The sequence below is a fragment of the Tripterygium wilfordii genome, chromosome 17, assembly GCF_013401445.1.
Source record: "Tripterygium wilfordii isolate XIE 37 chromosome 17, ASM1340144v1, whole genome shotgun sequence".
NCBI classification, from domain to species: Eukaryota; Viridiplantae; Streptophyta; class Magnoliopsida; order Celastrales; family Celastraceae; genus Tripterygium; species Tripterygium wilfordii.
In genome coordinates this window covers 8705153-8777241 of record NC_052248.1, presented here as the reverse complement: position 1 = coordinate 8777241, position 72089 = coordinate 8705153, and the positions used below count along the sequence as shown (strand labels likewise).

The following is a 72089-nucleotide window of genomic DNA, read 5'->3' as shown; positions in this document are numbered from 1 at the left end:
ATTAATTCCCTCATTTTGATTATAACCCTTGGCTACTAATCTAGCCCTATATCGATCTATGGTCCTATTAGCCTTACTCTTGATTTTGAGAACCCATTCATTCACAATACCTTTTCGGTTTGGTGGATGATTAACCAAGTCCCAGACACCGTTTTGTTTCATTGACTCCATTTCCTCTTTCATTGCATCCATCCATTCCTTACATCTAGCACTGGAGAGAACGTCTTTAATAGACTTTAGCTTATCCTTAGTATCTAATGGAGCTATCATGAATGCCTCCTCTTCAATCTCCAACCGACAATGAGGGATAGGTTCATGCATAGTCCTACGAGGTTGTTATTTAACCTGATTATGCTCCTCTTGAACATTTTTGGGTACAAAGTCACTCCCACTATCCCCAAGAGGTTAAGGTATTTCCTCGTTTTCCTCATTTGGGCCACTACTCGCGCCATTGTTTGTCTCTTCAGTTTCATAGAACTAAAAATCTTTCTCAACCTCCTCTTGAGTAAGGAATTGATTTTCTAAGAATGTGACATCTCGAGACTCAATTTTTGTCACCCTACCATCACTTTCTTCTCAAATGAAAACATAACCTTTGGAATTTTCACAATACCTTACAAATATACATTTCTTTCCTTGGGCCCCCTAACTTTCCAAATTTTGAAGTAGGCAGCAACACCCCAACGATGAAAATGCCCTAATTTGGGCTTTTCTCCTGTCCACGATTCATAAGGCATTGTTGTGACAGACTTTGATGGCACATAGTTAAGTACATAGGCCACAGTTAACAATGTATCTCCCCAATATGAAATTGGTAGATTTGCTTACGTCATCATTGATCTTACCATGTCCAAACGGGTTCTGTTTCTCCTTTCAGCAACACCATTTTGTTGTGGTGTATAGAGAACAGTTAGCTACCTAGCTATACTCTTTTCATCACACAATTCTTTGAATTATTCTGATAGATACTCACCTCCACGATTAGTCCCTAGAGCTTTTAAGCTTTTGTCCAATTGATTCTCAACCATTTTCATATATTTAGTGAAGAATTCCAATGCTTTGGATTTATGAGAGAACAAATAAACATAACCATATCGAGTGTAGTCATATATATATAAATGTGATGAAATATGAGGGACCATGTCTTGCCCTCACATTCATTGGGCCACAGATATCAGAATCACTTCATTGTTGCTTTTCTAGCTAAAAAATTTTCACATGTGGGCAGATCACATTTGGCTAATAGGCCTAATAGGCCTTCTTTAGCTAGACAATTAAGTCTATCTTACCCAATGTGTCGTAATATAGCATGCCATAACATACTATTATCAGAGACATTAGTAGATGTAGCAACAAAAGATGCAGAATTATTATTCGCATTATTAATGGTGTCCAAAACCATTAAACCATTAAAGCAAAAAACCATAACCATAAAATATCCAGGAAAAACTTAACACAACTAACTTTAAATTCAAAACGAACACCCAAATTTAGAAGAACTAGAACAGACAAAAAATTTCGTCTGACTTCAGGGGCATATAAGGCATCATAGATGTAAAGGGTGCGTCCTCCTTGTACATCCAATTTGCAAGTACTGATCCCCAACACTTCAGCGTAAGTGTCATTTTCCACGTAAATCTTACATCTCTCCTTAGGAATGCGACAATAATCTATAGAGGCCTATCTATCCAGAGCTATGTGATCTATTGCTGTTGAGTCTACAGTCCAATAATGAATAGCTTTAGCCAACATCAAACTACTAGTCACAAATAATTGAGTGATGATAGAATGATCATTACTCACCTTTGCCTCGGGACATTCACATGCGAAGTGACCCAGCTTGTCACATTTTATAGAAGTCACCTTATCTTTCTTCTTTCCACCATGCTTGCCACGTTTGCATTTTGGGTACTTCATGCTTTTGGCATTATATTTAGCTTTCTTTGAGCCCTTACCCTTACCCTTATAGCCTCATTTGCATATGTTGGACTGGGCCACATTTGCCTCAGAATTGGGCTTATCACCTATAAGACAGTCATCTTCCAGCTCCACATTTCTAGAAACATCATCAAAAGTGACAATACTTTCGTTGTGGGTAAGATTTACCCTTATATGTTCCTATAGGGTGGTAAGGATCGAATCACAGCTTGCACCTGTTGCTCATTTGTCAACACATGCCCAGCTTGTCACACATTATATCATTCCATATTTCAAGCCAAACGTACCATACAGTATAACATATGCCATAAAAACAATATATACTTGTATATAATCAATTTTAAATAGCATACTTCTACCATATTACTCTGACTTAAATAGAATAATGTAGGAATATTATAAAATAATATCCAACACAATAACATAGGAATATTATAAAAAACAATATCCAACATAAATAACTATGGAAAGTCTTAAATGAATTAAATGCCTAACAGTAAAATTCCTCTCTTAAAATCCTAGTTGCGCCCTAAAATGATAAGAATCATAATTAAAATCAATGAATCCTTCATATTATCTTGAGGCTCAACATCCAACATTGGCTCATCCATGTTGGCCGCCTCAGGCCCATCATGCATGCCCTCGACCGCGATGTACTCATCCAAAGTGAGATCAATAATCTCAAGAGCCACTCCAATCCCATCATGCATGCCCTCGGCCACGATGTCTTCATCCAATGTTTATGACTTATCTAATCGAGTCATCACTATAAGACTCAATGTTAAGATCAATCTCTTCGTCAAGTTCTTCATTTGAATCAAATGGTCAAGAGGGGTTTTCACCAAAATATCCTCCCCATGCTAAAGGCTTGACATCGAGTGACTCATCATACTATGGGTTATCCGTACTCTAAAAATAAGCATAAAATTAGGCAACAATCAAGCAATTTGATTTAGCAAAAATTCACTCTTATAATTTCACCAAAAAAAAGAAAAATTTTAGTACTCTTTATTTGCCTTACAAATAAAAATTTCAATTTAGGAGTATCAAATCTCAACCAAATATCATCCTTTATTTTAAACAGTTCCAAATTTTTTTTTTGAAACATAATTATTTCTAGAAAAACGTGCAGTAGCTTATACAAATTTAAAAATATATACATTTTATGGCCAAATCACTACATAAAATATAAACAATGACATAAAAAATGTAGAAAAATTATAAACACTAATTTTATTTTCTAAAAAATATTTCACTCAAAAATCGAATTTTTCTTGGCCTACAAGCGCTCCCACGCACTGCCAAGCCCAATAGAAAATAAATTGAGTTAAAAAAATATAATGTGGGTTTTTAAAATAATTTTGGGCCAAAAACAATCTGTTGGCCCGGTCCAGAGACACGGGTCTGCCCAATAGCCCAACCCAGACACGCGGGTTAGCCTAGAGTCCTTGTAGCCCAATTAGTTCATGCGGCCCATCATCCAAACGAGGGTCAAACCCAGATTTGGCTTAGAATCGCAGATCACCACGTGGGTCAGCACAGCTCTGCACGCATGACGATGGTAATGGCGCGTGCTTGGCACGCGTTGCCTTCCATGGCTATTTTTGTTCCGATAACTGTATGATTCAGTGTAGCAGGACATTCCGATAACATTCGTGGCCTTATATCGAGAGTGAGTATTCTTATTCTGCACGGTTTTCACACCAAAACCCCAGTTTCACAAAAGTAATTTCAATAATATGTCAATAGAAAGATAATCAAACAAGCTTATATGCATACCAAAATCAAAGCCTAATTTTATGTGTAAAAAAATGTGTTAAGAACAAGTTTCGGGACACTTGGCTAGGGTTGACCTTTCTCAAAGCACATATTAACATGAAATTTACAGGGATAATTGTAAACTTATATTATAGTCCACACACAAAATTTCATGCAAATCAAATATCGTTTGAATCAAAAACAACAAATCATACCATAATATGCATATATGAGGTACTTAAACGAAACAAAAAGTATGCATACATACTAATTGTATTTTTTAACATGTATTTAGCATGCGAAAAATGATAACCACTCCGATACCAATGTAGAATTCACAACATATAAACGTAGCAGAAATTGCATACCACTTGTGTCGTGAATTGTCAGGAACTTTCAAGTTGTGGTGTTTCAATAATTGAAAGTCACCAATTCTTTTGCTAACATGCTTAAAAAGTGTACATCAAAACTATTTGAATAGTTCTTATATAGATACTATTTAGGATAGAGTTTATTTTGTATTTGAATTCTTTTCAATATTTGAAACAGGATCGGGTTATTATTTATTGATAAGCTCAATTCAAAACCAATTAGGAGATTTGAGCCTTATCGTAAATAACTTTCTTGTGGGCTTTATCAAACTATAAACTCATATTAGGTGCTCCAACATTGAGCCATTAATTGAGCCTAACCTATTAATGATTCTCATATTTCCAACACAGTTGATATGATCCCATTTGCTTATAAGACATAATTGTAGTTGATGTTAAGTTATTTTTTGTAGATAGCCATATGTATTGATATTCCAATTTTGTTATTAGTCACAGGTGTGAGATTAGGCCACTTACTGGTATATTAGAGTGGTAATTGTTTGTAAAAGGAGTTACGAATTTTAATGAGAAAAGTGTCTCTCTTCCTGCTTGAGTCGCTTCTCTGTTCTTTCTATGAATTCTTCCTTTGTGTTCTATTCCTTCCATTCCTAGGTTAAGATTGAAGGTACTTAACACGAGATTCGTGGTGACCAATGATTCACAGCATTGTTTTGGGGTAAACAATTCAAAGAATCGTTGAAAGAAAGAAAATGATTGGGGAGATGACATAACCATCAATGGCGTCGACAAAGAATGAAAGAGAACCTCTTTTTGACAAGTTTGATGGAGTTATCCGTGATTGTTCTTCATTATCTACCATGGATTAGTCTTCAATTTTTTCACAGCTATTGATTGTCTTCTCCACAACTGTTGGTTCTTCGACTTTGTTCAAGACTTTGATATGCCCCTGTTTGGCACAAGCTGGGCCAAGTTTGAACTAGGCTATGCAAAATGGACCTTACACTTTCATATCCATTTAAATCTAGTTTGTATGGGTCTGTGTTAGTCAAAGCAGTATTAGTTGATTTAGCCTTTGTATTTCTCAAAACTCATATCCTTATGACGGTTGTAACTATCTTTTTTGAACGTTATATGCAGCCATTTTATAAGAGTCTGCATCATGTAAAACCTATTTACTTTTGAATGTTCAAATAATATACACGTTTCATCTCTATCTCTCTACAATTATTCTTCTTCCTCACTTCTTATTTCTCTGATCTTTTCAAGTGTTCTTATAATCACAAACAAAGATGCAACTCAGTTTGAATCTATTTTACAATATGGTATCGGAGCAGTTGGTTACATCAGGCATAGAACCTTCAACTGTCTTATCAATTTCAAAAGCCCTTACAGAGTCAACCAATTTTATGAGAGGTTCTTAACATATGTCAATAGGAGATTTAAACTTACGTGCAACTTTACCAAAGGGTTTTACATCCTCTGGTTCTATTCCATTTCCAACACCTCTTTATACTTCATCAATTCTTCACACTTCACCAATCCTTCCAACACCATCCATGCCACCTATTATTGATCCAAATTATCAACTGTGGAAGCAAGAGAAATGTCTGGTGAAATCATGGATAGCAAATTGTGTTTCAACCCAGATTTTATAGAGTGTTTCATCTTGGAAAACAACAAAGGAGCTCTAACAAGATCTGAAGAATAGATATGTAGTGGTGAATCAAACTAGGGTTTTTGAAGTTGTTAGAGAACTATCTAATATCAAACAGAAGAGTCTATACGTTACAAACTACCACTCCAAGGTTAAGGCATTGTGGGATGAACTCCAAGACTATGAAGAGATCCCATTATGTAAATATGGAGGATGTTCATGTGCAGTGCACAAAGTTATGCTGACAAGAAAAGAAAAGGAGAAACTTACGCAATTTCTTATGGGCCTGTGTAATATCCTGACCCGATTATACAATGTTCATAGTACTTTGATGCGTTGATCGAGGTGGAGTGAACCTCGGTGATCGTGAATCGGGATTTGAGGAGAATAAAAAATAAATTAAGATAAAAATATGAAATATTTTTAATAAATGTGGGATTTAAAAAGAAAATTTTTGGCTCGAGAATCACTTAAATTGGATTTATTATGAATTTTTGAAGTTAATTGAACATTTTATTAAGGGGTGTTTTTGAAAGAGGGGTGTTTTTGCAAGGGAAAGATTGTATAAAAGAAAAAAATAAAAAATTACCCTCTTTCTCATGATTTTCTCGCTCTTACATTTTCTCTCTCTTATTTTTCTCACACAGGTCAACGACGATTTCGTGATTCCGATGACGGTGGTGGTCGTGGTTGGTACCAAAAGGAGCGTATGGACGAGACGAGCATAACCCAACTTGAATCAGGTTGAACGGAGCTCCGGTTTGGGAGAAATCTAGGATTGAAGTTCCGGCCACTGTGAACTTCCTGTGGTCTATCCGGCCGACTTCGGTGACGCTTTGACTTGTTTCAGGTACCTATGATGTAAGATTTGACAGGTTTGGGTGGCCAGATCACCAGCGGTGGTGTTGGCTAGATTCGGGCTAAGTCCGGCCAAGTTGACCCAGTTTGACTCGGTATGGCCCGGTCAAACCCGGTTTGACCCATTTAACACGGTTTAACCCGATTTGACCCATTTGACTCAATTTGACCCGGTTTAACCCGGTTTGACACTATTTGACCTTGGTTGACCCGGTTTATCACTTTTGACCTTTGACTTTGACCGTTGACCATAGTTAACCGAACGTATTTTAACTGTATTTTTGTGTATCGTGTTTTCGATGTAGATGGTGATCCCGGATGAGGTTCAGAGCGAGTTGATTTTCGGAGTCAGGGGTTAGTTAGGGACACGTGCTTGATATTTGCATCTTGATTTCCAGGTAGGGGTTTCCATGTCTCTCGCGTGTGGTTCTAGAGTTCCGATTTCACGGACTCTTATTATATTGTGGTTTTGTCGTTTTCGGGGTTGGAAATGCGACCTGTTTGTATGTCTCATACGTATTCTCCGTTGACTATCAATTTTGGTATGTTTTTAGGAGTGAGGTGATTGGAGGTGGTTCATGTAGACTATGGGACCCATATAAGAGCCCAATATATTGGATTACCTGTAGACTGTCTGAGGTGAGGTGCATCACAGGGGACGCTCTATGGTGTAGGCTATGCCATGGGATATCCGATCCTGATCCAGTTTTGATGTGGACCTGGACCGGGAGACACCCTACGGGGATTAGGGTGGGTCTAGGGGTGGATTATGGAGTTTGGATTATGGATTAACGGAGACTGGTGTTTGTGGTTACGTGTTGTATAGCCTTATCGGCTATCATGTTACTTGGTTGGATTAATGATAGTTACATATTTATTGTACTTCATATTTTGCATCATATTCCTTTATTTCTTTATTCTGGATATCGATGTTCCCTTTCTATGACCTACTGAGCTTTATGACTCAACCCTCTTTCTATTTCCCTTTCAGATGAGTTGGATAGAGGTGACGACGGTCAGTGGCGGGACTCATGAGCTGGTGTGTAGTCTCGAGCTGTTCTTTAGTTGAGTGTCAGGACTTTGGGTATTGTATTTTGTATATATTACCTATTTACTCAGTCTGAACTCGAATAAATATGTTTTATTATTTCCACTGTTGTATAGATACTTTGATGATTTTGGTGGGTGTATTTATGGTATTTTGGAGGGACTGTTTCCACATCATGTTTCAGGAGTTGTATCACTTTATATGGTTTATTAGATCTATATATTGGATTAAGGGTTGGTTTAGGGGATGGGGTCCCCTGCCGGTCACGTTCTTGTGGGTGTAGGTACGCTTCAGTATACCTTAGGAGAGGGGGGCATGACAGTTTGGTATCGGAGCTGTAGGTTTAGATACTTATAGTGATTAGACTACCTAGGTTATTTCATTGGCTACACATCATGCGCTTCCCGGCTGACCTGATAAGTTTTATTTTTGTGTTTCTTGTTTTTAGATTTATGTATGCGTGTGTTATATTTTGTAGATATGGTTGATACGCGTAGTACAGAAGTGCGAGGATAGGGACGGGGTAGGGGTCGACATGAGGGGGATGAGCCTCAGGGGGTAGAAGAGGTGTGTATACCCGAGGTGGCTCCATTAGAGCGTAGGCGAGGATGGAGAAGTAGAGGTGCGAGATGTGGTAGGGGTGTAAGACGTGGGAGGGGCAAGGGCAAGCGAGGAGCTTATGTAGCTCCAGTAGATGATATTGGGGACGACCAAGAGGTACGACCGGTACAGTCAACACCACATAAGGTAGAGGCGGTAGTGACTACTTTACGACAAGAGGTCCGTGGTGCGAGCTCTTGGGCAGACTATTACAGGACTTGTGACACAAATTGTCGCTCCAACCCCAGCTGCACTACAGGCTCCTGCTGAGGTTCCAACACAGGTTGCAGCTTTGGGTGGATTACAGGAGGGTGTAGGACAGATTATGGAGACGCAGGTAACTCCTTTGGCGACTGATACTTCAATCAAGGAGCTAGCTGAGTTACGAAAGATGAATCCTCCTGTTTATAGAGGAGTGATAGATCCGGTGATAGTAGAGGAGTGGCTTTGCCAGCTACGCAGGAAGATGACTTCCTTACGGATTCCTGAGGAGATGAGGGTTTTATTAGCTGCAGAGTTCTTAGAAGGGGATGCTTTTACATGGTGGGAGGTGATGACAGTTGGTCGAGGCAGGGAGGGTATGCCATGGGCAGAGTTTGAGATAGTTTTTCTGGTGCAGTATGTATCACAGACAGTGCGGGTAGCTAAAGCTAAGGAGTTCCTTGAGTTGATTCAGTCCCCGAACATGACAGTGACTCAGTATCAGGCTCGCTTTGAGGAGTTAGGGCGATATGGGGAGGAGTTTATTTCCACAGAGGAAAAAAAGATACTGAGATTTCGGAGAGGATTATCACCGAAGATTTCACCTCATTTTACGGCTCAAACTATCACCACCTATCGCGAGTGTATTGATAAGGCACTCGGAGTTGAGAGGACATTAGTGGAGATTAAGGATTATTGGGAGATTCATAAGAGGAAGCTTGAGAGTTCTACATCTGCTACTGGTGAGAGTAGTCAGTACAGACGGAGGACTGATAGTTGCGGGCAGTAGTAGAGCCAGGGGCAGAGTTCTCAAAGTCAGAGACAGAGTTATCGGGAACCTAGGTAGGGACAACAAGGTCCTAGACAGGGTAAACAGGGGCAGAGACAAGGTCAGCAAAGGCAGAGATTGGACCAACAGGGACAGGCTCTGAGAAGGGACCAGCAGCCCCAGCATTGCTATGCATATGGTCATGTGGGCAATATGTGTTGGGATTGTCCTAAACCTGTTATGTTTCCAGTGTGGCTTGCCAGGACATACTTGGAGAGATTGCCCACAGGGTGGAGGACCTGCTCTGCCAGCACCTCGAGGTCAGAGAGCTCCAACTCCAACTCTAGTTCCAGCACCAGCACCAGCACCAGAACCGATTCTAGCACCGAGAGGTCCTGCAGGACGGGGTAGACCATTAGCTCAGCAGCAGCAGCAGGTTTAGAGAAGTGGAGTGTATGCACTCGGCCCTAATGCAGTACCAGCAGAGCGAGATCATTTGGGAGGTAGGTTTCTCTTATTCAGTTATTGGGCACGTTTTTTATTTGATACTGGTGCTACGCATTCATTTACTTCTACATCATTTGCTGACGCATTGGGTTTAGGGATTACGGGAGTGGCGAGGAGATTTATAATTGATTCGCCCCCAGGATCAGGTATCGTGATTAGTGGTATCAGTAGGGACTGTGTATTTAGTTTTGCAGATCATGAGTTTAGAGCGGATTTGTTTGTGATGCCATTTACTGATTTTGATGTTATTCTCGGATTGGATTGGTTGACTGAGTATGAGGCGATTATAGAATGTGCTGAGAGGAGGATTACACTAACCACTCCTACGAGGAGGGTTAGATTTCGTGGAACGAGACTTCTTCCGTGTCCACATTTTCTAGATAATCCTCAGTACACCGATTGTGTTGTAGCGGGTTTGATCACTTCAGTATCTAGGGAGGAGTCTTTGACTCCTATACCTATTGTGGAGCATTACATGGATGTTTTCCTGATGATTTACCGGGGTTGCCACCGCAGAGGGAGATTGACTTTGTGATTGAGTTGTATCCGGGTACATATCCTATTTCTATACCACCATACAGGATGGCACCAGCAGAGCTGAAGGAGTTAGATACCCAGTTGACAGCTTTATAGAAATTGGGTTTTATCGGATCGAGCACTTCACTTTGGGGAGCACCTGTTCTGTTTGTGAAAAATAAAGATGGTACGATGTGGATATGAGTGGGCTACCGACAGCTGAATCGGGTGACAGTGAAGAATAAATATCCGTTGTCGAGGATTAATGATCTGTTTGATCAGTTGAAGGGTAGTCATTATTACTCGAAGATTGATCTCAGATCGGGGTATTACCAGTTACGGATCCGGGAGGAAGATATACCAAAGACAGCTTTTCACACACGATTTGGTCATTATGAGTATTTGGTTATGCCATTTGGGCTAACCAATGCACCTACAGCGTTTATGGATTTGATGCACAGGGTGTTCAGGTCGTATCTGGATCAGTTTGTGATTGTGTTTATTGATGACATATTGATTTATTCAGCCACTGAGGAGGAGCACGTTAAACATTTGGAGATTGTGTTACAGACGCTCAGAGAGCATAGATTGTATGCCAAGCTGAGTAAGTGTGAGTTTTGGGTGACTCAGGTGAAATTTTTAGGGCATGTGATTTCACAGGAGGGTATAACAGTGATCCAGCTAAGGTGGAGGCGGTGATAGCATGGAGGAGACCAAAGAATGTAGGAGAGATTCACAATTTCCTAGGATTAGCAGGTTACTATCGACATTTTATTGAGGGGGTTCTCATGGATTGCAGCGTCGATGACACAATTGACCCAAAAGGATGTTCCATTTGTATGGTCAGACGAGTGTGAGAAGGCTTTTCTGGAGTTAAAGACTCGACTCACGTCGCCACCAGTATTGGTAATACCAGACAGAGATATTGGTTATCAGGTATATTGTGATGCTTCAGGAGTTGGATTGGGTTGTGTGTTGATACAGCAGGACAAAGTGGTTGAGTATGCTTCATGTCTACTGAAGTCGCATGAGAGGAATTATCCGGTGCATGATTTGGAGTTAGCTGCTGTAGTGTTCGCACTTAAGCAGTAGAGATATTATCTTTATAGAGAGAGATTCTTCGAGGTATTCTCAGATCATAGGAGTCTCCGGTATTTGTTTACTCAGAAAGATCTAAACCAAAGATAGTGTAGGTGGATGGAGTACCTGGAGGACTTTGATTTTACTTTACAGTATCATCCAGGCAAAGCCAATGTGGTGGCTGACGCCTTGAGTAGGAGATTGGTTGTAGCTCGGTTGGCAATCCGTGAATTTGAGTTAGTGGGATGCACTATTTGATGATGTTGAGGATATGGAGGGATGGACTAGAGGCACCGATGGTGGAGTTAGATTTTGGGGCCGGTCAGTGGTCCTAGAGGATATCGAGTTACGGGAGAAGATACTTCAGGAGGCACATTACTCGCAGTTTGCGATGCATCTTGGTGCTACCAAGACGTATCGAGATTTACGGAGACAGTATTGGTGGAGTGGCATGAAGAGAGATGTTGCACAGATTGTGACTCGATGTCTTACCTGTCAGCTGGTAAAGGCAGAGCATCGACGACCCGCAGGATTGTTACATTCGCTTCCATTACCTGAGGGGAAGTGGGAGCATCATACTATGGATTTTGTGATGGGTTTACCTATGACTCCATGGAGACATGATGCAGTTTGGGTTGTTGTAGATCGATTGTCAAAGACAACTCATTTTATGCCTATTTGTCAGACAGATCCCATAAAGTCGTTGACCAAATTGTATGTACGAGAGATAGTCTGACTGCATGGCATACCATTGAGTATTGTGTCTGATCGGGATCCCATATTTACTTCACGGTTTTGGGGTAGTTTTCAGGATGTTCTGGGGACGAAACTGAACTTCGGTTTAGCTTTTCATCCTCAGACTGATGGGTAGAGTGAGCGTACCATTCAGATTTTGGAGGATATGCTTCGGACTTATGTGGTAGACTTCCGAGGTGATTGGGAGACTCATATTCCTTTGGTGAAGTTTGTGTACAATAATAGCTACCAGAGCAATATACAGATGACACCATATGAGGCATTATATGGGAGACCTTGTAGATTACCATTGTGCTGGTCAGAGGTTGGTAACAGACCACTATTAGGTCCAGAGATGGTGCAGCAATCTACTAAGGTAGTGATAGTGATACTGCGACGGCTTTTGACAGCCCAGTCATGTCAGAAGAGTTACGCGGATAGGAGACGTAGACCTCTAGAGTTTTAGGTGGGGGATCACGTGTTTTTGAGGGTTAGTCCGAAGCGAGGGGTACAAAGATTTGGGAGAGCAGGGAAATTAGCTTCGAGGTTTATAGGACCATTTGAGATTTTGGAGAGAATGGTGACAGTAGCGTATCGATTAGCTTTACCCCCACAGTTATTAGGGATATATGGTGTATTTCATGTGTCCATGTTACGGAGATACCACAGGGACCCTTCTCATGTATTAGATTGGTCTACCTTGGAGATTGGTGAGGACGCTACTTTTGAGACATGTCCTATCAGGATTGCGGATAGACAGCAGAGTCGGTTACGATTGAAGACCATACCCTTAGTCAAGGTGATATTGCATCACTATGGAGCTGAGGAGGCGACCTGGGAGTTAGAGTCCGACATGCGAGCTAGATATCCAGGGTTATTCACTACCTAGGTATGATTTTAATTTCGAGGATGAAATTTTCTTAAGGGGGAGGATGTAATATCCTGACCCGGTTATACACTGTTCATAGTACTTTGACGCGTTGATCGAGGTGGAGTGAACCTCGATGATCGTGAATCGGGATTTGGAGAGAATAAAAGGTAAATTAAGATAAAAATATGAAAATATTTTCAATAAATGGGGGATTTAAAAATAAAATTTTTGGCGCGAGAATCACTTGAATCGAATTTAAATTGGATTTATTATGAATTTTTGAAGTTAATTGAACATTTTATTAAGGGGTGTTTTTGAAAGAGGGGCATTTTTGCAAGGGAAAGATTGTATAAAAAAAATAAAAAAATAAAAAATTACCCTTTTTCTCATGATTTTCTCTCTCTTACATTTTCTCTCTCTTATTTTTCTCTCACACAGGTCAACAACGATTTCGTGATTCCGACGATGGTGGTGGTCGTGGTTGGTACCAAATAGAGCGTATGGACGAGATGAGCATAACCCAACTTGAATCAGGTTGAACGGAGCTCCGGTTTGGGAGAAATCTAGGATTGAAGTTTCGGCCACCGTGAACTTCCTTTGGTCGATCTGGCCGATTCCGGTGACGGTTTGACTTGTTTCAGGTACCTATGAGTTCATCTCATCGAGCTCTTCAATTTGATGTAAGATTTGGCAGGTTTGGGTGGCGGGATCGTCGGCGATGATGTTGGCTGGGTTTAGGCCGAGTTTGGCCGAGTTGACCCGGTTTGACTCGGTTTGGCCCGATTTAACCCGGTTTGACCCATTTGACTCGGTTTAACCCGGTTTATCCCATTTGACTCGGTTTGACCCTGGTTGACCCGGTTTAAGACTGTTGACCATTGACCATAGTTGACCGAATGTATTTTAACTGTATTTTCGTATATCGTGTTTTCAATGTAGACGGTGATCTCAGTTGAGCTTTAGAGTGAGTTGATTTCCGGAGTCAGGGGTTAGTCGTGGACGCGTGCTTGATATTTGCATCTTGATTTCCAGGTAGGGGTTTCCATGTCTCTCGTGTGTGGTTCTTAAGTTTCGGTTTCACGGACTCTTATTATATTGTGGTTTTGTCGGTTTTCGGGGGTGGAAATGCGACCTGTTTGTATGTTTCATACATGTTCTCTATTGATTATCATTGTTGGTATGTTTTTAGGAGTGAGGTGATTGGAGGTGGTTGATGTAGACTGTGGGACCCATATAGGAGCCCAATATATTGGATTATGATGGATTATACAATAAACCGGGTACGTACCTATAGACCATCTGAGGTGAGGTGCATCACAGGGGACGCTCGCTGGTGTAGGCTATGCTATCGGGATATCCGATCCTCATGCAGTTTTGGTGTGGACCTGGACTGGGGGACACCCTACGGGGATTAGGGTGGGTCCAGGGGTGGATTATGGATTACGAGAGATTGGTGTTTGTGGTTGCGATGTTATATAGCCTTATCGGCTATCATGTTACTTGGTGGGATTACTGATAGTTACATATTTATTGTACTTCATATTCTGCATTATATTCCTTTATTTCTTTATTTTGGATATCGGTGTTCCCTTTCTATGACCTACTGAGCTTTATGGCTCACCTTTCTTCTTATTTCCCTTTCAGGTGAGTTGGATAGAGGTGACGACGTTTGGCGGCGGGACGCATGAGCTGGTGTGTAGTCTCGAGCTGTTCTTTAGCTAAGTGTGAGGACTTTGGGTATTGTATTTTGTATATATTACCTATTTACTCAGTCTGAACTCGGGTAGATATGTTTTCTTATTTCCGCTGTTGTATAGATACTCCGATGGTTTCGGTAGGTGTATGTATGGCATGTTGGAGGGACTATTTCCATATCATGTTTCAGGAGTTGTATCACTTTATATGGTTTATTAGATTTATATATTGGATTAAGGGTTAGTTTGGGGGATGGGGTCCCCTGCCGGTCACGTTCTTGTGGGTATAGGTACACTTCGATATACCTTATGAGAGAGGGGCGTGACAGCCTGAATGAAGAATACAACCATGTGAGCAGTCAAATTCTACTGTTGAATCCTTTCCCAGATGTTAATAAAGCTTTCAACATTATAAGGCAAGGGGAAAGCAAATAAAAGATGACAAGTGGAGAAAAAGGAACAAAAGAAGAGCCTATGGCCATGGCAGTCAAGAGATTCAATAATTCTTATCATAATTCCAAGCAAAATTTCAAGAATTTTCAATCTCAAAAGGATTCAAAAAGAACAAAGAAGAAGGTTGATACCTCAACAAAGACAGGAATTGCTTTGAAAGAAAATCTATTTTAGAGGTATTGCAAGAAAGACAGACATACATTAGACAAATGCTACAAGTTAAATGGGTGCCCCAATCATGTTGCAAAGAGGGTCAAGCAAAATCATAGCAATGGGAAAGGCTACTCTGTCAACCAGATAGAAAGCAACACATAAAAGGGACCAGAACAGAACACTGCTATTGATCTAACCAGTGAGCAGTGTAACCAACTCATAGCATTCCTAAAGACAAAGGTTTATGGAGCAGAAAGTTCAACAAATGAACACAATTACATGGCAACAACTGCTATAGTAATAGGTACTAGAAATTCTAACCCTACTAAAAGGTTATCTAAATGGATAACATATTATTTCATGCATCTCATGAGGTTAAAAATTCATATGTTTCTCTACCAAATGGTGAGAAACATAAAATCACACACATAGATAAAGTCCTACTCAATGAAACCATCACACACAATCATGTATTGTGTGTTCCTACATTCACATTCGTCCTCATATTTGTGAGTAAACTGACTAAGGGAAATAAATATGCAATAAAATTTATAGAGGGTGAATGTGAATTGCAGGAAACAATCATGTTGAGGAAGGTTGTTATGAGAATGGAATCTAAAGGACTTTACCTACTCAGTCACTCACAGAAAAGCCATCTGAAGAATTTTATTCAAATTAATTCAGTAGCGAGTGATGATGTTTGGCATTTGAGACTTGGACATCCATCAGAAAATATGTCCAAACTCATGCCATTCTCTGTAAAAGCGTTAGATTGTTTAGAATGTCATTGAGGCAAAATGAGAGGAAAACCTTTTTATCTAAGTACTACTAAATCAAAAGAATGTTTTGATTTAAAAAATGCTGACATTTGGGGTCCTACTTGTATGACATCTGTGGATGGATATAGATATTTTTTTTAACTTTAGTTGATGATCATTCAAGGGAAACTTGGATCTATCTAATGTAGACTAAAGATCATACAATAAATTTTATAACTAGATTTGTGAATTATACTAAAATTCAGTTTAATAAAAGAATCAAAAACATTAGAACCTACAATGGAAAAGAATTTTTGATGCAAGACTTATATGCATTAGAAGGCATAATTCACCAAAAGACTTGCACATATACTCTCCAACAAAATGGAGTTGTGGGGAGAAAACATCAATAATTATTGAATGTAGCTAGAACAATAAGATTACAGAGTCATTTACAAAAACATTTTTGGTCATCTTGTGTCCAAACAACTATGTTCATTGTCAATAGACTACCCACTAGAATACTTGATAAGAAAACACCATATGAAATATCATATAGTCAACCAGTAGATTACACAAACATGAGAGTTTTTGGGTGCTTCTATATTGCTAAGGATAACAAACCTCACGTATCAAAGTTTTATTCTAGAGCTATACCTAGAGTGTTCTTAGGGTATCCTTTAGGAACCAAAGGATACAAAATTCTAAATATGAAACTCGTGAAGTTTTTGTTAGTAGAAATGTAATTTTTCAGGCAAATCAATTTCCTTTTAAAAAGCAACAAACCATATAGGAGTATCAGGTTCTGAACACCACATAAATGCATTATTCTGTATTAGGAACACATAACAATAGAAACATAGAAATGCATAACAATGACGAAAATTTGAATAATTCAATAAGAGTAAGGAGGAAACCTGTATACCTTCAGGATTATCATTGTGATGCTACATGCATTGTTAATCATCATCATCTCCCTTCAATATCTACTAAGCATTCATCTTTATCTGTTGAACATGTTTTTTCTTCTGTTGATTGGTTTCTTACTGCTATTTCTAAAATACAAGAACCAAATAGATATTCAAAAGCTGTAAGGGATGAAAATTGGAGGCAAGCAATGAACAATGAAATGCAGACCTTGATTGAAAATAAAACATGGGAAGTAACTACTTTACCTAAGGGTAGAAAAATCATAGGTTGCAAATGGATATATAAAGAAAAGTTTAATCTAGATGGAACCGTTGAGAGATATAAAGCAAGATTGGTAGCATAAGGTTTTAATCAAACATAAGGTTTTGATTACTAGGAGACTTTTGCTCTTGTAGTCAAAATCACTATAGTAATAATATTTCTAGCCTTAGTTGCCACGCATAGATGGACTATCCATAATGCATTTTTGAATGGAGATTTAGAGGGAGATGCGTACATGAGGCCTCCATCTGATTACGACATTAAAAAGGATCATGTTTGCAAACTAAGAAAACCAATCTATGGTTTGAAACAAGCTTCACGTCAATGGAATGAAAAATGTACAAATATTTTTGTTGATTTTGGATTTAAGCAATGTAAATCAGATTATTCTTTATTTCTTTATAATAATCAAGGAAATCAGGTGATCCTCCTATTGTATGTGGATGACATATGGCAATAGGAGAAAATAATGTGAACCATATCAATCAAATTAAAAATTATATAGGATCTTATTTTAAAATTAAAGATCTTGGTCCATTGAACTACTTTCTAGGAAATGAAGTTAACAACACTAATGAGGGATTAGTCATTAGCCCAAAGAAATATACATTAGATTTATTAAAAGACACTATTTTAATTAGAGCTAAACCTAACAATTCTCCAATAGACACCAATAATAAACTATCTTAAACTATCTAAAGCACAAGGAATATTATATGAAGAACCTTTAAGATATAGGAGAATAGTTGGAAGGCTGATGTACTTTACCATTACACGACTAGATATTACTTATATTGTCAATACTTTGAGTCAATTCATGTAGAAACCAACAGAGGTTCACATGGCAATAGCTCTTAGGGTGTTTTAGGTATGTAAAAGGGGCTACATAATATGAATGTCCCACATTGCTTAGATAGGGGACTTATGATATATTGATAGGGAGGGCAAATGTCCTCCTCAATCAGCCAACACACTTTCTAGGTAGTGACCTATTGGGTTTGTTGGTTACAACCAACCCATATGTGGGTAGTGGTTGGGCTTGTGGGGTTGGCTAAGGAATGTATGGGTCTATTGGGTGTGTGTATGGGCGTCACCTGGCCTGGTTCTTAACAATGGTATCAGAGGTGTTCGGTCTCTGCACATGTGGCTTCGTCCAGGTATGGGACTGGACTAGGTCATCATGGAAAGGGCTACTAGTGGATCTGGTGGTATGGGTAAGCCCCAGCCCAGTGAAAGACCCCTACTGAGTGTAGCCAACGTGGGTGTCGGCCTCGTCCAGGTATAGGACTGGATTGGGTCACCACGAAAAAGGCTACCAGTAGATTTGGTGGTACGGGTAAGGACCCCAACCCAGTTAAAGACCCCCATTGAGTGCAGCCGACATGGGTGTCGGCTCAGTAAAATATGGGGTATTGATATGAATGTCCCACATTGCTTAGATGGGGGACTTGTTATCTATTAATAAGAAGGGAAAATGCCTTCCTCAATCAGCCAACAAGTTTTCTAGATAGTGGCATATTGATCTTGTTGGTTATAACCATCCCACATGTGGATAGTGATTGCGCTTGTATGGTTAGTTAAGGAATATATGGGCCTGCTGGATATGTGTATGGGCATGCACCGGGTCTGGTTCTTAACAAGTTCTTTGAATCTGGACTAGTTTTGTTTAAATGGAAGCACAAGCCCACTATAAAACACTTAACGGGGACTTAAGGGTCGTTCTAGAAAGAGGGAGAGTCACTCATGGTGGTTGAAGAAGAGGGGGAGCCGAGAGCTTGTGGTGAGTGACTAAGGTTTGAGAAAAAGAATTGGGTTTTGAAAGACGGATTACCAGATTTGAGAATATAGTGATTTTAGGTTTGTCGTTTGACACATGTTACATTCTGTTTGACACATCATCATCATTTAACATTGTTTAACGATCAACCAGCCATCTCAGTAGGTTGACTAACCGAAATTATCAAATTCTGTCCCGATGGCTTAAATGGCACAATGAGATCCTACAGCTGCAATTCAGCTTGAAAATCCAACTGTAAAACTAACAGCTAATGGCATACTGGGCCAATTTCTTCATCAAATCTGGGCGGAGGATCCATCCCAATTGCCTTCCTGTCAGGCATTGCTTGGTGCAAAACTTGCCATTTAGAGAAGAATATCCCACCAAAAATATAATCTCGCACGACTCCAGACCTAAGATCTCTCCAAAATGCAGACCATCCTTCCAAAGAGAACATCTAATGGCCTCTTAGCATAAAAAACTGAAGGTGGCTTCCCATAACCAATTATCATCCATGGGTACTTTTGCAAGGCACCTACCATATGGGAATGCTTGGATGTTAAGCTAGATAAAAGGCTGCTAGAATGGTTAACTGCCATCTTATCTTGAATATATCTAGGAAGTAGAATGAAAAGAGAAATTGATGATTTATGGTGGCTGAAAGGAACTTCTCGGTGGTTCCCAATCGGTAAAGGTTGTGGGTTTTGTTTATCATGTGTGTAAACTTAACAACTTCCTATTTAATATTTTACAAGTAAATGGCATTTTGGTCTATTCATGAATTTTTGAGTGTAAACTTATACAATTGTAGTGTAAACTTATAAAGTTGGATTAGGTGATGTAAACTTACTATTTTGATGGTGTGAAAATAAAATTTCTCAATAAGGATAACTTTTTGACCATTAAACAATGCTTGGCAAGGTGGTGTGATACTCTAGAGACAGATGGTTTGACAACCATGGTAAAACCTTCATATACATATAGTGGAACGATATTTAGTTGTGCTACAAGCATGCTCTCCCTTAAGAATTATGGAGATTTGATGAATAATAGATGTTCAAAGGTGTTGGTTATCTTCTGCTTTGGACACAAGATATCAAATTTTGACTGTTGGGAACAGGAGTTTTATAGATGTGGATGTTGGATTTGCACGTATGTCTGGGCTTGCTGTAAGCCTAAATGATTTTTGTAGGATTATGCACCGAAGCTGGCTTGAGGTTTGCCTTCCGAAAAAAGTACTTAAAATGCATGGAGTGTCATTCTTGAAAAAAGTAGGAAACAGAAGACTATCACTAGAATGAAAAGAGTTTCTATTCAAAGGAAATGAAAAACAACACATTGCTGGAATGCATCAAGATATTCATTGAAAATGAATACATCATGGGATGTAGGCGTGCTTTACAATCTAAAATAAAGACATAGCCGCAGAAGCTTTTGAAAGGAAAAGACAAATCTAAGAACTAGTTGGCGTGGAGCCATGCTAAATAAAAAAAAAAAAAAGTGGTCGGAGCCATGCCTAAGAAAGTAAATAAGGATTGAAGACACTGGATTTGTGTTTGACATAGGTAGCTTGTTGTTTCTTCTTCTTCTTCTTCTTTTATAGTGCCAAGTAATGGACACTTCTTTTGTTCTTCTTCAAGTATCTGTCATGGGACATCATGGAGATCGTGGTAAAACCACTTTCTTGCTACTAGATGAAGTGAATTGGTTAGTGGGCTTATAACCATAAAGTTCTTCTAAAAATGGGGATGATGACAACATCTCTCTGATCGTGCTTCTTCTTTAAGTGGGAATGGATTCTCTTGGAAGTCATGGTAGTCTCTACTTCGTGAGTCTTCAGGCTTCATGGTCAAAAATATGGGAACATGGCTCATGGCAATCATTCTGTTACTGCTTATGCATGAAAGATCATGTAAAAATGTAGCCTTCTATGTTGAGCAAGACGAACGTGGTTTGAGCCTCGTGGAGTCGTGCTTCAGCTGGAAACAAGTTTGAGAGAAAACTGGGATGTTTAGCTAACAAACTTCAGTTTCTCTAGGACTCTCTTTGATATAATCCTGCTAAAATCTTGATAGTTACTTAAGAAACCACTTTTGAAATGAATTTATCCATTAAGACCAAAACTCCCTGAATTGTAACCTTTTGGACAATGTATCTTGGATAGCCCTGATTTATGGGAACTAATCACTGGATTTTAGGTCAGCAACCAATCTGAATCCTGCAAAATGAACAAGGATTAGTAAAGCATTCTCCGTGCCTCCACCACATGTCACCAGAAGATTGACCACTTTTTTATGCATTGTAGGACCTGCCTTGCCACGTTTCAGCTAACTTGTAGAGTTTGATTTTGGTACAAACAAAAGGGCAAACCTATAACTTTTATTGTTCAAGATAAGTTCATTGTTTTCCTTAGATAGTGAAAAATATATTCCGGACTTTTTGAATAGCTTAAGTTGTAGCTGAAGGAAACAAAATAAGATTAAAATCAATCAATCATAATTAACTTTAGACCGTTGACTAATTTATGTGGCAACCGCTGCCTCTGTCAATATTATTATGTGACAATTACCAATAGATCCACAATTAGGAAGACTTGTTCCAATAAGGATAGTAAAAAACATTATTATAAGGACACAATTGATTAAATGACATAAATGTCCTTTTTCATTTAATAAAATTACCTAATTCTATGCATGCACCTCTATCTTCTATATTTTCTCCACGTGCATGACATCATCCATTTTGACTTTTATTTAATGAAACTTCAAAATGATTTCTCTCTCAAAATACATGATAGAATTTGAAAAAAATTACATACTCTCAATTAGCGTGAAAAACTCTTTTAAACAAGATCACTCATTGATATATTATGAGATGAAAAAAAATCGCATGTAAAATTTATCGGCACTACATATGAATTTGCATGCACTACATATAAATTTAATTTATTTGCACCGTATGTAAGTAGCAAATCCGAACGTATGTAACACCGTATGGAAGTAGGCAATCAGCGTGGAATCTATTATATGATGTGATAACACCGTATGTAAGTAGCCAATTCGAATGTGACACATGGAAAAATCTAGAATACTTTGAAGTACTTCATACTAGAAAGCTAAATAGAATACATTACAAGTTTCAGCTTAAAATTTAAGACTATCTCATCCTCGAGAAGGTATTCTCGTTCCCGAGAAAATATTCACGGGCCAAGATAATTACTATCTTCAATATTAACGTTTCATTCACTACAATAAGGCTTCTATTACAATAAGGATAGCAGACAGAATACATTTCATAAAACGTATAGGAGACAGGAGTTTGACTCCCAATAGAAGAAGAACCATTCCAATGCTATAAAAAGACTTTGCATACTTTCATGTTAAGAGCTTTTTTTGCTTTAAGTTCTTAGTATTTGCGTTCCTCTTTTCTGACTTAAGCATCGCATGGTCTTTCCCAAGTAAAACACATTGGGTTTGATCTGATAACTTACGTTTGTTCATTTTCTCAATCGCTTAATCAGTCATGCTCCACTTGATTTGATCTATCTAAGACGTCCGATAATTCAAGACAGATTTACTAGTCATCATATTGGGGTCGTTTGTGGGAAAGAAAGAATCTTTTCACAAAAAATATGGTCCGAACAAGGTCTACACAGGGAGAAGGGATTGACAATTGGCAGGGTTAGCAATCATAATCACATTGATGGACAGCAAAATTCTAATACTGGAGAGAATCGTCTGTGAAACCGAGATAAAAGCCCAATGGAGAGTAGCCGCAAACTCAATACTACTGCTATGGATGATGAATGTCGAAGAATCAAAGACATGATCAGTCTAAAAGTTCACGGCAATGAAGAAGGGTCCAGCTATGGATCCAGCTTGGGTGAAGACCCTAACTTCTCTCGCCCCTGAAATTTAGATGTCCCTATGCCAAAAAACTTCAAACCGACTAGTCTGGAGAAATATGATAGAAAGGGTGACCCAGTAGATCATGTTCTTGCTTTTAAGACAATGATGGATTTTTAGGAAACAACTGATGATACTTGCTACAAAATCTTCCTTGTTTCTCTCTTGGGAGTGGCGAGGAGATGGTTTCAAAGTATTCCTTGGGCCAATATTAAAGGTTTTGGTGAATTAACTCATAAATTCACCGTGCACTTTGCTAGTTCTAAAAATCCAACCAAGACAAACCTCACTCTGATGAATATCAAACAAAAGAAACAAGAAACTCTTCGAGAATTCACCATAAGGTTCAACCAGGAATGCGTGGAAGTCCCTGGTATAGACATCTCAGTGATGACTACTGCTTTTGTCTGAGCAATTTGCCATCCCATCCTCAAGTATTCTCTATTCAAGAAGCCGTATAAAACAAGGTCACCCCTGCTAGAGAGGACAGAAAAATATATAATGGCGGATGAAACCATGGATGAAGTTGATACAGTCCCGTATATAGCTCATCGAAAGGTAAATTCAAATACTCGAGATAAATCGGACAGGAAAACAACCTTAGAGTTCTTTTCAAAGAAAGATTTCGCACCACCTCTTAGGTATTGTAGTTATACCCCTTTGAATACCTCGATGAAAAGTGTTAAACGAGATCCAAGATCGAGATCTCTTGAAATGGCCATGAGGATGACGGTCATACCTGGTCAAAAACCGAGCAACAAGTACTGCAAATTCCACAAAGGACTAGGACATGACACTGATGAATGTCGCACTCTCAAAGATGACATTGAGAGTTTGATAAGAGGGCACCTGAAAAGTTACACTCAAACAAGAGATGATAAAAGAAAAAGAGAAGATGATTGAGATTATCATAGACGAAGAAGAAGATATGATTCTTCTCGTCGGCAGAATAAATGGAGGATTGGCAGTAGGAGGAGAAAATGTTTCTAAGCAAAGGTCATACACTAGGACTCTTAACAACATTGACAACAAAAGTAAAAGACCAATAAGAGAATAAAAATAAATTGTCTTCTCCAAGAAGGATGCTGATGGTGTTAGCATCCTAGATGATGGTGCCTTGATAATAGAGGCAATCATCGCAAATTACACAATAAAAAAGATCTTGGTCGACAATGGAAGTGCCGCTATATTATGTTCTATCATGCTATCAAGGCAATGAACATCCCAAAGGAGCATCTAAAGCCTTTCTCTTCACCATTTTATGGATTTGCAGGAGATCGAGTTCTGACCATTGGAATAGTTACATTGATGGTCACATTAGGGACATATCCTAAATCTAGACTATTCTCATGTGATTTCTTAGTGGTGGAGATCCAAACTCCCTTCAATGCACTTATTCGGAGACCCTTGCTAAACCGAGCAAGGGCTATAGTTTCTACCTATTATCTAAAGATGAAATTTCCTACCAACCAAGGGATAGGAGAAATAAAAGGAGATCAGAAACTTACAAGGCATATATATTTAAATGATTTAAAAGACAGAAAGAAGTTGGTCTCAGTAGCAATCCTTAACAATAGAGAGATCACTCCAAAACCTTCACCAACCGAGCAGCTTATTCCGATATCTAATGAGAAAGGGTCTGGCTGAAAGCTTTAAATTGGATCCGAGCATTCTGAGGAGCTATCTCGAGAATTGAGTAACTTGCTCTTGTCCAATCACAGAACTTTTGCTTGGAATGTTGAGGAGATGTCAGGAATTAGCCTTAATGTTATAACTTATCATCTCAACATCAAACCAGGAAGTAAACTTGTGAAACAAAGAACATAAATTTTGCTCCAGCTCGGTAGCAAGCAATCAATAAAGAAGTCAATAAACTTCGCGAAGCACAATTCATCCGAGAAGTTCAATACTCAGAGTGGCTTGCCAATGTGGTTATGGTACTCAAACCCAATGGCAAATGAAGAATGTGTGTAGACTTCATGGACTTGAATAAAGCTTGTCCAAAGGACATGTATCATTTGCCAAAAATTGATCAACTTGTGGATGCAACCTCAGGCAAAGGATTTCTCAGTTTTCTAGATGCTTACTCAGTTATCATCAGATCCAGATGAATGTCGATGATCAAGAAAGTACATCGTTCATAACCCCAAAAGGAACATATTATTATCAAGTTATGCCATTTGGGTTAAAAAATACAGGGACAACTTATCAGAGATTGGTAAACAAGATCTTTGCTGGCCTTATTGGGAAGACTATGGAGGCATACGTAGACGATATAGTGGTGAAGAGCGTAGATGCTGAAGACCATCCTTTAGATTTACAGGCAGTGTTTGATATCTTGAATAAATACAATATGAGATTGAATCCCAAAAAGTGTGCTTTCAGAGTTTTATTGGGAAAATTCCTTAGTTTTCCCATTTCAAAAAGAGAAATTGAGGCCAATCTAGAGAAAGGGGTAGTTATCATTAACATGCAAGTTCTACAAAATAAAAAAGAAGTCCAAGAACTCAAGGGCTGAGCAGCATCTGTGAGTAGATTCTTAGCTCGATAGGGAGACAAATGCAAACCCTTCTTTAATGCATTGAAGAAGGTTGAGAAATTTGAATAGGATGAAAGTTGCCAGAGAGGCTAAAAGATTAACTTGGTAATCCACCTCTCCTTTCCACACCAGAAGACGAAGAAATTCTATTTTTGTACTTGGCAGTCTCAATCCGAGAAGAAGAACAGCTCTAAAAACCAATCTACTACATGAGCAATGTGTTGATATGTTGCTTCTACAGAGCTTACCTCATCTATCATTAAACTATCACCCATTAATACAACACCAACATTATTTGATTCCAAATTAAGAGCAATATCGATTGTACCCTCTTCAAATTCTACTAATTCACCCGCCATTACTTCATCAAGACCGTAAATACGAGTGAAGCCGTCGCCTACTTGAAGTACGGTACCGATATTTACAATCTTTACTTCTCTATTATATTGTTCAATACGTTCACGGATAATATTACTAATTTCGTCAGCTCGAATGGTTACCATGAGTACTTAATTATTCTACTTTCATGTGGATCAACTATTTATCTTAAGAGAAGACCGAGTCATTGATCGCCGAGGAGAGTCCTTTGGAACTTAACTTCTAGAGTTCTATTTCTCATAATCAAACTGGTCAAAAACCAATTTCTTTTGTGAAAAAAGTCACCGAGAGGGTAGATGTAAAGCCCAAGCCTATTGGAAATGAACTAAGCTCGCTCGGTCTGCTGTTGGATAGCAAGCTTATCTAGAATCCAGTTTAAGAATTCCACCCTTATCTCTTTCTTTCTCGATGTAATCAGACTCGCATTGATTCAAACAAGTGGATCAACTATTCACATATAGCGTAGAAACAAGATAGCCAAGCCGAGAAGTTGGCATTATCGTTGGTCACTACTGTTAGAAAATTACATCATTATTTCCAAGCTCATACAATTATATTTCTAACAGACCAACCTTTGAAGAATATCTTACAAAAACCTGATGCGTCGGGGAGACTAGTCAAATGGTCTATTGAACTAAGTGAGTTTGACATTCAGTATCAGCGAGACATGCCATAAAAGCACAAGCTTTGGCTGACTTCATCACAGAATGTCAACATCTTGCCGAAGAAATAATACCGAAAAAATGGGAACTCTACGTGGATGGATCATCCAATTTAGAAAGAAGTGGGGTTGGAGTTCTCCTTCTCGGTCCGGAGGGCATACATACCGAGTAAGCTCTTCGATTTAAATTCAAAGCATCCAATAACGAAGCTGAGTACGAAGCTCTCCTAGCAGGATTAAGGCTAGTCATTGAGTTAGAAGTAAAAAATTTCGTTATCAACAGTGATTCTGAACTGGTAACTAAACAAGTGAAAGGGGACTACGAAGCCAAAGGATCCAATATGATCAAGTACCTAGCCAAAGTCAGAAATTTGATGGAAAAAATCCCAATAATTGAGCTTAAAAGAGTGCCCCGAGAAGAGAATCAACAAGTAGATGTTCTGGCAAAATAGGCTTTGATGAGCAATATCGATCTAGCTACACTAGTTCATTTAGAAATACTACAAAAGTCGAGCATCTTAGAAAAGGAAATTGCATGCATACAAAGAGAACCCTCTTGGATGGATCCCATCTTTGAGTATTTAATAGAATGAAAAATTCCCGAGGAAAGGAATGAGGCAAGAAATATCCGAGCAAGATCAGCAAAGTACTCTATCATTCAAGATCGTTGATACAGAAGATCGTATACACAACCTTATTTGTAGTGTCTTACTCCTCAAGAGGCAAACTATGTATTACAAGAAGTTCATGAAGGAATTTGTGGCATCCATGTAGGAGCAAGGACTTTAGCCAACAAAGTCCTCCGACATGGTTATTATTGGCCACGCTGAAAAAGGACGTCGAGTAGCTGGAAAACACCCAGGAAAGCTTGGTGAAACATAGGGATGACCATACCAAGTCATCAAAGTGTTGTTTGAGGGAACGTATGAGATTGAAGACCTTGAGAAACCAAGGTAAATTAGGCAATGGAATGTCGAGAATCTCTGAAGATATTTTATTTAGTTTTTCTCTTTAAACATTTGTTTTGCCTTTCATTACCAAGTTACAATTTATAAAGTAATAATAATAGTAGCAGTTTCTTCAAAATATATTTTTCCAAAAGTTCTCTTTAAAGATTCTTGCTCGGGTTGGAAATTTCGTCGGATAACACGTTGTCAAAGCATTTCAAAGATCTCTCATTACAAGTTGACACGTTCAAGTTACAAGGGCCGAGAATAACTTCACTTCGGTTCAACTTTACAACTATTAAGTTACAAGGGTCGAGAATCATTTCACTTCGGTTGTAACTTACAATTTGAAAAATAAAATTACAAGAAATGAACAATACATTAGACTAACCTTACAAATTAGATGTTAAGTTACAAGGACTGACCAAACATCGTTGCTCGGCAACCATATGCTCTTAAATAAAATAAAAACAACGGTAGAGAAAAAGAAAGATATGATATAAAAGCTAAATGTTATTACAAAATTGGCACTTGGCCACAAGTAGCCAAAATGGTCACAGACGACCAGAAAAAGGAGGGAAGTTGTTTAGATGGTGATAGGGTCATTCTCGAAAGGTTGTTCATCAATTGGGACAGTTGCTTGCTCAGATGAAGCAATGATAGGTTGATCATCAGAAACCTCGACAGTAAGGATTTTATCAACATAAGTATCATTATCACCACCTTCTTCCCGAGCTTTATGAGCTTCCTCAGTAACTCGATAAGCCTCATAGACCTCATCCTTGTTCAGATCCTCTTCATTATCCTTCCCGACCAAAGCAAAATAGAGAGAAGAAAGAATCTCGGGGTCGAGCTTGACATCCAAAAGAGCTTTTCTTGCTAATTTCAAACAAACTTGAACACCGAATAAGCCCTCATACTGGAGCGTGAAACCAAAATCATATGACTTTTTAAAAGTCTCATCCTCCAAACTTGCAATTTTAACCTTCCAGCTCTCCTCCTACTCGGCCAGGACACTCACTTCGGTGTGAGCTTTCTTCAAGTCCTCATTAGCCCTTATCCAAGCTTCCTCAGACAGCCCAAACCTCTCTTCATCAACCCTCTCTGATGCAACCATATTGGTAACATCATTGGTCATGCTACTGAAGTTAGCGATGATCTGTAACCAAGAGAAAAGTTAACACATTTTAAACCAAAGATATAGCAATGAGGAATTAGCTAGTATATCCTCGACAACATACCTCCATAAGTGATGTGCCAAATATATACATACAGTTGTGCATCCTTTACACATGAGTTCATCTCATTTTGAGTTGATTAAGAGTTGATATTGCCTAAGAAAACTATATTTGCATATTGTAGGTGCGAAGGCAAGAAAGGGAGGAAAATAATGCAAAATGAAGATTTGGACTCCAGAACCAATTGCCGATCGATCGGACCTGCCAAAACACTCAAAAAATTCATGGAGACAGATTGCATTTCTGATCGATCGGAGTTACTATTCACAGCACAGCAAATTTCACGAAAAAACTCCGAATTCAAGTGGGCCCGAACCAAAACGACCCCAACTTGTATGAGAAACAACATAGGAGTTTAGGGAGGTATAAATAGGTAGTTTTTAGGTTTTTAGAGGACTCTCTCACACATTCTTACACATTCTACCACTATTGGAGAGCTTGGAGCCACCATCGGAGCTTGGAGAAGAAGAGGGTCTACAAGGGGGTTTTCTCTCTCCTTTTCTATCCTAGTTTCTATGGTTGATTTCCTTTGTTTAATGATGTATTTTGCTTCCATGAGTGGCTAGATTTCTTTACTAGGGTCTTAATGTAACGAAACCTTGAAGATTCAATAAACTTGATTTCCTTATTTCTTGATTTCTCTCCCTTATTGATTGTCTATGGGTGTGCTTAATGCTTTTGGATGTTTGGCCATCATTCAATTGCTTTGTTGCCTAGATTGAGACCGGAAGGAGATATTTAGGGTTTGCCTCAAGTCATAGATGACATAGGGTGTATGAACCATAGGAATATAGGTTTGTGTCTTATGCAATCGCTAAATGATTTCCATAGTTCTTAATGAGTTTTTGATATATTAATTCGATTGTTAGGGATAACAGGGATTTATATTGAAAACACGTTTGATGTATGTAGGAATAGAACATTGAATAGGTTGAGAGATCGATTATCATTATTGAGAGATGAAATAGGGATCAAGGGTCCAAAGGAATTGAATTGGATAGGTGAGGTGAAGTTAAGTACCCTAGTGCTTTCCATCTTCGTTTACATACTTGTGTTTGATTTGTCTTTGTTCTTTTTAATTAGTTTAGTCAAAATCAAAATCAATCACTCATCCTTTTTACCCAATTTTCATAATTGTTGCTGGGAGGAAGTAGAAATCCTCGGTTAATTAACTAAGGAGACACCAACTCGGTCAAATACATTTTGGCCCCTCCTCGGGCCTTCTTACTCGCCCCAACAGTAACATGAGTCATTTTTCTCTTTGGAGCAGGAGCCTTGTTCACTTGCATATTTATATAGTCCTTAAAATTGGCCAGATCTGGCAAATAGAGAGACAAGATTAGAATATCGAGAAAGCAATACCCAATACGTGAACCAAGCTCTATTCACCTTTGGACGCTATCTCGAACCGAGCAGCCTGAGTAAAAGCCTCATGTGAGCAAACCAGAGGAGTCACAATACCAAAAACGTGTCTTTTATGATCCATATAGTAATCCATCTCCACCTCGGTAAGCTCGGTCAGCCGAGACCACTTGTTCATCTTTGGCAAGGCCCAATTGGACCGAAAAGAGAGATATTCATTGGAAAACACATATTTCAGAGAAACATGTTTTGGTTTAAATTTAAGATAGCACAACTCCCTCAAATTAGGAAGGTGACAGAGGGAGAGAAGATAAGGAATAACCCGAGAAGAAAAGGGTATGTTATGCAAGTCGCATACATATAATATAGTACCAAGAAAAATCCAAGAATTGGAAGTAAGAATGGTTGGGTTGATGTTATAATGATGAAAAATACTAGTCAGAGCCTGGGGCAAAAGGAATTTGAGCACCATACTGAAGTGCTTGGACTGTGATAGCAAATTTGTCGTCATTAGAAGGTTCAAACGGAGAAATGCCATGTGGAATAGGTCGACAATGGAAAGGGATCTCGTATTGACGTTTGAAGTCTTGTACTTCATCGTCAAAATACCTATTAAGCACACCCATAGACAATCAATAAAAGAGAGAAATCAAGAAATAAGGAAACCAAGTTTATTAAATCTTCAAGGTTTGGTTACATTAAGACCCTAGTAAAGAAATCTAGCCACTCAAAGAGTCAAGATACATCATCAAGCAATGGAAATCAACCATAAAAACTAAGATAAAAAGGAGAGAGAAAACCCCCTTGTGAACCTTCTTCTTCTCCAAGCTCCAATGTTGGCCTCCAAGCTTTCCTTCTCTCCCTAGGGGTCTAGAATATTGTAGAATCTCTAAGACCTTAAAAATCTTCCTATTTATACCCCCTAAACCCATATGTCATTTATAATACCCATTGGTGTCGTTTTAAGTCGGACCCACATGAGTTTAAGGGGTTTTCAGAAAGTTGAAAATTTGTAGATTCGCGATCTGGGCTGGTCCGATCAATCGATATGGGGCCCGATTGATTGGAATTGTTTACTGTTAAAATTGAGAAATGCTTGGCCGATCAATTGAGACTCATGGCTGATCGATCGGCTTTGCCCTCTGCTATTATTTTCTCTTTTCTTCAATCTTTGATCCGATTTGACTTCTTTTAGTTCGATATGCTCCTAGGCACCTACAATGTGCAAATATACAATCCTTAGGCAATATCAATCCTCAATTCACTCTAAGAACCATAAAATACCATATAAAGGGTGTGTAATTATATATATATATATATATATATATATATAATATATATATATATATAATTAGCACAATAGAGTTCTAGGTTCCCTACAAGTGGTATCGAAGACCGTTCCTCTTTTATGCCAGGTTACGAGAATGGTTAACAACGCACAATTAGAAGAACAACTACCGGCCCTTCAGGCCAAGTATGATAACCAAGCTGCGCAGTTACAAGTCCAATTGTAGGAGAGGGATTTGCAGCACCAGCAAACTCTAACGGAGATCATGAATCGATTGAACATACGTGATTCCCTAGGTGCCTCATCTGTTGCCCAGAGTTCAGGTAGGGCCACCACCTTACATGGAAGACAGGTCACGAGCGTCGCAAATCGATTTTCCCCAATTTTGCAGTGAGGATTCAGAGACTTGGATCTATAAATGCCAACAATATTTTGATTACTATCAAGTACCAATTACCATTCAAATCATTACGACCAAGTTCTACCTTGAGGGTAAGGCTTTGGTTTGGTTTCGGCTGGTGGAACAAACAGGTCAAATAACTTCTTTTGAGAGTTTGGTCACGGTAGTGAAATCCAGGTTTGAGACCACTCCTTTAGTGAATCCAATGGTGGATCTGATGCGCCTTAGACAGGAACATACAATAGAGGTGTACAAGGAGAAGTTTGAGGATATCATTTTGAAGGTACAGGATCTCTCTAAGCGTCATAAGCTCAGCGTCAAGTGGCTAATGGTGAGAAACTACAGTGCTGTGGGTTGATTGAAAGACTAGTGGTGAGGTGTCAAGGCACCAATTTTTTGATTTCATGTTACATTGTTCCTTTCGGTGGCTGATTCTTGGTATTGGGAATAGAGTGGCTACAAGGATTGGGGGATATTCACTGGAATTTCCAAGAATTGACGATGGCTTTCATTTGGCAAGGGAAGCAGTGTGATTTGAGGGGTTTACACAGCTAGAAAGAAGATGTCAGTTCTATGCAGCTTATGGAAAAATGGAGGCCAAAAGGGGAACAGGGGATCTAGTTGTAGATGCTTGACTCTCAGATGGCCATTCAACGGGTGGTTCAACAGACCATGCCCATGACAATCAAGGGGGTCATAGACGATTTCTCTGGAGTGTTTACTAAGCACAAGCGGCTACCACCGTCCATGTTTCATGTGCATCGTATTTTGCTCAAGGAGGGGACACTTCTTGTTAACTTCAAACCTTATTGGTACGCCCATTTCTAGAAGTCTGAAATAGAAAAAATTGTGAAGGAGTTATTGTTGGCAGGGGTTATTAGACCAAGTGTTAGTCCTTTTTCTAATCCAGTTCTCTTCGTTTGGAAGGCGGATGAGTCATGGAGGATGTGCTTTGATTATAGAGCATTAAACAAGGCTATGGTCAAGGATAAATTTCCAATTCCCGTTATTGAGGAACTTTTGGATTAACTTTATAGGGCAGTAATCTTTTCAAAGTTTGACCTACGGTCAGGTTATCATGATATTATAATGGCTGAGGAGGACATCGAAAAAACAGCGTTTCGAACTCATCATGGACACTAAGAATTTTTGTTCATGCCTTTCGGGATGACCAATGCTCCTTCTACTTTTCAGAGTTTGATGAATAAGGTTTTTGAGCCATATTTAAGACGATTCATCATAGTTTTCTTCGATGATATACTCGTTCATAGCAAAAATGTGGTTGAACATGTGGAGCATTTGAAGATAGCTTTGGAAGTTTTGAGGGATCATCAATTATACCCCAAATTTTCTAAGTGTAGTTTTACAGTTCCAGAAGTAGTCTACTTGGGGCATGTAGTTTCAATTGATGGTGTCAAGGCTGATCCAAAGAAATTGGAGGCGATGCTTGATTGGCCAAGACCTACTGCTGTGAAAGGTTTAAGGGGTTTCCTTAGCCTCATCGGGTATTACTGTAAATTTATAAAAAAAATTATGCTCAATTAGCCGTCCCTCTCCATCGTTTGCTACAGAAAGAGGGTTTTTATGGGAATTAAAAACCGACCTTGCATTTCAGAAAATGAAGGCACTGGTAACTAACCCACTGGTTCTGTCTCTACCAGATTTCAATTCTCCCTTCGTCATTGAGTGTGATACATCCGGAGTGGGGGTTGGTGTTGTATTACTACAAGCTGGCCACCCGATATCTTTCTTTAGTGCTACTTTGAAGGGAAAGGCACTACACTTATCGACATATGAGAGAGAATTTTTAACGCTGGTCCAGGCAGTCCAGAAGTGGAGACCCTACCTCCTTGGCCATCATTTGACTGTCCAAACCGACCATTTTAGTCTCAAATATTTACTAGAACAGCCCATTGGCACACCCTTCCAACAAAAGTGGATGGTGAAATTATTGGGCTATGATTTCTCTATCGATTATAAGAGGGGATCAACAAACATTGTGGCTGATGCCCTGTCTCGAAAATATAAGGAGTCAAGTAGAAAAGTTGGCATTGATGAGGCCTCATAGGTTCACCCGAGAGTTGAGTTAATGCAACAATAGTTGTGTCGAGTGATAAGGATTCAGTGGCAGCAGCTATCCCTGGTGCAGAGGATCCGAGCACAGTTGTTAAGTGTGGGGTTATTGTATATGTCGATGCTAGAGCTGGTGCGAAGGAATTATGTGCTGACAGTGACACAGGGAGCAATCTGAAAATTGTTATTAGTCATGGTGATTTATCAGTGACCACTGCTGAAATGCCCTGACCTGAAAGGCGCTACTATTGTACCATCTTACGTCACCAATCATGGTGACCATTCCATAGACATGAATGTCTACATCAATTGTATCAAGCCTTGGTGTACTACGCTTTAATCAATCACCAATTCACCGAAAAATCCAACAGCATCTCCTCGTATTTCGAAGAATGTCAACCTGGAGTACAAGCACAGCAATATTGTCCCGCCCCTCTCTCCTAAGGTATACTGAAGTGTACCAATACCCACAAGAACGTGACCGATAAGGGACCCCATCCCTCGTACCGATTCCCAACCTTTAATCCAATACATAAACGAATAAAATATATAAAATGGTAATAACTCCTGAAACATAAGGTGGAAACAGTTTCTCCAAAATACCATATACATACACCCACCGAAACTATCGGAGTCTCTATACAATAGCGGAAATAAGAAGACATATCTGCCCGAGATCATACTGAGTAAATAAGTAACATATATAAAGTACAATACCCAAAGCCCCCACGCCCGGCTATAGAGACAGCTCAAAGCTACACACCAGCTCATGCGTCTCGTCACTGACCGTCGTCACCTATATCCAACTCACCTGAAAGGGAAATAAGAATAAGGGTGAGCCAAGAAACTCAGTAGGGCATAGAAAGGGAACATCGATATCCAGAACAAAGAAATCAAGGAATATGATGTAGACTATGAAGTACAATAAATATATAACCATCAGTAATCCAACTAGGTAACATGACAACCGATAAGGCTATACAACACCGTAACCACAAACATTGGTCTCCAGTAATCCATAATCCACCCCTGGACCCACCCTAATCCTCGTAGGATGTCTCCCAGTCTAGGTCCACAACGAAACTGGATGAGGATCGGATATCCCGATAACATAGCCTACACCAGAGAGCGTCCCCTGTGATGCACCTTACCTCAGACGATCTACAGGTACGTACTCGGTCTATTGTATTATCCATCATAATCTGATATATTGGGCTCCTATATGGGCCCCACAATCTACATCAATGACCTCCAATCATCCCGCTCCTAAAAACATACCAATAATGATAATCAACATAGAATACAAATAAAACATGCAGACAGGCTGTATTTCCACCCCCGAAAATTGACAAAACCACAATATAATAAGAGTTTGTAAAATCACAACTCTAGAATCACATGCAAGAGACAAGGAAACCCTTACCTGGAAATAAGAATGCGAATACCAAGCACGCATCCCCAACAAACCCCTAACTCCGAAAGTAAACCTGGTTCGAATCTCAATCGGGATCGGCGTCTACATCAAAAAACATGATATACGAAGAAAATGCAGTTAAAATATGTCTGGTCAACTATGGTCAATGGTCAAAGTCAATGGTCAATGGTCAAACATAGTCAAACCGGGTCAGACCAGTTAACACACCAGTCAACTCCCCAGACTCGGCCTAACCCAACTCAATAGTGTCATTGGCAATCCGGCCACCAAAACTGACCAAACCACACACCAAATTGAAGAACTCGAAGAGATGAACTCATAGGTACCTAAATCAAGCCAAATCGTTGCCAGAATCGACCGGATCGACCAAGAAAAGCACACGGTGGCCAGAGCTTCAATCGACGATTTCTACCAAACTAGAGCTCCGTTCAACCCGATTTAGGTTGGTTATGCTCGTCTTGTCAGTACGCTCCTTTTGGTACCAAGCAAGACCGTCACCGTCGTCGAAATTGTTGGAACCGCAGATAACCCATGATGTAGATAGAGAAATAGGAGAGAGAAAGAGAGAGAGTCGTGTGAGATGAGGGTATTTTTGTAATTTTTTCTTTTTCCACTTTTATATAATCTTTCACTTTCAAAAACACCCCTCTTTCGAAAACTCCCCTTATTGAAATGTTCAATTTAACTTCAAAAATTCATAATAAATCCATTTTAAATTAGATTTGAGTGATTCTTGCGCCAAAACTTTTCTTTGTAAATCCCCCATTTATGAAAAGTATTTTCATATTTTTATCTTGATTTAATTTTTATTCTCCCCAAATCCCGATTCACGATCACTGAGGTTCACTCCACCTAAATCAACGCGTCAAAGTACTATGAACAGTGTATAATCGGGTCAGGATATTACATCCTTTCCCCTCAAGAAAATATCGTCCCCGAAATTAAAATCATACCTAGGTAGTGAATAACTCCAGAAATCTAGCTCGTATGTCAGACTCCAACTCCCAGGTCGCTTCCTCTACTCCATAATGTTGTCATATCACCTTGACTTAAGGGTATGGTCTTCAATCGTAGTCGCCTCTCCTGTCTGTCCACGATCTTGGTAGGATGGGTCTCACAAGTAGCGTCTTCATCAATCTCCAAAGTAGACCAATCTAATATATGAGAGGGATCCCTATGGTACCGTTATAACCTAGACACATGAAATACATCATGTACCCCTGACAACAGTGGTGGTAATGCTAATCGATAAGTTATCGTCCCCACTCTCTCCAAAATCTCAAATGGTTCTATAAACCTCGGAGCTAATTTCCCCGCTCTCCAAAATCTTTGTACCCCTCGCTTCGAACTTACCCTCAGAAACACGTGATCCCCCACCCAAAACTCTAGAGGTCTATGTCTCCTATCCGCGTAACTCTTCTAACGTGACTGAGTTGTCAAAAGCCGTCACTGTATCATTGTCACCACCTCAATAGTCTGCTGCACCATCTCTGAACGTAATAACGGTCTATCTCCAACCTCTGACCAGCACAACGGTGATCTAAAAGGTATTCCATATAATGCCTCATACGGTGCCATCTGAATACTGCTCTGGTAGCTATTATTATACACAAACTCCACTAAAGGAATATGGGTCTCCCAATCTCCTCAGAAGTCTATCACACAAGCCCGAAGCATATCCTCTAGAATCTGAATAGTTTACGCACTCTACCCATTAGTTTGAGGATGAAAAGCTGTACCAAAGTTCAGTTTCATCCAACACCCGTTGTACAAGTGTCGGAAGAGCAATCAAACACCATAAACTCAATAAGTCTCCGCGCTCCTCCATGTATAGTCGTACTGACTAAGTGTATCCACTAACTCAAACTCACGGATAGCCAATCGAGCTGTAACCAATCTTCTACTCAAGGCGTCAGGCACCACATTGGCCTTGCCTGGATGATATTGTAAAGTAAAATCAAAGTCCTTAAGGTACTCCATCCATCTACGCTGTCTCAGGTTCAAATCAATCTGAGTAAACAAATACCGGAGACTCTTATGATCTAAGAATACCTCGAATCTCTCTCCATAAAGGTAATATCTCCACTGTTTAAGTGTGAACACTACAGCAGCTAACTCCAAATCATGCATCTGATAATTCATCTCGTGCGGCTTCAGTAAACGTGAGGCATACTCAACCACTCTATCCTGCTACATCAACACACAACCCAATCCAACTCCTGAAGCATCACAATACACCTGATAACCAATACCCCTGTCTGGTATCACCAACACTGGTGGTGATGTGAGTCGAGTCTTTAACTCCTGAAAACCACTCTATCCTGCTACATCAACACACAACCCCAAGAAACTGCAAATCTCTCCTATATTCTTTGGTTTCCTCCATGCTATCACTGCCTCCACCTTAGCTGGATCTACTGCTATACCCTCCTGGATATCACATGCCCTAAAAATTTCACCTGAGTCAACCAAATCTCACATTTACTTAGCTTGGCATACAGTCTATGCTCTCTGAGCGTCCGCAACATAATCTTGAAATGTCTGAAGTACTCCTCCTCAGTGTTTGAATAAATCAATATGTTATCAATGAAAACAATCACAAACTGATCCAGATATGGCCTGAACACCCTGTGCATCAAATCCATAAACGCTGCACATGTATTGGTTAGCCCAAATGGCATAACCAAATACTCATAATGACCAAATTGTGTGCGGAAAGATGTCTTCGGAATATCCTCCTCCCGGATCCTAAATTGGTGGTACCCCGATCTGAGATCAATCTTGGAGTAATAATGGTTACCCCTCAACTGATCAAACAGATTATTAGTCCTCGACAATGGATATTTATTCTTCACTGTCACCCGATTCAGCTACTAGTAGTCCACACACATCCGCATCGTACCATCCTTCTTTTTCACAAACAGAACAGATGCTCCCCTAGGTGAAGTGCTCAATCTGATAAAACCCAACTTCTGCAAAGCTGTCAACTGGGTGTCTAACTCCTTCAACTCTGCTGGTGCCATCCTATACGATGGTATTGAAATAGGGTCTAAACCTGGATACAACTCAATCACAAAGTCAATCTCCCTCCTAGGTGGCAATCCCAGTAGATCATCAAGAAAGACATCCATATAGTGCTCCACAACAGGTATAGGGGTCAGAGAGTCCTCCCTAGACGTTGAAGTAATCAAACCCGCTATAACACAATCGGTGTATTGAGGATTATCTAGAAAATATGGACACGGAAGAAGTCTCATCCCACGAAATCTAATCCTCCCCGTAGGTATGTTCAGTGAAATCCTCCTCTCAACACACTCTATAATCGTCTTATACCCAGTCAACCAATCCAGTCCGTGGATAACATCAAAATCAATAAATGGCATCACAAACAAATCCGCTCTAAACTCATGGTTTGCGAAACTAAATACACAGTCCCTACAGATACCACTAATCAAGGTACCTGGTCCTCGGGGCGAATCAACTATAAATCTCCTCGCCATTCCCGTAATCTCTAAACCCAATGCCTCAGCAAATGATCTAGAAATAAATGAATGTGTTGCACCAGTGTCAAACAAAACACGTGCCCAAGAACTAAATAAGAGAAACCTACCTCCCAAATGGTCTCGCTCTGCTGGTATTGCATCAGCGTCGAGTGCATACGCTCTATCTCTCTGGACTTGCTGTTGCTGTTGTTGTTCTCGCTACTACCACTGAGCTAGTGGCCTACCCCGTCCTATAGGACCTTTTGGTGCTGGAATCGGTGCTGGTGCTGGTGTTGGAACTGGAGCTCTCTGACCTCGAGGTGATGGCGGTGTAGGTCCTCCATCCTGTGACAATCTCTCCTAGTATGTCCTGGCAAACCACACCGAAAACATAACGGGTTGTTTGCCATAGGATAATCCCAACGCATATGGCCCACATGACCACATGCATAGCAATATTGGGGTTGTTGATCTCGTCTCGAAACCTGTGCCTAGTGGTATGATCTCTGCCCCTGCTGACCTTGTCTAGGTCCTTGATAACTTTGTCTTCAACTCTGAAAACCCTACCCCTGACTCTAATGCTGCCCACGAGTATCAGTCCTCTGTCTGTGCTGAATATTCTCACCAGTGGCAGATGTAGAACTCTCAAGCTTCCTTTTATGAATCTCTGAATAATCCTTAATCTCCACTAAAGTCCTCTCATCTCTGAGTGTCTTATCAAGACACTCGCGATAGGTAGTGATAGTCTGAGCCGCCAAATGAGGTGAAATATTTGGCAACAATCCTCTCCGAATTCTCAGTATCTTCTTTTCCTCTATGGAAATATACTCCTCCCCATATCGTCCCAACTCCTCAAAACGTGTCTGATACTGAGTCAGTGACATGCCCGGAGACTGGATCAACTTAAGAAACTCTTTAGCTTTAGCTACTCGCACTGTCTGTGGTACATACTACGCTAGAAAAACTGTCTCAAACTTTGCCCACGAAAAACTCTCCCTGCCTTGACTAACTGTCATCACCTCCCACCATGTAAAAGCATCCTCCTCTAAGAACTCTGCAGCTAATAAAGCCCTCCTCTCCTCTCCTCAGGAATCCGTAAGGAGGTCATCTTCATGTGTAGCTGGCGAAGCCACTCCTCTACTGCTAACGAATCTATCACTCCCCTATAAATCGAAGGGTTTGTCTTCTGCAACTCGGCTAACTCCTTGATTGAAGTATCAGTCACCAAAGGAGCTACCTACATCGCCACAATCTGTCCTGCACCCTCATGTAACCCACCCAAAGTCGAAACCTGTACTGGAACCTCAGCAGGAGCCTGTAGTGCAGCTAGGGCTGGAGCGGCAATCTGTGTCACAAGTCTTGTAACAGTCTGCCCAAGTGCTCACACCAACTCAGTAACATCTCGGACCTCCTGTCGCAGAGTAGTCACTACTGCCTCTACCCCATGTGGTGCTGGTTGTATCGATGGTACCTCCTGGTCCTCCCCAATACCATCTACTGGATCTATGTAAGCTCCTCGCTTGCCTACCACGTTTCCCACCCTTAACTCTCCATCCTTCGATATAACAATCTCATCTACTCCCTGAGGCTCATCCACCTCGAGTCGTCCCCTATCCCATCCCTATCCTCGCACCCCAATACTACGCCTGTCAACCATATCTGGAAAATATAACACACTAATACGTAAATCTAAAGGCAAGAAATACAAAAATAAGGAACTCACCAGGTCAGCTGGGAAGTGCATGATGTGTAGCTAACGAAATAACCTACATAGCCTAATCACTGTAAGTATCTAAACCTACAATTTCGATACAAAATTGTCACGCCCCTCTATCCTAAGGTATACCGAAGTGTACCTATACCCATAAGAACGTGACCAGCAAGGGACCCCATCCCCCAAACCGATTCCCAACCTTTAATCCAATACATAAATCGAATAAAATATATAAAATGGTAATAACTCTTGAAACATAAAGTGGAAATAGTCTCACCAAAATCCCATATATACACCCACCGAAACCATCGGAGTATCTATACAACAGTGAAAATAAGAAGACATATCTACCCGAGATCATACTGAGTAAATAAGTAACATATACAAAGTACAATACCCAAAGCCTCCACACCCAGTATTAAGACAGCTCGAAGCTACACACCAGCTCATACGTCCCACCGTTGATCGTCGTCACCTATATCCAACTCACCTAAAAGGGAAATAAGAGGAGGGGTGAGCCAAGAAGCTCAGTAGGGCATAGAAAGGGAACACCGATATCCAGAACAAAGAAATCAAGGAATATGATGTAGAATATGAAGTACAATAAATATATGCAAAACATGACAGTCGATAAGGCTATATAGCACCGTAACCACAAACTTCGGTCTCCAGTAATCCATAATCCCCCTCGAACCCACCCTAATCTCCATAGGGTGTCTTCTAGTCGAGGTCCACACCGAAACTGGATGAGGATCGAATATCCCGATAGCCTAGCCTACACTAGAGGGAGTCCCCTATAATGCACCTCACCTCAGACGGCCTACAGATATGTACCCAGTCTATTGTATTATCCATCATAATCTGATATATTGGGCTCCTATATGAGCCCCACAGTCTACATCAACCACCTCCAATCACCCCACTCCTAAAAACATACTAACAATGGTAATCAATAGGGAATATAAATAAAATATGCAGACAGGCCGTATTTCCACCCCTGGAAACCGACAGAACCACAATATAATAAGAGTCCGTGAAACCGAAACTCTAGAATCACACGCAAGAGACAAGGAAACCCCTACCTGAAAATAAAAATGCAAATACCAAGCACGCATCCCCGAAAAACCCCTAACTCCGAAAGTCAACCGAGATCACCGTCTATATAGAAAAACATGATATACGAAAATACAGTTAAAATAAGTCTGGTCAACTATGGTCAATGGTCAAAGTCAATGGTCAAACAGTGTCAAACATGGTCAGACCAGTCAACACACCAGTCAACCAAGTCAACTCGCCCAGACTCGGCCTACCCCAACTCAATGATGTCATCGGCAATCTGGTCACCAAAATCGACCAAGCCATACACCAAATTGAAGAGCTCGAAGAGACAAACTCATAGGTACCTGAATCAAGCCAAACCGTAGTCGAAATCGACCGGATCGATCACGAAAAGCTCACGGTGGCTAGAGTTTCTATCGACGATTTCTCCCAAACCAGAGCTCCATTCAACCCGATTCAAGTTGGCTATTGCTTGTCTCGTCCGTATGCTCCTTTTGGTACCAACTCGACCGTCACCGTCACCGTCACCGAAATCGCTTGAACTGTTGGTAACCCGTGATATAAAGAGAGAAATAGGGGAGAGAGAGAGGGAGTCGTGTGAGATGAGGGTATTTTTGCAATTTTTTTTTTCTTGTTCCACTTTTATATAATCTTTCACTTTCAAAAACACCCCTTAATGAAATGTTCAATTAACTTCAAAAATTCATAATAAATCCAATTTTAATTCGATTAGAGTGATTTTTGTGCCAAAACTTTTCTTTTTAAGTCCCCCATTTATGAAAAATATTTTCATAATCCTATATCACAATCTCCGAGGTTCACTCCATCTCGATCAATGCATCAAAGTAATATGAACAGTGTATAATCGAGTCAGGATATCACAAATAAATTCTCAAAAACCTAGGCAGGGCCTCAGGCCATCTAACAATTCATATCATCACATATCTTCACACACAATGACATATATAGTCAAAGCAACCAACGCAAGGGAGTAACCCTACAAGCATAATCAACATCAGGACATGAAGTCCACAACCCAGCCCCGTAGTCCCGATCACATGGAGCACCCTACCGACCGTCCAATCATCCACCGAATAGGTGTATCAAATAACAGTCTCAACCCCATAATTCAATTACAAATAGTACTAATAACATAACCATAATACCCAACCATCTAGGTCCTATTACTCTCCATGGCCTATCCATGTCACGCACGCTCCTCCTGGATCGTAACCCTGGTACCAAAACTAGACTCACCTGTAGGGGAAAAGAAAAGGAAAAGGGTGAGCGAAAGACAAGTAGGAAATAATAGAGTATGAATAATCGATATTAGAGCTGAATTATCAAGAAAATACAAATACAACAATATGATATCTAACATCATGTACACCAAAACACAAGTAAATAACAACACCATACGAGAATCTAACTTTGCCCACCGACACCCCTATACTAAACGGGACCCTGAACAACCCAACGACATCACCGTATGGTGCACCAAGTACATATGGAATCCTGACCTGTCCCACCGACATTTTCGTACTCATCGGAACCCTAAACAGCTCAACGACATTCCACATTTCACACCAACCATACCTAGAAGATGTACGGATCCTTACCCAACATCCACCGTGCAACTACAATGCATGTCCAACATGATTATGCAATAATATATACATACAATCCTACATATATACTACTACATGATGCGTGTTCAAGAATAACTCATGTCCAATAGAAGATTGAACATGTAGGGTAAGCAATATCACTCATTTCATACAACAAAGTAATAGCGCAATAGGGTTGTTCTCCCTTAGGCACAAATAAGGCGAGAACGGAATAATAATGACCTATGAGGAAAATAAATGCTCTCAATAGAAGGAATATAGACATTGGAAATGAGAAGAGTGGAATTTCCCTAACTCGTACTCCAAGATCTAGCTATGTAAAACTAATACTCAACCTCGAATTCTCCGGCCACAATCAACCTATTATTATGTAAGCCCATTATCGAATCAACATACCATTAACTTTAATTTCACATAACTAACACAAAACAAACCCAATAAATCAAGAAATCCTTACCTTTTCTTAACCCAAGACTTTCCAAGTTCTTGAACCTCACCTAACCATGCTTGCAACTCCAATCAACAATGGAATCTAGAGATACAATCATAAATAAGTCTAAGTCAACCTATTTAATCACTAATTTCATCATATTCAAAGATTATCCTCAAACCCACAAAACCCATAAAACCCTAAGATTAATCTTCATCAAATCTAACCCCAAAATTCAAATACAAGGTTGTGGAGATCTTACCCAAGTGTAAATTCCTTCAATTGCACCTAAATAACAAGATTTTGATGTGTCAAAACTCAATTTGCAGCAGCTAAGGAGAGTAGAAAAAGTTTGACTTAAATACCTTGATTTGGAGCTAAATGGATGAACTAAAGGCTTGAATGAATGTTGGCCGGAAATGGTGGCTGGCCGGAGACCAGAACTAGCCGAAAAAGTGGCTAGTAGGAGGTGGCAGCTGTTGGTTGGTGGAAAGTATAAAGAAGTGAGAGCAACCACAAAAGAAAGAAGAATGAAGAAAAGAAGGAAAGAAGAAAAAGAGAGGGGAGCCGATTCTCTCCTCTTTTTTTTTTTTTTTAAATAAATGACTAATGTGTCCTTTAAGTTTCTAGAATTATAGTTTTGCCCTTATGCTTGAACTAACCATTTCTTTTACAATTTTTATTTATTTATTTTATTTTTTGAATTTAATCAATCTTAGATATTTTCGGGTCGTGGTATTACAACTGCTATGTCTTTCATGACTCTTTCAATTCCCACTACAGATTTTTTGGATAGAGTTAAAGCATCTTATACTCATGATGGGGAAGATTGGGAAGATTATGGGAGAGTTCACAGCGGGAGCTCCACAGTATAAAATTTTTTCTTTGCGGGAGGTAATAGTGTATTACAAAACAAGGAGAATATGTCTTGGTCAAGACCCAAAAGTGATCAAATTATTGCTCCACCATGTCCATGATTCACCCATGGCGGGACATAAGGGTTTCTCTAAGACTTATCATCGAATTAAGTGGGATTTCTTTTGGAAGGGGATGAAAACAACTATCAAGAATTATGTGAAAGAGTGTGGGATTTGTCAACAGACCAAGTACTTGAATACACACCCTCCAGGGCTCTTACAACCACTACCTATTCCTCAAGTTATATGGGAATAGGTTAGTATGGATTTTATTGAGGGTTTACCACACTCCTTTGGTCGGTCGGTCAGTCATTTGATGGTTGTGGACCGATTGTCCAAGTATGGTCACTTCATGGCTCTCAATCATCCTTTTACAATGGCGGGGGTGGCTCAAGTTTATTTTGATCATGTGTTTAAACTTCATGGTCTACCAAAGAAGATTGTGTCGGATAGGGATCCTATCTTTACAAGCACGTTTTGGAAGACACTTTGGAAGTTGCAGGGGACTGAGTTATGTATGTCGACGGCATATCACCCAAAATTGGATGGTCAAACTGAGTTCGTTAACAAAAGTGTGGAGCAGTACCTTAGGTGTTATGTGGGTGGGGATCCTAAAAGCTGGTATAAGTGGATGACCTTGGCGGAGTTTTGTTATAATACTAGTAACCATTCTATCACTCAATTGTCTCCTTTTGAAGTGGTGTATGACATCTCACCACCACCCTTCTAAGTTATGTTCCTGCAAGAACTACCTTAGTGGACAGTGTAGACAATCATTTGAAGGCTCGGGAGGAGGTATTGTTGACCCTTAAGCATCAGTTGAAGAAGAGCCAAAACTCATAAAAGAAATTTGCTGACAGGAAGAGGAAACATGTGGAGTTTGAGGTGGGGGATCTTGTTTATTTGAAACTACAACCATATCGATAAATATCGATTGTCCAGCGGCGGAATCTCAAGTTAGCTCCTAGGTATTATGGGCCTTATGGAATTCTGGAGAAAATTGGTATTGTAGCCTACAAGTTGCAATTGCCACCCATGTCCAAAATACACTCGGTATTCCACGCGCTGAAGAAACACTTAGGTGCGGCTGTCTCAGTAACTACCAATTTACTGGCTTTTTCTATGGATGGAGAAATGTTGCATATGCCAGCAGAAGTGCTAGACAGGAGATTGATCAAAAACGAGAATCATGCGGCTGTTGAGTTGCTGATTAGGTGGGAGGGGTAGACGTCCATAGATGCTATATGGATACCCTATCCAGAGCTGTTGTCTAAATATCTTGACCTAGTGGGCATGGTCTTTTGAAGGGGAGGGACTTGTCATGAACCTGGGTTCGGCCCATGACAGTGTCTAAGTTTGTCGTCTTGGTGTTGGTTTTGGGGGTCCATTTGTGCTCTTGTTTATGGGCTGAGTTGTTGTGCAGTATTTCCTTTCTCGCTAGAGTTTTTGGTGCCGTTGGATCTGTCTTTGAAGGGTCCAAATTATGTGACAGCTTGATATAAGTAAGTAGTTGTTTCTTTCTTAGGGTTGATCATCGAAGAACTAAATTGCGTTGTTGTTTTTCCTTTAACGTTATTGTACTAAGGACTCTTGTTCGCAAGGGGAATCCCTCCTCTGGTGGAATCTTGTTTCCACTTATCCTGTTATCATCTATTTGAGTTTCAGTTGCAAGAGTGTGTTACCTCTTGTTGGTCATTCTTCTCTTTTGTGAGTGTGGAGTTCCAAGTTCCTTACAAGATCTGAACAGAAAATCACCCACAACATAATTCCCATGATACACTCTTTTTAGTGGTGGGATTTAAAATTAACGCAAGCTGGAACATTGGTGCCAAGACAAAGTGTGATTTTGTTAATAATGCTCTCTATCTTTTCTCTTATATTTTGCATCTTAATATATTATTAACAAATTTTTATTGATTACAATAATGACTATGCATTTTATTTCATTCAACTATATCTATACAATATCTCAATAAGCATTTGGTTCCTTTCCCTGACTAAATTTACAGTTATTGATTGGCGATCAAGTGAATGCCAACTCCCAGTAATGCAACAAGAAAAAGCATATATGTGGATGTTTTCATGTGAGGAAACATTAATTATGTTCTTTATGAACTGGCAATAGGGTATTTGTAAATGTTTTTGTTGGTTATTATTTCATGTTAATCTTAATAAATAACCATCAAAAATTGAAACGAAACATATGTAGTCACTTGTGGCCTTTTTACTTTTCTGTCCCACTTTATCTTTTCCTTGGTCTGCTCTGCTTTCGATTGTTTTCAATGTGGTCATCTTTACTTTGTACCTTTTAAATGGTTTAATTGCTTAGATCAAAGAGCTTTGGACATGTACATGTACATGCGTGTGGAACAACCATCTCTTTTTTTTTGAAAGACCAGGATATTTTCCTGGAATACCATTGAAAATAACAGTAAGCCACATTTACCTTATACATGGTGAGACAAAGTCCACCACACAGTACAAACACAATGTCTTCGAGAGAAAAACAAACAAAAGAACCCACCAAATAAACAGTTGTTAATAAACAGTCCACTGAATGTGCATAAGAAGGAGAAGATCACTCCAATTGGCTATAAGCTTGGATTATATTTTCCATTTGATTTAACTTAATAAAATATAGGTTTGGTTTCTTTTCTTTAATAAACTAAAAAGTCTCTTAGATTATCCAATGAAGCTAACATGGTAGCATTGCCTTGGAGAGAGGAAGAGTTATGTTTAAAAGTGACAAACTTCTACCACTACCGACGTGGCAGCATGAGAATTAAGAGTTTACCATGTGAGGTCTCCGTTATTATATATGGTATTTATTGATTTATTGATTGATTTCTTATATCTTATATTACTTAATATATAATTTTTACTTATGGAATTTTTATATTCTTAATAGATATGGTAACCACAATTATTACGATTAATGATTGTAAATTTAGTTTATTTTACTTATTTTCTTTGTAATATAAAATAATGTATATAATTCAATTAAAATGATTATATTATTGCAAATCAAATTACATTTACTGAATTAAATATTAACAGAAGACCTATATATAGCCCAAAAAACTTTTGAAACCCTCCATGGTGCCTCCCTCATTTCAAATCCTGACTACACCCCTAAACACAATCAACTTTTCAGTCACTAACTAAAAGGTTTATTAACCCTTATCCTAAATTTTAATAAAATGAACCGACCACGAAATATTCACGATCTGACGAGAGTTTTTTTCGTTAGCAAAAAATGGACTCATAAGATGAAGACACGTGGTTACAACTTATTTATCATCGGTCTTCCTTAACTAGTTAATTTTTTTTGGAAGGCCCTTAACTAGTTAATTGGCAATACGGTGCCGACCTTTTCCTACTTTTCAAAGTGATTTTTGTGATCTCACGTTTCTCTTGCGTCGTTATTCACACACTGTTTGTTTTTTCCTTACTTTATAGTCTTTTTCTAAAATAATAATAAAAATAATTATTGTAATTTATATGTCTGAGCTTCTTCTTTTTTATTTATCGTATCTGAGCTTTCCTTAACCTATACGGCAGTAACATAACTTTAACAAATAGATAAATATGTTAGTGCCATATTTGATAAACAATATATAGAATAAAATAAACAAAATGAAACAAAAAGACAAATTATATATATCTTTTCATTACCCAACTGTCCCAGAAAGCACAGAGAGAGGGGGATAGAAGAAAAGCTTCAAGGCTTCAACGACAAAGAAAAACGTGATTACCCATTTAGAGAGGAAGAGAAGTGGATGGGATTTCGTTGACTTTTTGGAGATTGGAAGGAAAATAATATTTGAGAGAGAAGGGGAGGGGAGATTTAATTGTCGTAAAACAGATTTAGAGGAAGAGAGCAGATTGTCGACTTTTTGGTTATGATGGATGCGAGAGAAGAGAATGATATAGAGATCGAGGGGATGATTGGCTATGAGAGGAAGGGATCAGAGTTCTCTGATCAGATGATTAAGGAGCCACTGTTGTTAAAAAGCAGGATCAACAACACCTCGCAGATTGCGATTGTTGGTGCCAATGTTTGCCCCATTGAGAGCCTCGATTACGAGTAGGTCCCTGGATTACCAGTTGTTATCTCATGTTTTATTTTCTGCACGGTTAGATATGGGGGTGCTGGGAAAATGATGGTAGTGGAAAATGCTCGCTTTATGCATTTGTTTGTCTTAATTATCTTTTGTCGAGTTTTTGTGTTATGTCCCATTTTTCTGGCCAAAATTGGAATTTTTAGTATTGTTCTTACAATTTCATTTTGCTATGGCTTTTGATTTATTCATTTTTCTCTTTGAGGTTCCTTTTGGTTTCTGTAAATGATGAAGTTCAAAGATCAGATAGAACTGGATATATTTTGTGATGCTGTTTATGTTTTTGAAATGGGTGTTCTGTTGGATTTTTGCTTTTGATGTTGGAATAATATGTGAAGGAGATATGAGGTGCTGCACTGAACCTTTTGTTAGATGAGATTATGTTGTTTTATAGTCATTTTGATAAACTTTCTGGCTCATAGCTAGGAAAATGGTGCAAGGAAAACAAATCTAAGGATTGTTGGATAAATTACGTGAAAACTCAAAACCAATGTCTATTGCATAATTATATCATGTTTCAAGGAGTTGATCACCTGAGATCAAGTCATTTCATTTGAATACGAAGTAAAGTATTGCAGCATCATTACATTTTCAATGAAATGTTTATAAATCATGTTGCAAGGTGCATCATGATTAGTTTCAAAATGAAAAGATCTAGCCAAAAGTAACCCTAAGCCATTACTCGGCCACCACTTTGCTTGCATTTTTTGTCAAAGATGATTTTATTTGATGAGTTAATTCATTAAGATGTTTTGTGCATCCTGTTAATACACGATACAAGAAAAATTGGAAAAAAAGAAAAGAAAAGAATTAACGTGTAACGCACTTCTTAACAGCTATAGACATCTGCCTCAAATTGTCTCACTGTTTTTTTTTTTTAGGATTGTTGAGAATGATCTTTTTAAGCAGGACTGGAGGTCTAGAAGGAAGGTCGAGATATTTCAGTACGTTGTTCTGAAGTGGACTCTTGCACTCCTCATTGGGTTAGCCACAGGGGTTGTTGCTTTTTTCAATAACCTTGCAGTTGAGAATATTGCTGGATTCAAACTTCTGCTCACCAATAATTTTATGCTTAAGGAAAAGTAAGCCTGAATTTGACTTTGTCTTTGTTTATCCTATCTGAGCCTCTTTTTTTTTGAGTGGTCCGCATTATCTTGTTTAAGTTGTGTTTACTTCAGGTTATGTTTACTTCGATCTATGAAGAGGTCATGATAGAAACTCCCACATCGGAAAGATAAGAGAGTTAAGTGTTGTTTATAAGGAGGGCAAAGACACTCCTTAACATGTCCAATAGGTTTTCACAAGAGCCCATGAAACATTGGTATTGTGGAGGCCCATTGGATTACAGCTAGGCCATGGGTGCACGCACCCATGGTTGCGGGCTGGGCCTATTGGACTGTTAGGGTGGGGGGGTTTGGACCTGGACTCTCCAGAGCCCATGAAACACTGGTATGGAGGATAGGTTTTCACAAGAGCCCGTGAAACATTGGTATTATGGAGGCCCATTGGACTACAGCCAGCCCATAGGTGCACGCACCCATGGATGCGGGGCGTGCACCTATGGACTGGCTGGGCCTATTGGACTGTTAGGGTGGGGTTTGGACCTGGACTCTCTAGAGCCCATGAAACATGTATTGTGGAGGCCCATTGGACTACAGCCAGTCCATAGGTGCACGCACCCATGGATGCGGGGCGTGCACCTATGGACTGGCTGGGCCTATTGGACTGTTAGGGTGGGGTTTGGATCTGGACTCTCTAGAGCCCATGAAACATTGGTATGGAGGGGTCCTTATCAGGTCATTTTTTCTGTATTTCTTAGGTATAATATTCTAATATAACTGTAATTCATAGGCCATAAAATTCTTTTTTCTGTTCAGAAAATAATTCCTTGGTAGGATATTTATATTCAGTTACATTTAAGTGCCTATTTTAAGCATATATTATTTAATCTGTGATGGATTCTATACCTTTTGGACTTGAAATGCTATGTATCTTTTGTAGATGTGTTATTTTGGTCCATTGTTCTCTTATATGCCCCTAGCTGATTGACTTTCAAATATTTTTTTAAGTGCACATTACTTTTACAAAGTTATCTCATCTTGGTGAGGAAGTAATACTGTTCAGTATAGAATGGCGCAAGTGCTTGGTAGGAGTATTATATCTAAATTTATGATTGCTCAAAGCCATTCATCACATCATTGTTTTCCCTTTGTATCCCTATCAAATAGTCATTCAATTGAAGCCAGCTTATTTGCTTGCATCAGAGCCACATATTTCTTTTTAAAAAAAGAAACACAATATGGTTCTTAAACCAAAATATTTGCCAATTTCAATAATAGTTCTTTTGTTGTTCCCCCTTGGAGCATAGCTGCACATGTTACAGAAAGTCATAGTGTATTGGTAATGTATCTCTTACAGAACTTACCTATGCAAGTTTGTGGTTCTCCAATTTTATATCGTGCTGCATCTTTTTTTATTTTTTATATATATGTACAGACTTACAAAAAGAAATACATGCAAGCACATGTACACTGCATGTATATTTAGATAATTCATTCTACTGAATTACGATAATTGATTTCTGTAGCTAAAAGGTAATTCAAGGTTAAATTAATGTTTCTTTTTGAAACTTTATTAATGGGCACTAAGGAAAGTAGTACAAATCAACAAAATGGAAAAAATAATAAAAAATAGCAAGGCTAAACGACAAGAGAACTAAGTATCATCTAAGTTGATAGACTCAAAGAAATTGTTGAAGTATCTAAATACCCAAAACTTGACTGTAGATAGCCAATTTTCCATGAACTGGTGCAACTCAGATTTTTTCTCAAAAAAGTGTTGTTTCTTTCTTGCAAAACCAGCCAATTAGTAATCATGAAGGTTCTCTACCAGATTTTCCTTTTCCCAGCATTGCTATACCAGCTTCAGGCAATCAGTTTTGCAAGTAAATCGCTATTACTAACCCAGCTGACTCCTATCAACTTCCTAGTGTTTCACTCGAAAAGTATTTGTTCTTGGAATTTCTGCTCTTTAATTTCCAAGTTTTTGCTAGATCATTATGATTGTCCTGCTGCGCAACTGAAATTTAATTTATTTTTTCCTGAAATAACTTTTATATATTTTTTAAGCTTTTCTTACTTCCAATCTCTTGATACGATTGAGTAACTATGAATGATTTTTACTCCAGTGCAGATATTATTTTGCTTTTCTATCTTTTGCTGGTTGCAACGTGGCTTTGGCAATTGCTGCTGCAGCACTTTGTGCTTATATTGCTCCTGCAGCAGCAGGCTCTGGCATACCTGAGGTGAAAGCATACCTCAATGGTATTGATGCCCATTCTATTCTGGCTCCAGGTACCCTTTTTGTGAAGGCAAGTCATCGATTAGCAATCTGTCTCTCTCTCTTTCTCTCTCTCTCTCACAAACACATACATGGACACACACTCACGCATGGAGGCAACATCCATGCATGCACTACTTAAAGAATTAATTCATTAGTATTGTCCATTGGATATAGACAGAAAACTTGATGTGCATCTTGAGCAGTTTATAGCATTTAGCTTCTTTCTTGAAGAGAGATGAACTTCTAGCTCACTGGGAAAATATCTGGTGAGTGAAATTTCTGTGATTACTAACTAGGGGTTGAGAATGTTGATGCTATTTTATTATTCAGAAAGGGAGTTACCAGGGGTGATACTTAAAGGATTGTGGATGGGTAGGCAATTTGTACGAGAAATAACATCACATGGGGTTAAAAAAGCTTTACAAACCATGTAACACATTGGTCCCGTGAGCAACAATTCTACTCAGTTATTCCCTATCATAAGAATAATATGAGTTAGTCATTCGGAAAAGAAGAATCATATGAGTTGGAAAACAGTCACTTCTATTCGATTTCTCCTGTGTCAGCTATCTAAGCTACAGACATATCTTATTCATAGGTACACGGTTATAAGGCTGGATGGCAGTTGAATTGCATTCAGCTGGTTCTCAAAATTAGTTTAATATTCTGGTTATGAACATTAACTAGTCGGCTTCATAGCATTGTTGTGATTATGTTTTGTTGTCAGAATCAACCACTCAGTGGAAGCAGAAACTAGCTATGTGTTGTTCATCATTTGAATTTCAGCAGCCCGTTACTTCAGTTATTCAATTTTGCTGCCAGACTAATTGCTGACATATTGGGTGAATCCTTTCTGTATCTTGATCAGTTTTTTTGTTGTGCTGGAAAACCTTTTCTTGTATTACCCCTCCGATGGAAGAGAACTATGAAAAATGATGTAGCTTTCTTTTTATTATTTGAAGTCTTACAATGGAATTAATAGTCTATTTCCTACAGTATCTCATTTGTTATCAATTTCCCAACTACAGGATAGAGCTTAATTTTAAATAAATTTACATTGATTCATAATTTAAATTGTGCAGATCTTTGGTTCCATTTTTGGTGTTGCTGCTGGATTTGTTGTGGGTAAGGAAGGACCAATGGTACATACTGGTGCTTGCATAGCTAATTTGCTTGGACAGGGTGGGTCTCGGAAATACCATTTAACTTGGAAATGGCTTAGATACTTCAAAAATGATCGGGACAGGAGGGATTTGATCACCTGTGGTGCTGCTGCTGGTGTAGCAGCTGCTTTTCGTGCACCGGTGGGTGGTGTCCTCTTTGCCCTCGAAGAAGTGGCTTCATGGTATCTCTGTCAACTTTTTACCTCTGTTTTCTAGTCCTCTAATTGTGGATGTGCAGCTGCTATATTTTCAATGATAACCAATCCCCCCAACCCAGAAAAATGAAATAGTGTGACGAATATTGCAGAACTGTGCATAAGAGTAGAATAGACATACAAAATCAAACTATTGTCAGTGCTTGAATTGTTGTATACCTCCTGCATTAGTTTAATGTGAAAATTGCTATGTACTCTGGCGTCTGAAATAGTACATTGGAGTATGAAAATAGAGAGAACAAGGAAGACAGGAATGACAGTTTGAACTTTCTTAGAGTACAGGTAGTCAGGTACTACCTGTGAGCCCTTTGTCAGTCTCTAAATCAAATAACCTGAGATAACTTTTTTCTAGCATTCAGAAGACAGTATAAACAGCATTTCCGGTGTGGATTTGGTCAGCTTTCTATATTGCTTCTGTTGAGAAATTCAAGATTTTGATCCCTTCTTTACATATTATGTTTTCATTAAAATAATTTAGGTGGCGGAGTGCTCTCCTTTGGAGGACATTTTTTACGACAGCTGTTGTGGCTGTGGTCTTGAGAGGCTTCATAGAATTTTGCCGGAGTGGAAAATGCGGGCTATTTGGACAAGGAGGTTTGATCATGTTTGATGTCAATTCAGCAAAAGCCATGTACAGCACCCAAGATCTATTGGCAGTTATATTCCTTGGAGTCCTTGGAGGCCTTTTGGGAAGTTTTTACAATTATCTTGTGGACAAGGTTCTTCGAACTTACAGCATCATTAATGAGTATGTCCTGAAAAATATCTTGCTTTCGATGATAATCGCAGCACTGATGCTATTTTTGCTTTAATGCTTTTCCTCTGAACACTTATTCACTTTAGAATTTTAAATTTTCAGTTATATCCAGGTGTCTAAATGGCATACAAACAAAATATTTTAATGCCTCATCCAATAACTTCCTAAAATTGTGAATATCACCTCAAAAAAAAATTTAGTTTTTTAAAAAAATATTTTATTTATGTAATGTATAACTCATGTACGTCTACTTCTTTTTTATAATTTATGCTTTAACAATTTTTATTTACTAATTAGTATGTAATTGATATTTCAATAAACCTATATATATGTACACATCTAATTATGTCTTACGTTATCTTGAATAATTCCTTTTGTTCTCTTTATTAGTTCAAAATTACTGTATAAACTCAGGCTGCATAAGTCTGAAAACTTCAAATCTGACAAATCTCACCTTCCATCAGTGCTTTGGTTTTATTTATTTATTTTTGGTATTCTGCCTTTTCATTTGATATATAGAATATGGTTTTATCTATCTTTAGCCGATTCTTGATAATGATTGCAGGAAGGGTCCTTCATTTAAAGTCTTGCTTGTCATCATCATTTCCCTTTTGACCTCTTGTTGCACCTATGGCCTTCCATGGCTCTCCCCTTGTATTCCTTGTCCTCCTCACCTTCAGGACCAATGCCCCACTGTGGGTCGCTCTGGAAACTACAAGAATTTTCAGTGCCCGCCCAACCACTACAATGATCTTGCTTCTCTTTTCTTTAACACCAACGATGATGCTATCCGCAATCTATTAACCTCTGGAACTGAAAAGAGATTCCTGCTCTCTTCCCTTTTTGTTTTCTTTGCTGCTATGTATGTTCTTGGTATTATAACTTATGGCATAGCCATCCCCTCTGGGCTATTTATCCCTGTCATACTTGCGGGAGCTTCTTATGGACGTCTCGTCGGGAGCTTCCTTGGTTCTCTTTCTGAACTTGATGTGGGTCTGTTTGCTCTTCTCGGAGCTGCCTCCTTCCTTGGTGGCACCATGAGGATGACGGTGTCTCTGTGCGTCATACTTCTGGAGCTCACAAATGACCTATTGATGCTCCCATTGGTAATGCTGGTTCTCCTAATTTCCAAAACTGTAGCAGACTGTTTCAACAAAGGTGTCTATGATCAAATTGTGAAGATGAAAGGTTTACCTTATTTGGAAGCACATGCAGAGCCATACATGAGGCACTTGGTTGCAAGTGACGTCGTTTCTGGTCCATTAGTTACGTTTTCTGGGGTTGAAAAAGTGGGAAATATATATCATACTTTGAAGAATACAAGGCACAATGGGTTCCCTGTGATTGATGAGCCACCATACTCTAGTGCTCAGGAGTTGTATGGGCTTGTTTTGAGGTCTCATCTGCTTGTGTTGCTTAAAGGAAAGAAATTTTCGAAACAGAGAAATATGACTGGATCAACAATAATGACGATCTTCAAGGCACATGATTTTGCAAAGCCGGGCTCGGGCAAGGGGCCCAAGCTCGAGGATTTGGACATTACCGAGGAGGAGATGGAAATGTATGTCGATCTTCATCCCATTACCAACACATCTCCATACACTGTAGTCGAATCCATGTCTCTAGCCAAAGCTGCTGTACTCTTTCGACAACTTGGCCTTAGGCACTTGTGTGTGGTGCCGAAAACTCCTGGGGTAAGACTCTCTCCCTCTCAAAAAAAAAAAAAAATATATATATATATATATATATAAACATGCACACACCGGGGCCCATTCTTTTAATTCGAATTTCTTTTCATCTCTAAACTGCCCACCAATCCCTTTTATTTTCCGTGAAAAGGAAATGGTCTGCCTACAATTTTTTTATGTGAATTCTTTCATTGTTAACAGTTACTCTAAGAATGTCTAATTTTCACCAATATACTATAATACCGGAGTATTAGTTATTATTAATCATTTTTTTTCTTAATTTTTTTTTTTTTTATATTCTGCAGAGGCCCTCTATAGTTGGAACCTTGACACGGCACGACTTCATGCCGGAGCACATATTGGGACTCTACCCACATATAAACCCCCACAAGTAGGGCAAGCAAGCAAGCAAGTCACCCATGTGTTTTCCGCCTCCATGAACTTCAACAGTATCATGTTTTCTTGTACAATTTTCATTAGACCTTTCCGGGCACTTTTTTTTTTTTTGGTTACATAATTTTTTTTTTGAGGGATTCAGGATTCTTTAATAAGGCGGAAAACAGTTTTTTAGATGAATTTTCAGTACCTATATAATATACAAGTATTGTTTACTTAATAACTTGTTCGTTTGGGAATTATTAGCAACTTGAGTTTGAGGTTTTGGCTTCACTTGATAGAGCAGTTGTTAGCCAAAGGACAATGCTAGAGACTCTTAAAATATGATCCCAAAAATTCCTCAAATTTATGTAGCATTAAAATAGCTATTAATTAAAAGCACATATGTAGGATTCACTTCACATTCAACACTCCATATTAAATGGAGATCTTTTGGGGTTACTTTTTTGGGGTCTTAGACATTATCCTTAACAAAATTAGCACAAGATGGATACAAGGATTAATGTAGTTTTCTTGTGCTTGTGCAATGCGTCAATCTCTTATCTTAATTCATTTTTATGATTTTTTTTAGTACAAGTAATTGCAAGATTCTTTTTTCTGCTTTCTATAAAGATTTTTTTTTTTGCTTTCATAATTGGCTTTGGTGTTTGTATGAAGCCTAGGTAGTTCATGATTTAGGATTTAGATTAGAGTCATTATAATTTATAAGAATATGTTAAGGGGAAAAAAGGTCCATTGTATTTATGGTGATTGGATGTTAAAAGTGCAATTATTTGACCAAAAGTTGCCAGTTTTACTTTTGTATGTAGAATTGAATTTTTGTGCGCTTTTGATTTTCCATAATTTTACTAAAACAATTCGTTTCAGGTTAAGTAAATTAAACTACCTCTACTAAGCAATCAACTTCTTCCCCAGGTTTTTTCTATCTCAAAACTCTCTCAACTTCGGAAGCTATTTTTCAAGGAAAGGGGAGGAGTATGGCCACGACCAACGAGTCTCCTGCCTTTCCTTCTCCTCCTCTGGCATGGATATGGATATATTGTTTTCTTTCTAATTTTGTGTTGAATAAAGAATGTTTCAAGATTTCTTCACCACATCGTCGCCATGAAGGTGAAATCTTGATCTTCTCATCCATTGTCGTGAATTCTTCATCACATCAGTTCTTCATAGGGAGTTCTAGATCTGGTGGAGATCGATCTTTTTTGATGAAGGGGAAATCAAGAACCTAGACCCAGTTCATGTGTGTTGTGTTTATTTTATGTTTGTTGTTTAGTTTGTTTGCGTCCATCCCTGAACATTGTTAGTCATCCCGGTGTTGTCCGGTGTTTGTTTATTTGTCTTTCTTTAGTCCTTTTCTTGGCATTGGTTTATAATTTCTTAAGCAACTATCGCGGTGCTATGTGTAACTTTGCTATCATTCAATGAATTGTTGAGGCTTATATCCTTCTTAAAAAAAAAAACTGCCTCTCCCTCTACATGGTTGGAAAATAATTGAGTTTGAATGCAAAGCAATTTTATAGCATTACATATTTATATGTGGACAAAATTCCCGATGCAATCATAGGTAATAGTTTTCCGTACATATCATTTCTAATAGAACTACGAAAAATTCTATATGTTTCCAACTCTAAGCATCCCGACCCATCTCTGTTAGACAGGCGGTTCAACATTTTTAATTTTAATGATATTAAAATTTTTGTTGATGATATTGACACTTTTGTGTACTCTTTGATTTTATGAGAATTGAATTTGAATGAATATGCTATGCCGCTTGAAATATGTGATTACTTATGCTAAAGTGAAGCTTATGCCTATTTCCAAGTGAATTTAGCACTAGTATATACTTGAATATGGTGCTGAAAATTCAGTTTAGAAAATGAATATATATTGACTAAGTTAGTGTTTAAACTTGGTTGACTATGATTTACCAACTTACGTCCAAATGACTTGAAACTTGAATTATACTTCCATGAGAGTCTAATATATGATCTAGAACAAGAATCGATTGAAATTAAGTACATTACATTCAGATTTGGTCATATATGTAAATTCTGTCAAAACTAGGTTTTTGCATAAAACTTTAGTTTTGTGTATATGTTTTCTGTCATGAACGTGATGAACCAAATAAACTACCCCGATTGACATGAAATTTTGTATACACCTTAGTTTTATCATTATGAACATATTTGACTCGGTATGGTTAGAGAGATTTTGTCATTTGTGCTGAGAATTTTTATGCCCTAGCTTACTAGTCCATATTATGCTCTATTTGAGTAGTCAACTTGGTTAGGCCATAACTCATTCATTTGTGAATCAATTGACATGAAATTTGGTATGTGCATCATATTCATCATGATCTTTCCTTTGAGTGATGATAAATTTCGACCATTGCACATAGGGACTGCATAGTGAGCACTAGGCTACACATTTTATCGGTTTTGAATATATTGACCTACTTGCTTCATTTAAGTTATCAAACCTTGTCCAAATGACTTGAAACTTCGTATGCACATCACATTATGTATAAAATAATTTATCATACAAGTTTTGTAATTTATTGAATCTGAATTTTACATGATTAACCTAAGTGATCTTATGTGAAACTCTTTGAGCTTACATATAATTGGGGAGTTCTACCTCCAATTTCTTTGTAGGTTAATCATCATGATCATCATATAACATCATAGATTCAGTTTTGGACAGTGATCAAGATTCGGTTTTCAGTAATGAGCTTGGAGCTCTAGGAAACCAAGAAAAGCCTAGTTCATCAACTTTCCACTAGGGTTAATTGATTGAGGTGAATGGAACAAGCAGCTGCATATTCAGTGGATTAAGTGAGAATTCAGACCTGGATTAGCTTTGTGCAAGATGATACCCGGTTATATCATATTGCGTTACATTGTTCAGGAAAACTCTTTATATGCATGGATTAAATGTGGACCGATATTGACTGACACCAAATAGTGCGTATGTATTTACCCTAAGTGTTACCCTAAGTGTAGGGTAGTTGGAAAGTAATAAAATTCAGGAGTCTGGAGTCGAACGACAAGGAAGCTAAATGTAAATTTGGAGTGGATAAAATGCAAACCACTAACTAAAGAGTTAAATGTAAAGAATAATGAATAAGATGCAAGAAAAGTAAAAGGACCAAAAGCTCAATAAGCATGTGAATAAGTATTAAACCAAAACAAGAATAAAGAAAACAATTAAGTAAAAGTTTTAGCCTCTAATCCATCAAGGCGGATGGTCAATTCTCATAGTCAAGGTATTATTGCAAACATACACAATCATATACAATGAAATTGTGTGATACCATCAATTATGCATATGCAATGAAAAATGAGCATAAAGACTTTAATTAAAACATCAAGGCCATCTGGCCTCTTGGTCTACGATTTATGGAATAATATTTTCCCTTGGGGCTCGGCTTTACTAGCACCCTAGTTTCACACTCAAATATCAATTAATCATAACTCTACCATGACCATTCAATGAATTCCACAAAATAAAATGATCAATACACATAATTAATGGCAATGCAATTAACTGAAAGAATTGGGGAAATCATGCTTAATCATTCAAGACTAAAATTCTGGCATACTAAATTGGATTCCTAGATTCACAATGAATACTTAGCACACAACATACCAAGTTTTATGAATTAATATTCTCCCATGGGGCTAGCCGAGTCATCGAACCCAATTCACACTTCGAATAAAGAAAACACAATAATAACATATCCATTCATATACCCAACACATTACTATCACATAATTACAAGAGAGAAATCGAAATTACAATTCTATACACATACCTTGAGCAATCGAAAATTGCATCCACCTTTTGGGTTTAGAAACTAGAGAAGACAACTAGCCACTCATGAAATTGATGATAAACATTTAATTTATTATCATCTAAAAATGTGTTTACACAAAAGTGAAACTAAGAAAAATAAAGAAATTTAGAGAGAGAAACTATCTAAAACTACACTATGATAGCAAATGGGGATTAGGGGGCTCCGCAATTAGTTTCAAATTGTAGAGTCTACAATTGAAATCCAATGGATTGAGAGATGTGCCACATCACACCACATTTTTGTTTTTTCATTTTAAAAATTTGTATGATTTTTTCTTCACTATTGGATATGAATTTTAGACTCTAGGAAATTACGGAGCCCCCAAATCCAGCTAATGGAGTGTATGAAGGAAGAACCCTTAGATTAAGGTTTTTTTTCCCCTTTCCTATAGTGAAAAATATTTATATCCTTACAAAAATGATTCCCATTGGTTACAAATGAAAATTCTCAAAAACCAAAATAAAAAATCTATTCTAAAATTACAGTTCGCGAAAATCTATCTAGATGATTTGTAGAGGTGTTCGGATGGATTTCTCTCTAACTTGATTTTGTGCACTTTTGTTCAGACGCTTTCTATCCTGACGGCCAGATGAGGTATCCCTACGACTGCTGCGCCGACGACCAATTGAGGTATCGTGACGGTTGCTCTAATATGAGACTATTGAGAAAACTTGCCTTCATCTTCATCAAGAATTCAAGCTAACTTTGTCATTGCGATTCAAGCATCTATCCGTGCTTCAAGCCATCATTTGATACTGATTTTATAGCCTCACCCAAGCCACACTCTTTAAGGAATTCACCATCCATTTTCTTAGTGTAAAGTATGAAGTTCCTCAATCTTTAGGGCTCTAATCTTGTTGAATCTTCCAAACACCTCTTGCTCTTTAAACTCTATCATGCCCGTGAGGTAGTTTGTTGTATTTGTGAGAGTTTCACACCAAATACCCTAGTGGTAGCTTGTGAGAATTTAGAAGTCCTTTGAGAAGGCATTGTGTACTTGGAAGTTTGAGGGAGTTCTTTGAAACCCTTGTGTAAGAAGTTTTGTAGGGTTCTTAAAACCATACCTTAGTGGAGATTGGAAAAATTCTAGGTTGATGAACCTCGGTAGTGGATGTAGGAGAAGGGTCTACATACCACTCTAAATCATTGTGTCGATTTCTTAATTGTTATTCTTGTTTCTTGTCTCTTACTTGCCTACTTGTTTAATTGCTTTCAAAATCAATTTTAGGTCTTGAAAGACCTTAAATTGAAATTAATTTTTTGCCCTTGTAGGTTGAGCATTTGTGGGAGATTTACTATTTACATTAGTGGAGATTACTCTAAACCATTAGTTTAAGTGTTTTGATTGATTTAGCTTGTTGACTCAAACTGTCTCCCAATCTGCCCATGCAAGTTTCCATAGCTAGAGTTCGAATTTTGTTTGATTTGAAGTTGTTTTGCTAAGTCAACTTACTCATACCCGATTGGTTCTCATTTGGAGTTATTGATATTGTTTAGTTGTTTTGATCACCCTAGGTTGAGCTTTAGTCAAACCCATGAGTTTCTACTACTTGCATTTACTATCTTTGTATCATATTATTACATTGCTTGAAAGTTGATTAGGTTAATCACTTAGAGGCCTTACTTGTGTGTGACTTGGGCTTTGGTGATTAATTTGTCAAGGTTGATTTAGGGGATTCCTATTGAAATTTGGGGACACAATTCACCCCCTCTCTTGTGTTAAGCTCAATTCTTCAATGTCAAGTTTATGTAGCTGTTCCATGTCAGCCTACTGATGTGAAAAAAATTTAAAAAGAAAAAACTTCCCTCATTATCTTAGATCTAGGATTTCACACGACTATATCTTCGCTCTGAAAATCTTCCTTCATTTCGCTACTCAGTCTGAAGCTTCTCCAATTTCTTCTATTCATTACCCCCTCTAGATTTGGTTGACAAGAGTGGACTTGTCTTTAGAGTCTCACATGGAAATTGGCCACCGGAGTCTCACATGGGGTTGGAGTCTTGTTTGGGTTTCTAGCAAACATGTCATTATGGGTTTGGAGTCTCGCTTCTAGAGATGTTGTATGATTTTGATTGGATTTTTTGAATTTTTAAGAGGACCCATTCTTTAATAGGTGAGAAGAATTAATGGGTCTGTTTAGTTTTGCTTAGGTTGGTTTGAACTTCAATAATTTTAATCTTATTTATGATGTGATGATGCACGGTGATTATGGTACCAACAATGCTAGGAATCCCAGTGATAACCATCCCAAAAGCATGGCAACATTGTGTGACAATTATTCATTGGATGTGGTGACATTATAGCAAGGAGTCCCTTGAATATCACACCCAATAAATGAGTGACACATACTACTAGAATGTTTTTGGGATGATTATTACTGAAATATTTATCATTTTCGTTATGATGAAGGTTGTGGCAGGGGACGTGGAGAAAATGATAGTGATAGTGTGACGCCATCATTAGGTACCATGGCATGACTTTAGATAATGGGCTACAATGGTGATGTAAGGTGAAAGTTGTGATATGGTAATGGGATTGAAACAAATATTTGAGTAAGGTTGAAAGATGGAGGTTACATCAACGTGATTTTTGATGTAATTTAATTATTTTTGTATATTTCATACAAAAATTTCATAGTTATTAGATGTAATTCTATTATTTTTGTATTACAGATAGTAATTTCATTGTTTTTGTACCATAATATAATTCTAAAATGATATGAAATTGCATTATTTTTGAAATTTTAGACAATAAATCCATTGCCTTTTGTATTTCAAATAGTGATTTCATTATTTTTTGTATTACAATCGTAATTCATTTGTTTTTGTTTATAATTGTATCATTAAGACTGTAATTCCATTGTTTTTGTATGCAATTACATTATTTTATATGTTTATAAATAAAACAATTACATTTCTTATGTTATACTTGTAATTCCATTGTTTTTAAAAACAATAGAATTTAGTAAGAATACATAAAACAATGGTTTACACTTTTTTGGAATGTGAATTTAGGGTCTATTTGGTAGACAATTTTGCCGGTAGACAATTTGGTAGCATATATTGTAAATAATAAATGGTAACATATATTATTATTGAAATGTTGATAGTGTTTGGTTGTACTTTTGCATGTAGCATATATGGTGTTAGAATTGTTGTGGCAAATTACGTGTAGGGGTATTATACTTTTAACTTGTACAAATTAAAATAAAATAGTAAAATAAATAACAAATAATTTTTAATTAATAAAATAAAAATAACATGTTCTCACTCTTTGAAAGCCATGTCTCTGGTATTTTTTTTTAAAAAAATTTTGTGAGAGAAACTGGAAAGCATGGATGACGAAGGCATGATGGTGAAAGTGAAAGCCCAATGGCAGCCGTGGTAGAAGAATAACGAGCTGGCGTAGATTGCAAAAGAAGAAGGAGCTGGGATAGTTTTGGAATATCATTAATAAGGAAGGGTGGAATGAGGAATAAAAGTGAATGTGAACCAAAATTGTCTTAAAATGGTCCCATGTTGAACAATTTGAGAAGTGTCATATTATTATCATGAAATTATCTCGATATTTGGGTCCGAAAATGACCGTTTGGTGTTGCTTAACAATATATGGTCAAAGAACCATAAATTGTCCCCCAAACGAGCTGTTTGTCTATATTTAACATTTTTATAGTCTAATTTTGATGTTTTAACAAATTCTATTATTTTTTGAATATAGTGTAATCCCAGTGTTTTCAAAAAGATGACCAGATAAAAATATTGACAATGAGTCTTGTTTGAAAGAACTTTATGCGTTGATTTCAGATATGTACTTTTTTTCAAAATCTAACATTTATTTTGAGAGGTAAAATATTTATAATTTCATCTTAAAAAATAAAAAAAACAATGATGTCATTAGATGATTCAGCATGCGTGGAACAAGAATTGGACCGTAATTTTTAAAAAAATAGAGGTATTTTTATCCAAAAAATAATCAATAATATACTTTCCATGTCACATGCTGACGAACATTGCCAAATCTAGTTGGCATGCTACTAATAAAACTATCAAATTGCTCTACTGATGCACATGCGTTGAAAGTAAGATTTACTAATGAAGTGGTACATTGATGCTATCTGTAACGACCCGTGCCAGAGTGGGGTATGCGGAAAGTCTTCATCAAATAACTTACAGTGATAGCCGATAGGAAGTGTGAGGGAACAATTCATGAAGGACATCTGTCAAGACCCAATTGGCAATGTCAACACGTTGACCATGCCATAATTAATTATCCCATAAAATTCAGACATGATCGACTTTCAAATCAGGCAACTAATTTGGAGATCCCAATTGATACGCTAGACTAGGCGGACGAGTATCAAATTCACTCACTATAAAAAGATGAAAGACACTCAAAGGAAAATTTAAGCTCTATTTTGTGATTATTAAGGTTGGTAATAATCTTGAAGACTTACTTGAGCGTTAGAGTATTTACGATTGATCCACGGTTGTCAAACTCATTGATCGTCTTTGTTTTTCAAGGTCAGGGCAGCCGAATCATGGAGAACAACTAGCCAAACAACCCTTAGTAGCATAGGGGAGTGTTTGGTGATGTGTATATATATATATATATTATCACACTTTTGTGAGTGTTTCTTTAATGTTCTCGGTAATTTTTTGATAGAATTGAGTTGATACTATTTAATTTCCTTGTGTTTAGTTGTAGGAGAGTTGGCGCGAAGATGTGGTGGGAAAAGAGGTGAAAATCGGATGAAATTGTGTCATCAGAGCATCAGAAAGCCGCTTGATAAGCTCATATATTCTCTCATTTTAGTACTTTCTAAACTTGGTTTTTGTAATAGGATTGGTTTTAAAAAAGGACTTATTACTTTGTTTTCCTCATTTTCAGTTTTCTAGAGCACTTGGATGGTTTTTGATGGAACATGGTCGATTTTGAGTATTTTGATGAACCGTCAATTTTAGAATGAAGCTAATACCTTGAAGAATGTTGGAGAATATTTTGGGAATTTTCGGTGAAGCCAATTGACCCAGATTTTGAAGACAAGTTGACCTAAAATATGATCTTGGCAGAACTGCGCTATCTCTGAAGAAGTGGTTCTAGATGATTCCACATAATATTTCTAGAGACATGTAAGATAGCCCTGGAAAGCTAAGACATCAAGCTTCAATTTACATATTTTTAGAGATTTTTCTGAATAGTGGAACATGGGAAAAACGTTCGAGACATCCAGCAATCCAGTTTCCTAATCAAAGAAGAAGTCAACGTCTTTCCTTTTTATTGGGTTTATTGTTTTGGAAACCAGGGGTTGCCGTGAGGTTTCCTTGGAGTTTTAGTATTTGTTTTAGAGGAAGCTTAGGGTTTGAAAGAGGTTATAAAAGGAGGACTTAATAGATTCTCATAGATGTTCAACACTCAGACATTTAGTCGATTTTTCTAGGGTGTTCTCCAACTTTTCTTGTGGTATTCATTCATGACTATGTGTAACTAAATGCTTTCGCTAGGGCGTGATGAAATCTTAATATGATTCTTTAGTTTGTTTATTGTTCTTATCTTTGATTGCTCTTTCGATGTTGGATTTCTAATCACTGTACTATATACTTGTTTGATTGCTTGGATGATTGGCCACCAACTAGGTTTTCAATTAAGTAATTTGATGCAAGCTCACATAGATACCATACGGGGTTTGGGGCCAACTTCTTGTGATTAGGAATTGGGAACACCTCGGGTAGATACCATACTCCTAGGGTCTACATGGCATGTTAATGAATTCCTGCACTTAAGGACATCTTTCATGTTCATATTTGAGTTAGATACCATAACCAAATTGCATGTTAAGATAAACAAATTAGCCTAGATACCATAGGTAATTCACGCCTTAGTGGATTCGCCAACAACATCGATTGAGTGGATTAAAGGTGAGGTAATCAACAACTATAGAGGATTATTAAGACGAATTCATTGTCCTAGTGCTTTCATAAATTTGCTTTCACAATCAAAATCCACAATTTTGTGTTTTGTTTACTTCGTTACTTTGATTTCATTGCTTGCTATCTACAATCAACCATCTCTCAAGAATTGTTTCTTTTGCTAAGTTTAGTATAGTAGTTAATCGTACTATTTATCCAATCATTGTGGTTCGACCTCGTTCTTGCATAACCTATTCTACTACGGTCTTGTGCGCTAGCGAGTATTTTAATTTGTGATTTTTGTTTGCTTATTTTAAGCGATCGAAAATTGCTATCACCACTCAAGTGCTAGAGGGCACTCGAGCGCACAAGTGTAAGGCCATAAGACCACTGGAACAGAAACCCAATTTCTAGCCACTTGAGTGCCCACTATCGCTCGAGTGGGCTAGAACTAGCCTGTGGAACAGAATGAAGATTTTGGGCTGCTCAAGCGCTCGAGACCGCTTGAGCGGACCTCGACACTGACCAGTGCAGTTTTGATATTTTTTAGGTTTCCTAGTTTCCTAACCCCAAGATATAAATAGGGAGACCATGAAATTAGTTGGGACATAATTTCATCTAGGTTTTTGGGCAACAAACTTCCTTCATTCTCTCGATACTTTTGCAAGGGTTCAAGGAATCAAGGCTTACTTCTCAACTTCAATTTCATCAATCTCAAGGGGGTTTTGTGATCTCTCTTCTATGTAGTCTTATTTTAGATTTTTTTTATTTCTTGGATGATGGGTTGTAACTAAACTCAATTGCTAGGGTTTGATGCAGCCTAGCATGAATATTACAAGTATCTCAATTTGACATGTGCTTGGTTTTTTTCAATAAGTCTTATCTTTAATTTCCATGCTTATAGTGTATTATTTATTTGATTGCTTGATCACCAATTGGGTATGCAATTAGGCTCATCTAGAAACGAACATAATCCCCGTTTCTTAGTGGAACTCAAATCAAGGAAATCAATTGTCGAATGCTGAGAACACAGTTTAGGAAATTGATTGGTTGTTATAGTTCTTTAAATTGTAATGAGTTATTAGCTTTGGGTTAACGACTGCGAATGAATAAGATTAATCCATTGTTTAATGATATTTGTTGGCACCGCGAACAAATGAACCAACATACTTAAGAAAGAATCAACCCTTGAATTGGAATCATAATTGTGTGTTTGTTAATTGAATGCTTGTGATAGGATTGCTAGATGAAATTATTGCCCTAATATCATTATCATATTGATAACATAAAAATATGAATTTTATGCCTTTGCTTGCTTGTTTTCTTTACATAATCATTCCTCTACTTTCAACCAATTCTCAACCATATATCACGTTAGGTACATAAATTACATTAGACTAGTCTCTATGGGATCGACCTCGTAGTTGCATACATTGCGCTATTTATAGATTCTTATACACTTGCGTGAATTGTTACATCATTTGGTCAGGTGGTGTACAATTTTTGTTCACTACAGGAAGCATGAATAGTAAATAGTTATGACCACTATGAGGGTAACACTTCTAAATGAATAAATCAAAAATATGCTGCTAGAAAGTACAAAAATATGACAACGAACAACAAAATGTACTATACTTTTATGTAAAACAAAACCTTCTACAATGCCTTTTTTTGAGAGAATATCAATGACATTAAGATTTAGCAGGTATAGAGCATTTGCTACATAAGTAGGCATTACAAGATGTGGGATAGAATTTTGCATGATCACCATGGAATTTGACAATCTCCCTAATAAGGCATGGTAATTTGCTATCATGTTCCTTGGTCTTTTAACATGGCAAAAAAGGTAGTTGAACATCTCTCCCACCCTTTGAATCTCATCTATAATCAGGCCACGCGGAGCCAAAAATTCTTTCCCTTGGGTGATTGCATTAACCAGATTTCGGGTGTCTCCTTCCATGATAACTCTATCAACTCCAATTCGTATAGCTAGTTGAATTCCAAAAAAAAATGTCTGAGCTTTTGCCTCTATACAATTACTAGCTCTAATTGGTTTAAAAGCAGAAAAAAAGGGCTCCACCAATGTGATTCCTACCTACAAATTTTATTCTAGCTTGTAGGTTTCCATCTATTCATAAGGCATAAACATTCACCTTAATAACACCCTCGGTAGGAGCAAACCATATTGTATTAGCTATAGAGGAATAAGTTCCTCTGAGTGAACGTATAGATAGGATGCATGCTGATTGTCGGCAAGGATCTCTTCCCACACGTATTGAATCACTATTTCCAATCCTACATCGGAGGCCTTTGGTTAAAGTATCTCTAGCACTTAAAATACTAGACCAAACATATGAAGGGTTGGAACCCCTATTAGCTTCTTAAAATGAGCCCCTAGGAAAATATCAGGCTCTCAAGATTCGAGCACAAAAAGAGAAGTTATTGGTAAGAATTATCCATCTCTGTTTGGCTAGTAAGACATCTTTGAAGGCTTTAAAGTCGTGGAAGCCCATTCCTCCGTTAGTTTGAGCCATTCCCATTTGATCCCCACTAGAAACCTCTTGCTAGCTGGCTAAAATCATCACACAACCCCAAAGGCAGCCATATATACTCATCACATAAGTAAGAATGGCTTGAAGGACTAATTTTATAAGAACACCTATTCCCACTTGCGAGAGCGTCTTCTCCTTTCATCCCTTGATTTTTGACCACATTCTTTCTTTTAAGAAACTAAAAACTTGCCTACGATTCTTTGATAGGAGAGTCGGCATGCCAATATAGTAATAGTTTTCAGAGAATATTATCATTCCCAGAACATTAAGCACTCTTTCTTGAATCTAGAAGTCATATTGCGACTAAACAAGACTGAAGATTTGTCTATGTTGAGACATTGCCCATAAATACTCCCAAAAAGTTTTATTGTGTCTAGAATTGTTAGAACTCTCCTCAACATTAGCTTTGTAGAAAATGAGTTAGTCATATGCAAACAAGATATGTGAGATTATAGGAGTGCCCCTACTAATCCAAAGACCATGAAGTGAACCTGCTGCAATTGCTTTTGCATGAAAAAAGATAAGCCATCAGCACAAAGCAAAATAAGTAAAGGGATAGGGGCTCTCTCTGCTGTAAGTCTCTGGTTGGTCTTATGAGCCCCTGGATCTACCAATTAATAATAACAAAATATGACATTGAGGTAACACAAGTCTTTAACTAAAATTTGAAAGTCCAAAAGGAAAATATTAAAACTAATTCTAAACTAAATGAAATAATCAGAGGAACACGAAAGCGCAAAGTCGAGAGTTGAGGTAGAGGGGAAGGGTTGAGGAGTGGCGATCGAGTGAGGTTGTGAGGGGGCTATCGAGTGTTGAGTGAGGGCCATTACCAGATAAGTTGAGACAGAGGCATAACGCTATAAGCTGCGGTTGCCAAGCGGAACCCTAACTGGAACTAGAAGTTACCGTCTATCGCTACGTCGAGCTAGCCTACTAGGTTAGTTGTTCATCGTGCTATCGTAATGATTCGATCTACGATTTTAGTCAATATTTAGTCAATGTTATTCCTATTGCTACGATTTGAGTCAATAGTATGTCAACTTAGAAACTGTTCCCAAGTTTAACTAAAGAATAGATACTTGATTAATCCAGTTTAAACAGAAAAAAAAATCAAAACTATACATTTCGGTTCAGTTTAGATCAGTTTTTGTTACAATTACGTTTTGGCGAAAATACAAAATGAAACAATTCAATTTTTCTGGTTTCGGTACCAACTCAAACTAAAAATCGATATTTACACCCCTGGATATAACGCTGATGGTTACATTACCTCATGATATCGTGAAATCTTCATCAAAAGCTATTTTGATCTTTAGCCCTCAAAATACTATTAAAATCTCAATTTTTATTAGAAATTGGTTGATATTCTCAGTCTCGTTTACACTAAACAAGAACCTCTCTTCGAGTGTTTGTAGACGATTGGATGTACAATTGCTAATACGTAAATGGGTCTGCCAGCAACCTACAAAGGCTAGAGAGGAAATAATGGTCGTGAGAGTTCTTGACACTGATGTCGTGGGGGTCGATGAACCTCTCGCGATCAAGTCAGTAATGTGGCTAAGAATATAGAGTGAGAATAAGAATTTAAGAGAGAGAGAGAGTGACAACTCTTAGTGATTAAATCTCCAAATGAATGAATCCGAAGTAGAAGAGACCGTTATATTTTTAGGTGCTTGGGGACCAATATTATACGAGACACAGCAAAGGCAAGTTGAGGTTGCATGCTGTGTCAAGAGAAAGTTTGATAACATGACTCGATATGAAGGACAAGATGGGTGAACAGCTTGAGCCTGTGTCAATGATGAGTAAGTTAGTGAGGGTGACTCAAGGTTGGCTCTTGTCCTTCCAACCAGCTCATGAGATGATAGCTTGAGGTGTAGAGTTTTTACAATGAGCCAAGCCTTTTGGGCATGTAGAGCCTAGTGAGGCTTGTAAGATTATTTGTATGTAGTCTTGAGGAGCCATTGAGTTGTATCTCGGCCTTGGGTATGTTTAAGCTTTTAGGCCATAGGCCTATTTAGGTTGGTAGTCTTGTAGGCTATGGGCCTATAAATACTTAGGTAGTGGGTCTGTTGTGATTTCCTTGGCCATAGGCTTAACAGGCATGACGCATGACCTCATGAACCCCAGGTGACAAAAAGATCACGAGGTACCAAGGAGCACTCACCACCAATCGAGAAGGAGATCTATAAGAGATCTTTAGGGGATTTTCCCTTAAAATCTCACCCGCAATTAAGGGCAATCAATAATTCAAAATTCATTTAGAATAAGACATTCACTCAGGTAAATCTCTCTCACTTTCTCTTTATTCACTACTAGCTGAAGAGTAACTCTAAACACCAAGCAATCTCACAAGCTTATTATTTATCGATCTAACTTGAGAGTCAGATCATCCCTAATAAGATACGCCTTAAGGATCCCAAAGCTTATGATTTTATTTGTACAGAGACAGAACATAAATCTCCTGATCCCTAGTCTGATCAATTGAGATACCTATAGAATCGAGCAACCGATTACTGGAGGAGTTGGTCCAATTTTGCACGTCATCAGTTTGACACTGTGTACGGGAAGAGAAGTTAAATTTCCTAAAAACAACTAACAATGGTCAAACCTAGAAATCAACATACTACATCCACCTCAGGACCAAGCATCCCCAAGGTGCTCATCCTCTTGGAAAGCATCCCGAACAGCCTAATGCTCCGATCACCAAGGAGCAACTCGGTATTCTTGCACAACATGTGCAAGCCATGATAAAAATACTGACTGTGCATCCACAATAGCAACCCCCATTGGAGAACCACCCAGCTCTACCAAATGAAGATGATAAAGAGATGAGACCCTATGTGAAGGATATAAATTAATGAAAGGTGGAGAAATTATTTCAATGAGTGGCTCAATGGTGACCAAATAGAGAACACCAAAGATATTCATATCTCTCATGAGAATAGGGATCTTTGATATATAAGACGTATTAGGGTGACTAAAGTGAAGGAAGCCTTAAAGAAGAATGAAAAGGGTAAAGTTATGGGACATGATGAAAATCCAATTTAAGTGTGGAAATGCGTAAGAGATGTAGGTATAATATGACTAACCAAACTATTTAATCAAACTATTAAGACTTGTAGGATGCATGATGAATGGAGGAGAAGCACTATGCTACATATATAGAAGAACAAATGTGGTATCCAAAGTTGTAACAATTATAGGGGCATTAAGTATATGAGCAACACATTGAAACTTTGAAAAAAAAAAATTCGAACAGATATTACGATTAGTATCTACAATATCCAAAAATCAATTTGATTTTGTTAGAGATATGTATTATTGTGAATACTTTAGACTAGAAGGATAGTATAGTATTTTATTATTACTCCTGTATATATACTCTTGTACACTTATCTTGAAGATATCAATATACTTTTATCACAGTTTACATGGTATCGAGCTAGGTTTCAATTTCTTTTCACCCGAATTTTTTTTTTCGGCGCAACAATCTCACCTTCGACGGTCTCCCTCACCGACGCTCCTCACCTTCGCCTCCACTTCTCTACTACACGTGCCGTACCTCTTCACCTGCACCTCTGCCCAGTCCTCGGCATCCCTACCTCACTGTCACATAGTTCTCTCTACCAAGTCACACATCTGCACAGTGCACCTTTCTTGATATAATAAATTCTCGCAAATGCACAAGAGTCTACGTATAGTACAGTGTATGCAATCACGAGGTTGATTACACAGAGACA

General features: G+C 38.2%; 1 protein-coding gene and 1 long non-coding RNA gene across 2 annotated transcripts; one reads left to right on the top strand and one right to left on the bottom strand.

Annotated features, from left to right (window-relative positions):
• Window positions 1-42294: 42294 nt before the first annotated feature.
• On the bottom strand, window positions 42295-43996 carry LOC119983056. The gene is made up of 4 exons (XR_005464544.1): window positions 43798-43996; window positions 43695-43720; window positions 43460-43534; window positions 42295-42631 (listed from the first exon to the last, which is right to left on the bottom strand). It is a non-coding gene; the product is annotated as an uncharacterized LOC119983056 (long non-coding RNA).
• A 4035-nt stretch (window positions 43997-48031) lies between these two features.
• On the top strand, window positions 48032-56251 carry LOC119982419 (chloride channel protein CLC-c-like). The gene is made up of 7 exons (XM_038825783.1): window positions 48032-48436; window positions 49352-49552; window positions 51663-51840; window positions 52895-53157; window positions 53669-53938; window positions 54513-55641; window positions 55941-56251. The coding sequence occupies exons 1-7, from the start codon at window positions 48252-48254 to the stop codon at window positions 56028-56030; spliced, it is 2316 nt and encodes a 771-aa protein (XP_038681711.1). The 5' UTR covers window positions 48032-48251; the 3' UTR covers window positions 56031-56251.
• Window positions 56252-72089: the final 15838 nt, after the last annotated feature.

What these genes read in the sequence shown, in the direction of transcription:
- LOC119982419 (XM_038825783.1), top strand. Translation starts at nt 48,252, where the DNA reads ATGATGGATGCGAGAGAAGAGAATGATATAGAGATCGAGGGGATGATT. An exon ending in ATTGAGAGCCTCGATTACGA is followed by an intron (nt 48,437 to 49,351) that starts GTAGGTCCCTGG and finishes TTTTTTTTTTAG; the next exon opens with GATTGTTGAGAATGATCTTT. An exon ending in CAGGTACCCTTTTTGTGAAG is followed by an intron (nt 51,841 to 52,894) that starts GCAAGTCATCGA and finishes TAAATTGTGCAG; the next exon opens with ATCTTTGGTTCCATTTTTGG.